We start from the raw sequence: 70,828 nt of genomic DNA, 5'->3' as shown, positions 1-70,828 counted from the left end.
CTCCCATGTGTATTTGGAGTTGTCACCTTCTTTGCACTTCATTAGAAGACAGGCTGGGACCTGGACTGGGTCCCTGGGTTGCAGAGCTTGTACCTGGAGGAGGATATACACCTCCTCAAGCAACAAAATACAAATAAAATACAAGGGACTAAAAATAACTGCAGCTAGTGCAGTTGGGGCAAATTATGGACAATAAGATACAAAAAGACCAACTGCCTCTTCTGGAGATCTGCGAGCACAAGCAGGGTGTTGGGAGCAAAGGCAGGGTACTGCACATACCCCCTGCACTCAACACCACCACAGCGATTGGCAAACCACCTAAGCCACCCCTCCTAACCAACCCCTAGACACATTCCTACCCTTGCTCCCTGTAAGGAAATACTGCTCCGCCCTTTGGGGAGTAAGCAAGCAAGATAATCTGTTCTCCTCTGGACTGCTGCAGCAGGGGCCCCAATAAAGTCTTGCCTGAATTTCTTGTCTGGCCTCTGATCAATTTCTATTGATTAAGGAGACCGAGAACCCTGGTGGGCAACAATTGTATTCTGTCTTCCAGAGATTTTTTTTTTTCACAATTTTTGTTCCTCTGATGGACATTCTTGTATTTTTCTGTGCTATGATACATTATTTTCATCAACTTTCTTTTATTGCAAAGGCTTTGCAGTCGGGGTAGACACCTATACTCAATTTGCAATTTGATACAATTTTCAATAATCCTTTATATGTGAACTATCTGTTTTTATGTCAGATAACAGAGTTAGCTCTCAATTTAGGCTGAATGAACTAAGGTTTTAAATCGTTGCATTGGAAGATCCAACTTAATCATCCATATGCAAAATTTAAAATATATGTGTTAGAGGAATTCTAGGTATCTGACCTTGTATCTGAAATCTTTGACGACTTAGTTGACTTTGTTTAAGTAACACTGAGTAGTAAGGAAGGAAAAGTAATATATAAGGATGTCATACCATATCTACAACAGAAGAAAATAACTCTCTAAAGATATAAACCAATGTTTTAATCTGTATATGAATCCTGCCTAAAACTTGTCCTCCAGTGTTTTTTTTTCCAGCCTTCTTTTAAAAATACTTCCAGTGACAGCAGAATCATTATCCTCTCACAAAGCAACTCAAATCAGTTTCAGAAAGTTCTAATTGTTAAAGACAAAATAAGTCTTCAAGGGCCAAATTATACACAGGAATAAGTGCTGTTGCTAAAAAATTTGGATCGATTTCAGCATCAGTCATCTTAAGAGAGCTGTGCAAATAAACCATGGTAGCAACCCAAGTAGACAAAAAGACTGTTGATAGTGAACCTCAGTGTCCCCTGGAATTTGTAAGTCCTCATCCCCCGTCCAATATTTGTTTATCCAGTAAACGTGTATGCATTTGGGTAACTGATTATTAACATACTACGAATGACCACAGTTTAGTAAATATATTATTCAGAATAGACTTATTCTACTTTCAACTTGCAGCTCCCCAAAATCACCATGGCCCAAAATATTTTTTTAGTTCTTCTGCAGTGGTTATGTTGCTCTAAAAGGGTCTTGGAGTCATTTTCAGTCTTCATAAATTATGTAGTATAGATCCCTATCGCCTGACTTCAGTTATAGGGTCAGAATCTTACCCAGGTCTTACACAATGATCCCTTTGGAGCAGGATCCAAAACATATTTGTATTTGTCTCATTTAACCTCATTTCAAAGAAGATAACTGAGGCAAGTCTTGAGATAACTGTCTTGTCAGCAATTAGGCTAGCATGATCAACACCTGAGGTTAATCCCCAAGTGGCACATGGAGGGGTAAGGAATATTCTAAGCCTCTTGACATCCCTGACATTGATCACTACTGCTGCCTGCACTACGGTCCTCTCCGTATCTAATCCGAATGACTGCCAGAGCTGATAGTGCTCTCAGCCTCAGCCTTGCCATATTTCCCATCCTTTTCCACCTGCAGTCAGGGTGCTCCTGCTTAAATGCACACTGCTCAGGTCACTTTTCTGCTTAATAGCTTCATTACCTTCTCCATAAAAATCAGACTCCTCATTATGGAACACAAAGCCTGTACCAACTTCTCCCACCTCATCTCTTGTTTAAATCTTTCCATCTTCCAGCCACATGGGATTATCTTTGGTCCTGGACGGGGGATGCTCCCTGTTGACCCTCCTCATCCCTGTCTTTGGCTTCATCTCTCCATTAGAGTGAAGCCCTTCTGCATAGCTTCTAGGAAGCTTGTTTTCCTGGCTCTTTCTCCCCCATCAGGATAGGTCTGTGTTCTATTCAACCAGTTCTATTGCAGACTGAGCTTATCTCAAACACTAGTGTTAATCACTCTGTATTGTTATTGTTTTCTAGTCTGCGTGCATGCTAAGTCACTCCAGTTGTGTCCAACTCTTGGAAAACCTGTGTACTAAAACCCACCAGGCTCTTCTGTCCATGGGATTCTCCAGGTGAGAATACTGGAGAGGATTGCCATGCCCTCCTCCAGGGGATCTTTCCAACCCAAGGATCGAACCCATGTCTCCCAATCTCCTGCATTGACAGGTGGGTTCTTTACCACTAGTGCCACCTGGAAAGCCCCATAGGGAGCCATAGGTTACATTTATAATCAAGAGCAAAGACTAAAAACCAGTATATATTATTATTATTTACTTTTATTGAAGAATAGTTGACAAATTGTTGTGTCAATTTCTGCTGTACAACAGAATGAATCACTTATATATATATATATACACACACACACATATAGATATTTTCTTTTTCATATTCTTTTCCATTAGGGTTTATCGTGGGATATTGAATATAGTTCCCTGTGCTGTATAGCAGGACCTTGTGGTTTACCAAAAAGAACCAGTATATATTACTTTATAATTGCATTGTACCTTTATGGTAGATACATGTAGAAGAAAAGAACTGGAATAAAAAGTCCTCAAGAGGGTAACTGGTTTTCTCTAGGGCTGAAATAATGGGTGACTTTTTCCTTTCCTCTTAAGTTGTAGTGTTTTTTTCTGTATGATTATGTATTTCCTTTTATAAGAAAAATATATTAAAATATATAATTAAATAAATGGCATAGTGATTGATAATTTGAGTAGTCAAATAATCAAACCACCTCTTATTGAAAGATCACCGAATTTAATAAATCATACTTATTGTCAAGACATTTAGTTATTATTTAGAGAATCCATGGAAAATAATACAGATATTTCAGTCTTTTAAAATGGAGGAAGACGCGGTCTGGAAATAATAACTGGAAAATTTGTTTTAGACTGTTCGGAAGTTAAGTGTATCATTGGTTTGGGAACAGAACCTAAGTCCAGTTATGAATTATAGAGGTGGTTTTTAATGGAATATAACTATCCATTTCTGTTGCCAAATATATTATTCTTTTTTTAGTATACAATGCACCGGAGATGAAAATCCCACACATTCAGCAAAATATTTACCATGAAGCAGTAAAAATAGAATTAGTCATAATTTATATAGCTACGTATTTATAGGTAGAACATACATGCTTGAAAAAATGGCAATGAGAAAAAGGAATAACTGATATTATTTTAGAATATCATTTCTTCTTTCTCCTTTAAATACAGGCTTTGCATTTATTATGTGCCAAAACTAAACACTTATTCAATATGTATAAACCAGTTTAGATTTCCACTTGATTTGGTAAGAGCCAAATAAATCAGTTACATGTGGTTATTTACTGAAAAGATTAGGCATGTTTTTAGCCATTACTATTTTACTTTTATGAGCAAAGTGGTGTTAAGTTCTCAGAGGTTTTGGTGTATCATCAATTATCATGAAGTGAAAATATGATTTATAACTTGATTAATAATTTTCATGTTTAAGTAAAATATCAAGAGTTGATACTTCTAAAGGTAGATTGTATCATTCAATCTCAGGCCTGAAAATTAAATCCTGAAGGCTACACAAATGCAAATATTTGGACAGAAAAGTCCAATAATGCCTTCCTGAAAGATGGAAACATATATGTTCAGTTCAGTTCAGTTCAGTCGCTCAGTCGTGTCTGACTCTGCAACCCCATAGTCCATGTCAGGCCCTGCAGCATGTCAGGCCTCCCTGTCCATCCCCAACTCCTGGAGCTTACTTAAACTCATGTCCGTTGAGTCGGTGATGCCATCCAACCATCTCATCTTCTGTTGTCCCCTTCTCCTGTTGCCTTCAATCTTTCCCAGCATCAAGGTCTTTTCAATGAGTCAGTTCTTCCCATCAGGTGGCCAAAGTTTCAGCTTCAGCATCAGTCCTTCCAATGAATATTCAGGACTGATTTCCTTTAGGATGGACTGGTTGGATCTCCTTGCAGTCCAAGGGACTCTCAAGACTCTTCTCCAACACCACAGTTCAAATATATATGTATTTAGCATTTTATACTATTGACAGAGAGTAAGTAGAGCAATTGCTTGAATATATTATCCCATTGAGTCTTCACCACAGACCTACCAATAAGTCCATTAGTCAGGGTAGTCAGCAACCTGTAATCTCAGTTGTTTATAACCCACCATGTCCACTGACAAGGGGCTGTGGGCCCTGTTCCATCAGCTGATGACAGAGTAGTCGGCAGCAAAGAGGAAACCTTGAGAGTCGCAAACCTGCAGACAGCAAATTTCACTTCTGCTCCCAACTCATTGCTCAGAACTAATCAACTGGCACCGCCCAACCACAAGGGGGGAGGGCAGGGAGTTCAACCCCATGGTGTATCCAGAAGTACTGGGAATGGGAAGTATTTGAAAATGAAAGTGAAGGTCACCCAGTCATGTCCGACCCTTTGTGACCCCATGGACTATACAGTCCATGAAATTCTCCAGGCCAGAATACTGGAGTGGGTAGTCATTACCATCTCCAGTGGATCTTCCCAACCCAGGGATCGAACTGGGGTCTGTTGTATTGTAGGCCGATTCTTTATCAACTGAGCTGTGAGGGAAGCCAGAGTGTTTGGTGGATAGTATGACAATAATCGGGCCGCCCTGATGGCTCAGTGGTGAAGAATCTGCCTGCAGTGCAGAACACAGGAGATGACACAGTCCAGTCCCTGGGTGGGGAAGATCCCCTGGAGAAGGAAATGGCAACCCGCTGCAGTATTCTTGCCTGAAAACATCTGATAGGCAGAGGAGCTAGGCGCTCTGCAGTTCAAAGGGCTGCAAAGAGGAGGACAGGACAGAGCACCAGCACAAAGAAGATAACAATAATCACTACGATAGTACGTGTGTGCCCCTATTTTACGCAAGGAAGCAGAAGAAAGTCAAGCAACTTGCTAAGTCACATAGCTCCTAAGTGAAAGAGCTAAGATGCTATTATTAAAGAATCAAGCATGAAGTGAACAATATGTTTATGGCAAATTCTAAGTCTGTCAATTCTATGTCACCTAGAAAGACACAGGAATATTAGAGAATGAACAGGGATTAGTAGATGTCCCTGGGTTTCACTTTTGTGAACCTGAAATCCTTTGCCTGTATTTCTAGCTGCCTGCCTCAAGAGCCAGATTTAAAATATTGCTTTTTTTGGTACCAGAGCTGAGTTCCTTATAAAATTGGTATAGCCCTTGGAGTTCTTGGGATAGTTTATTGAAGATAAAAAATGTGACTTTCAAACACTTGGAAAATGTTAGCAATGTGAAGCCAAATAACCTTCAAGAAGAGGCAGTACTATCAATCCAACTTGCCTCCATGGTGTGCATTTTTCATGAAGATGAATTATAGACATGGCTGACGCATGAATAACTGCAGGGGGTACTCCTAACATAGTATCTTACGTTGATGGTGCCTCCTGGATCTGTAAATGCATCGGCCAAAGAAAATCTTTCCTTCTAGGAGACGAGTATCATACTTTCCCTCCATTTTAGCTCCTCTCTTCAATAGTATTTCACTTCTTATGAGTAGGATTTGGAAGGGAAATTATCATTAAAACCTTGAGGAATTTACACAATGTGTACTTCCATTGAGGGTTCAGACTTCCCTGGTGGCTCAGACGGTAAAGCATGTGTCTACAATGCAGGAGACCTGGGTTCAATCCCTGGGTTGGGAAGATCCCTTGGAGAAGGAAATGGCAATCCACTCCAGTACTATTGCCTGGAAAATCCCATGGACAGAGGAGCCTGGTAGGCTACAGTCCATGGGGTCGCAAAGAGTTGGCCACGACTGAGCGACTTCACTTCACTTTGAGGGTTCAGACGATGGAAGCTCTTCCTGTCATTCCCCTTTTAGCATTTGATATCTTGTGGTCTACAGCCCTTGCTCACGGGTACTGAAGAATCTCTACTTCCCTATATATTCTAGCACCAAGTGAATAGCAAATTTACATTGCTTCTACCCAACACTCAGAAATGGTCTTCACCTTGCTGTACATTATTACTCTGGGGTGCTTTCAAACAGTCTGCTTGCCCATTTCCCTCCTTAGGATCTGATTTAATTAATCTGGGATAGGGACAGTCTGAGAATATTTTATAAAGCTCCTCAGATGGTTCTAATAGTAGCCTAGGACAAGAACCTAGGCTTCCCTGGTGGCTCAAATGGTAAGGAATCTGCCTGCAATGCGAGAGACCTGGGTTCAGTCCTCGGGTTGGGAAGATCCCCTGGAGAAGGGAATGGCTAACCATTCCAGTATATTCTTGCTCAGAGAATTCCATGGACCGAGGAGTCTGGTGGGTTATAGTCCACGGGGTCGTAAAGAGTCAGACATGACTGAGCAACCATCATAACAGGTTGAAAACCACAGACCTAGGAAATAGTTAAAATGCGTCCTAAGACAGGGTCTGTCTAGTCAAGGCTATGGTTTTTCCAGTGGTCATGTATGGATGTGAGAATTGGACTGTGAAGAAAGCTGAGTGCCAAAGAATTGATGCTTTTGAACTGTGGTGTTGGAGAAGACTCTTGAGAGTCGCTTGGACTGCAAGGAGATCCAGCCAGTCCATTCTGAAGGAGATTAGTTCGAGGTGTTCATTGGAAGGACTAATGCTAAAGCTGAAACTCCAATACTTTGGCCACCTCATGAGAAGAGTTGACTCATTGGAAAAGACTCAGATGCTGGGAAGGATTGGGGGCAGGAGGAGAAGAGGACGATAGAGGATGAGATGGCTGGATGGCATCACGATTCCGTGAACATGAGTTTGAGTGAACTCCAGGAGTTGGTGATGGACAGGGTGGCCTGGCGTGCTGCAATTCATGGGGTCACAAAGAGTCAGACATGACTGGGCAACTGAACTGAGGTGAGCTGAACTAAAGACAAGGTTATTAGCAAAAAGTTCAGTTGATTAGATTAGAAACATGGGAAAACTATAACACTGCTCTATAAAAAGAACCGAAAAAGGTAAATTGTAATAGATGATTTGATTCCTCAACCTATGAAATTTGGCTTCTAGCCCACAGTTCTGCCAAGATCTACAAGTATGCCATATCACCAAATCCATCTGATCACTGGTTCTCCATCTTGGGCATAAGAATGCCTTGGAAAACTTCTAAAATCCAGACATTCCATATGCAAGCCCAATTAAATCAAAAAACTTGGGGGTGGATACCAAAAAATTCAAAAACCAAAAATAATTCCTGTTTTAGAAAACTTTCTCCAGTTAATTCCAAAATGCAGCCAAAGTTAATAATGACTGTACCAGTTTCTTTTCAGTCAATACTGTACTGAACTTCTCAGTAACTTTTGACAGCAGCTTCTTCCCCCTTCTTGGGAAGCTATTGTCTTGATTTCTCTGACTCCACTCTTTCCCATTTTCTTCTTTTATTCCAACTTTTCTGGCCATTTTACCCCTCATTCATGTGTGTCCCCTCCTCTTCTAGATTTCTGTCTTCAACAGCTCTTCAGACTTCAGCTCTTGAGGCAGAATCATCATCCTGGTCCAGTGGCTATAATTCTACTCTGATGATTCAAAATACCAGCATGAAGCCCCAAATCCCCAAACTTATATCTCTGGCCTAGATTTTTCTCTCAGCTTGTTTATCCTCTTGGATGTTTTACAGGCATCTTTGCTGTGCTGTGCTTAGTCACTCAATCATGTCTGGCCCCATGGACTGTAGCTAACCTCTGTCCTTGGGGATTCTCCAGGCAAGAATACTGGAGTGGGTTGCCACGCCCTCCTTCAGGAGATCTTCCCAACCCAGGGATCAAACCCAGGTCTCCCACATTGCAGGTGGATTCTTTACAAGCTGAGCCACCAGGGAAGCCCAAGAATATTGGAGTGGGGTAGCCTATCCCTTCTTCAGCAGATCTTCCAGACCCAGGAATCAAACTGGGGTCACCTGCATTGTAGGTAGATTCTTTACCAGGTGAGCTACATACACAGGAGGCCCCTACAGTCTTCTTTACACACTTTCAAAATGGGACTTTTGATCTCAAATGTGTTCCTTTTTAATGCCTTCCTCACTGACAATACAATGCAATCTCTCCAATTTGTACAAGCCAGAAATCTGGGAAGTGTTTTCCATGCTCAAACCCCACCCACAAATCCAAGCCTTACTCACATCTCATCTAGTCTGCCTCCAAATACACTTCAAATCCACCCTCTCCCTTATGTATCCATAACAATTAATAAATTAGTCGTTTCTTGTTGTGTCATGCATGGCCCTAAAACTTAATGCCTTAAAATAATGATGAAGATTTTATATCTCATATAAATTTTATGAATCTAGATTATAGGAGTGGTGTAGCTACACAATTCTGAGTAGGGGTCTCTCTGAGAGTTCACGAACTATGGGCCAGGGCTATAGCAATCTGAAAGCTTAACCAGGGCTACCAGATCTGTTTCCAACGTGGCTCACTCACACGTGTGGAGAGTTTGCCCTGGTTGTTGGTAGGAGACTTCAGTTCTTCCCTGGAAGGAATTCTCCAGAGGGCTGCTTGAGCATCCTCACACCATGGCAGCTGCTACCCCATGAGAGTAGTCCATGAGAGAGAAAATAGGAGGCTGCACTCTCCCTTTGGCTTACCTTTGGAAGACACACAGCATCATTTTTGTATGACCTTATCGATTACACAGATCAACCCTATTTAATGTCGGAGGGAGCTACACCAGGATGTGAAAACCAGGTGGAGAGGCTCAGTGGGGCAAATTTGGAGACTGGTGGACACAACTGCTGCTGCTGCTGCTGCTGCTAAGTCGCGTCTATCGTGTCCGACTCTGTGCGACCCCATAGATGGCAGCCCACCAGGCTCCCCTGTCCCGGGGATTCTCCAGGCAAGAACACTGGAGTGGGTTGCCATTTCCTTCTCCAATGCATGAAAGTGAAAAGTGAAAGTGAAGTCGTTCAATCGTGTCCGACTCTTAGCGACCTCATGGACTGCAGCCTACCAGTCTCCTCTGCCCATGGGATTTTCCAGACACAACAGCCAACACTAAACACACCACAATGATTTCTCACCTAGAATATTACAGCATGCTGGTTAATAACTTCACTTCGAACTCTGTTCTTATCTCAGCCTTTTCCACAAAGCTGTCAGAATGAGCTTTTAATAAAGAGAATTGTATCATGTCATTTTTCAGCTTCAATCCTTTTAATGTCATGATATTGGCCTTAGATAGAAATTCACAGTCTTTATCCATCTAGACAAGATCTTCGAAAGCTAGTCTCAGCCTCCCGTTCAGCTATCTCCCCCTGGCTGCTTTCTTTGTTCAAGCCACTTCAGTCGCACCAAGCCAGGTTCTTTCCCACTAAAGGGTTTTTGCAGGTCCTACTTCTTTGTGTGAAAATTGCATCCCTCCACTCCATCCTTCAGTCTGGAAGTTTCTGCTCATTCTTTAGGTCTTTGACTAGCTACTTCCTCAGAGAGGCCCTCCCAGCCTCCCAAACTAAAACTTCACCCTGTATTTTTCCATGATATTTCATCACAATTTATAGTGAAATTTTGCGTTTGCTTTATTACTGTCTGACCACTATGGTGGAAAAGGAAATGGCCACCCACTCCAGTACTCTTGCCTGGAAAATTCCATGGATGGAGGAGCCTGGTAAGGCTACAAGTCCATGGGGTCACAAAGAGTCCGGCATGACTGAGCTATTTCACTTTCTTTCTTTCTTTCTATAATTCCTTTTGGAGAAGGACATGGCAACCCGCTCCAATGTTCTTGCCTGGAGAATCCCATGGACAGAGGGTCCTGATGGGCTACGGTCTATGGGGTTGCAAACGGTTGGACGTGTCTAAGCAATTAACACACACACACACACACACACACACACACACACACGCACACACACACACCACTGTGGTGGCAAGAGCCAAGGAAACAGCAGCTCTGCTTTGTTTAGCATTCTCCACCAAGCACCTAGGATGCTGATGGGAAGGTAGTAGATCCTCAATATTTATTGAATAAAATGAATGAATGGATGGGTACATGGGTGGATGAATAACAGTCTTTAAGAGGATTTCACCTGAGCTCCCCAAATTTTAATGTATATTTCTCTTCTTTTAAGCTTTGCCAACACTCCCAATGCTAGAGATGAGAAAGCTAGAAACAACCAAAAAAGTTTAGTTTAAAATAGAACTATTTCTTATTGTATGAAATCCCTTATATGTGGAATCTAAAAAGAAATGATACAAATGAATTTACTTACAAAAGAGAGACAGACAGAGAGAGAGGGAACTTATGGTTTCCCGGGGGTGGGAGCAAAAGACTGGTGGAAAGGATAGTTAGGGAGTTTGGGATCCACATGTACACACTGCTGTATTTAAAATGGATAACCGACAAGGACCAGCTCTATAGCACAGGGAGTTCTGCTCAATGTTATATGACAACGTGGATGGGAGGTGAGTTTGCAGGAGAATTGACACATGTATATGTATGGCTGAGTCCCTTCACTGTTCACCTGAAACTATCGCAGCACTATTAATTGGTTATACCACAATTCAAAATAAAAGTTTTTGAAAAGTGGAAGTATTTCTCCTCTCTATTCTGATCATTTTTTTTCCCCCAAAAAATTCGAAAAGGATTAAACTTTCTGGACTATTGATTTTTAGAATGAGATTTAAAAATTTAAGAACATTTAGGGTCGCGAGGAGTTGGAAATGACTGAGCAACTTCACTTTCACTTTTCACTTTCATGCATTGGAGAAGGCAATGGCAACCCACTCCAGTGTTCTTGCCTGGAGAATCCCAGGGACGGGGGAGCCTGGTGGGCTGCTGTCTATGGGGTCGCACAGAGTTGGACACGACTGAAGCGACTTAGCAGCAGCAGTAGCAGCAGCAGCTCTATTCGTATAAGCAGAGAAGATGATATAGAAAACCACCAAATTGATGACTGCTTTGCATTGGTAAATATATTTTATATTTTTTGTCAGACATTTCTTACTGATTTATTTGACTGAACAGCTTAGATAATATCATCTGCTCTCGTTTTTTGTGCGTGTGCATTTCTACTCACACACATCAGATGAAAATCCCCAGGCCTCACAGCAAAGAAGGAATTTTCTTGTCAACCAGTTTGTGCTACTGCAATTCTATGGGTCCATGACCCAGAGTAAGATGTAAGGCAATGTGCTCTCATTTGCATCACAAAACACATGGTGCATTTAGAAATTAGCACAGCAAGGGTAACTTTAATGCTCCAGAACACATTTATGTGCCGTTGTGTGGTCTATGCGTACAGTATTTTCATCCTGTCTGCTCTACATCCCATCTTACCTTCTAAACAGAAAAACTCTTGCAGGGTCATTTGCGAAGAGTTTTTGAGACTATTTGCTTCTTGCTTATTTGACACTAATTCTGAAAAAGTAATGGGATTGCAATTTTTATGAATCCTGGGCCTGAAATGAAGTTGAGACTCAACTAGGAACCAATGGGGTAAGGGAGCCCTGCTACCAGTGAGAACTGATTAGAAGCTTCACACGAATAGCTATGTTTTGAGTGGCAAAACAGAAAGCTAATATAGCCTAGTAGAAAGAAACATTCTAAAGAACAGATGCAACAACTCAGAAGTGTAATTGTCAGGGATGAATTAGCACAAGAACAAACCTCTCTCTACATGTGACAAGGCACTAAGATAGCACATGCACACTTTTTAGTCTGTACGATGACTAATTTTAGAATAATTTAAGTTTAGATAATGTTATATTTCAACACAGCAGGAAAATCCCTGAAGGGATTGTTAAGATAATCATACGGATTTCCGGAACTGATGGTCTTCTGCTTGATTCTGCTGATTCCTCCACCATCCTAGGAATTTCCTTGACTTCAGTAATGCTACAGTTCCTGGTAATTCTCAATATCCTTTGTAGGTCTTTTCTTTTTGTATTAGGACATTTAATGTAATAGGAAGAACAGATTTGATTCCAGATTAGATCTGTTTTGGAGAAGGGAATGGCAAATCACTTCAGTATTCTTGCCTTGAGAACCCCATGACCAGTATGAAAAGGCAAAAATATAGGACACTGAAAGATGAACTCCGCAGGTGGGTAGGTGCCTAATATGCTACTGGAGATCAGTGGAGAAATAACTCCGGAAAGAATGAAGAGACTGAGCCAAAGTAAGTCCTGCCAAGAGAACGCACTGGTCTTGGCAAATACCCTCTTCCAACAACACAAGAGAAGACTCTACATATGGACATCACCAGATGGTCAATACTGAAATCAGATTGATTTTATTCTTTGCAGCCAAAGATGGAGAAGCTCTATACAGTTAGCATAAATAAGACTGAGAGCTGAGTGTGGCTCAGATCATGAACTCCTTATTGCCAAATTCAAACTTAAATTGAAGAAAGTAGGAAAAATCGCTAGACCATTCAGTTCAGTTCAGTCGCTCAGTCGTGTCCAGCTCTTTGTAACCCCTTGGACTGCAGCATGCCAGGCCTCCCTGTCCATCAACAACTTTCGGAGTTTACTCAAACCCATGTCCATCGAGTTGGTGATGCCATCCAACCATCTCATCCTCTCCCGCCCCCTTCTCCTCCTGCCGTCAATCTTTCCCAGCATCAGCGTCTTTTCAAATGAGTCAGCTCTTCGCATCAGGTATGACCTAAATCAGGCACAGACCATTCAGGTATGACCTAAATCAAATCCTTTACGATTATACAATAGAAGTGACAAATAGATTCAAGGGACTAGATCTGATAGACAGAGTGCCTGATGAACTATGGATGGAGGTTCGTGACATTGTAAGGAATCAAGACCATCCCAAGAAAAACAAATGCAAAAAAGCAAAATGGCTCTCTGAGGAGGCCTTACAAATAGCTGTGAAAAGAAGAGAAGCCAAAAGCAAAGGTGAAAAGGAAAGATATACCCATTTGAATGCCGAGTTCCAAAGAATAGCACAGAGAGATAAGAAAGCCTTCCTCAGTGATCAACGCAAGGAAATAGAGGAAAACAATAGAATGGGAAAGACTAGAGATCTCTTCAAGAAAATTAGAGACACCAAGGGAACATTTCATGCAAAGATGGGATCAATAAAGTATAGAAATGGTATGGACCTAACAGAAGCAGAAGATTTTAAGAAGAGGTGGCAAGAATACACAGAAGAGCTGTACAAAAAAGATCTTCATGACCCAGATAATCACGATGGTGTAATCACTCATCTAGAGCCAGACATCCTGGAATCTGAAGTCAAGTGGGCCTTAGGAAGAATCACTATGAACAAAGCTAGTGGAGATGATGGAATTCCAGTTGAGCTATTTCAAATCCTGAAAGACGATGCTGTGAAAGTGCTGCACTCAATATGCCAGCAAATTTGGAAAACTCAGCAGTGGCCACAGGACTGCAAAAGGTTCGCTTTCATCCCAATCCTAAAGAAAGGCAATGCCGAAGAATGCTCAAACTACTGCACAATTGCACTCATCTCACATGCTAGTAAAGTAATGCTCAAAATTCTCCAAGCCAGGCTTCAACAATACATGAACCATGAACTTCCAGATGTTCAAGCTGGTTCTAGAAAAGGCAGAGGAACCAGAGATCAAATTGCCCACATCCGCTGGATCATCAGAAAAGCAAGAGAGTTCCAGAAAAACATCTATTTCTGCTTTATTGACTATGCCAAAGCCTTTAACTGTGTGGATCACAATAAACTGTGGAAAATTCTGAAAGAGATGGGAATTCCAAACCACCTGGCCTGCCTCCTGAGAAATCTGTATGCAGGTCAAGAAGCAACAGTTAGAACTGGTCATGGAACAACAGACTGGTTCCAAATCAGGAAAGGAGTCCATCGAGGCTGTATATTGTCACCCTGCTTATTTAACTTATATGCAGAGTACATCATGAGAAATGCTGGGCTGGATGAAGAGCAAGCTGAAATCAAGATTGGAGAGAGAAATATCAATAACCTCATATGCAGATGACACCACCCTTATGGCAAAAAGTGAAGAAGAACTGAAGAGTCTCTTGATGAAAGTGAAAGAGGAGAGTGAAAAAGTTGGCTTAAATCTCAACATTCAGCAACCTAAGATCATGGCATCTGATCCCATCACTTCATGGAAAATAGATGGGGAAACAGTGGAAACAGTATAGACTTTATTTTGGGGGGCTCCAAAATCACTGCTGGAGAAGGAAATGGCAACCTACTCCTGTACTCTTGCCTGGAAAATCCCATGGACAGAGGAGTCAGGTAGGCTGCAGTCCATGGGGTCGCAAAGAGTCAGACACGACTGAGCGACTTCACTTCACTTCACTTCAAAATCACTGCAGATGGTGATTGCAACCATGAAATTTAAAGACGCTTACTCCTTGGAAGAAAAGTTATGATCAACCTAGATAGCATATTGAAAAGCAGAGACATTACTTTGCCAACAAAATTTCATTTGGTCAAGGGTTTGGTTTTTCCAGTAGTCATGTACGGATGTGAGAGTTGGACTATAAAGAAAGCTGAGTGCCAAAGAATTGATGCTTTTGAACTGTGGAGAAGACCCTTGCAAGTCCCTTGGACTGCAAGGAGATCCAACCAATCCATCCTAAAGCAAATCAGTCCTGAATATTCATTGGAAGAACTGATATTGAAGTTAAAACTCCAATCTTTGGCCACCTGATGGGAAAATCTGACTCATTTGAAAAGACTCATGCTGGGAAAGATTGAAGGCAGGAGCAGAAGGGGATATCAGAGGATAAGATGGTTGGATGGCATCACTGACTCAATGGACATGAGTTTGTGTAAACTCTCGGAGTTGGTGATGGACAGGGAGGCCTGGTGTGCTGCGATTCATGGGGTCACAAAGAGTCAGACATGACTGAGCAGCTGAACTGAACGGACTAGATCTGTTTGCCATTCCCTTCTCCAGGGGATTTTCCTGACCTGGGGATCGAACCTAGGTCTCCCTCATTGCAAGTAGATTCTTTACCATCTGAGCCACCAGGGAAGCCCTCTGTTGCTTTAACGTTTGTATTCTGCTGCTTTTGCTAGAAGTCAAGAATGTTTCCTATAGCCTGAAATATACAGTATAGCCCATTCTTTAGGCTCTGACCTTTAAGGGTATAGCATTTTCCCATCCAAATAGAGATTTAAAGTTGCAGAAGAGAATAACACTTGTCTTGCTGGAGGTTTATAGGAACCTTGTAACCTGACCTAGGTGGATAGCTACAAGAACAAAAGATTCCTACACAAAGAAGTTTGCAATAATCAACCATCACTTACCTTGACTTTAAAAAGGACTTGCTGTATCCTTTTGGGAAATCTGGGGCTTTTGGAGGGCATGAGCCACCTGCTCTCCTTGCATGGCCCTACAATAAAGCTTCCTCTGCTCCAAACTCCAATATTCTTGTATTGTTTGGCTTTACTCTGCATCAGGCACAGAAACTTGCATTCATTAACAGTAACAAAAACCAATTTAATAAAAAGGGAATGTGATGACTCCTAAAGCTTAGAATTTCAAGAGGTGGACTGAGCAAGCTTGGATCTGAGACAGAACTGTTCTCTCTGCTGTGCTTTCTGGCGTTCTCCTCCAGCTCCTTGCTCTATCAGCTCTGCTGTCATTTGTGTGAACTCCAGCTTCAGCTGGAGTGTCCCCATAAAGTAGCAAAACCGTCCACCAGCAGCTCCAGTCTTACATCCTGCTGAAATCCCAAACAAAGAGTGAATCTCCTCTCTGATTGGTCCAGTAAGAACTCTACTAGAACTCTCAGTGGACCTAGCTTCGACCTCTTCCCCTGCCCAAATTTCTATTTACTGTTTTAATCACACTGCCTTTTTTCCATTTGTTGGATTGGGTCTTGCTTGCAAAATGCTGTTCTTTCCACTAGACTCTTCCCTTCCATCAGGGCCGATTTAATTTTTCCTCATCCTTCAGATCTCTGCTAAAATGCTATTGCATTTCCCTGATTCTGGAGCACACACTGTAAGCTTACACGTTGTGTAAGGAAAGGGTTAATCTTGCAGCTATACAGGGTAGCTCTGTACTTATCTGCTGGGATGTCGACAAGTCTGGTCAAGGGAAGAATGAAATATACTAGCTACAACTTTATAGTGTGTGTTTAAAGTCTGAAATTCCCCTAGAGGCAACCTGTATTAGTTTGTCTGCACGTTTTAGGGATGCGCAGATTGGCAGTTTGTATCTGGTTTGGCAGGTGATCCAGCCTGGGTTTTTACAGAGCCAGTGCTATAAAATAGCCCTCAACAAATGTGCATCTGGGCTCAGAGTTATCTTGCTGGTGTATAATCTGAAGATGAAGTGTGCCCTGTTCTGAGAAATAAGAAATGACCTCGGGGAGTTATACCTAGAAGTCTTAGACCCAAATATACTCTCTGTCCTATTATATCATTTACTTGTATTAGAGACTTCCTTAAGTATATCCTATGGAATCTTTTGAATCTTGTGATAATCTTCAATTATCTAAATGTGTGATAGTCACATATATATTTTGTGATTATTCTATTAATCATTATTTGTAAAGGATGAGATGACTGGATGGCATCACCAATGCAATGGATACGAACTTGAGCAAATTGCGGGAGATGGTGAGGGACAAGGAAGCCTGGCATGCTTCAGTCTATGGGGTCATGAAGAGTTGGACATGACTTGGCAACTGAAAAACAAAATCAGGGTCCAACCAGGGAAGCAAAAACCATTCTGAATTCTTCAGAAGGGAAGTTAATGCAAGGATTTGGTGTACAGATGATAGAAGAGTTTGAGGAGTCAACCAGGGCATGGTGAGCTGGCCCAGACATTAACAAAAACAAAGGAAGTTGGTGTCACCCCCAGGCTAAAGTGACAGAGGGAGCAGGTGGTGCCACCAGAGCAGAGGGGCCAGAGTCAGACAGCGGGAGCTAGAACCAGGGCAGGATGGTCAGTTGGCAACTGGACCCACGGGGGAGACAGACACAGCAATCACCTGGGATGCTGTCAAGGCAAAGAGGGAAAAGAAGAACTAGCCTGGCTTCTCTTCTTACTACGAACAAAACTGGTGCAGGTGATGGAATTTCAGGTGAGCTATTTCAAATCCTAAAAGATGATGCTGTTAAAGTACTGCACTCAGCATGCCAGCAAGTATGGAAAACTCAGCAGTGGCCACAGACTGGAAAAGGTCAGTTTTCATTCCAATCCCAAAGAAGGATAGTGCCAAAGAATATTCAAACTACCGCACAATTGTATTCATTTTACATGCTAGCAAGGTAATGCTCAAAATCCTTCAAGTTAGGCTTCAACAGTATGTGAACCAAGAACTTTCAGATGTTCAAGTTGGATTTAGAAAAGGCAGAGGAACCTGAGATCAAATTGCCAACATTTATTGGATCACAGAAAAAACAGGGGAATTTCAGGGAAACATCTGCTTCACTGACTACACTGAAGCCTTTGACTGTGTGGATCACAGCAAACTGTGGAAAATTATTAAAGACTTGGGAATACCAGACTATCTTACTTGCCTCCTTAGAAACCTGTATGCAGGTCAAGAAGCAACAGTTAGAACTGGACATGGAATAACAGACTGGTTGAAAATTGGGAAAGGAGTATGTCAAGGCTGTATATTGTCACCCTACTTATTTAACTTTTATGTAGAGTACATCATGCGAAATGCTGGGCTGGATGAAGTTCAAACTGGAGTCTAGATTCCCGGGAGGAATCCCAGCAACCTCAGATAGGCAGATTAGAACATCCTATGGCAGAAAGTGAAGAGGAACTAAAGAACCTATTGATGAAAGTGAAAGAAGAGAGTAACAAAAAGCTGGCTTAAAACTCCACACACACACAAAATAAGATCATGGCATCTGGTCCCATCACTTCATGGCAAATAGATGGGAAAAAATGGAAACAGTGAGAGACTTTATCTTCTTGCACTCCAAAATCACTGCAGATGGTGACTGCAGCCGTGAAATTAAAAGATGCTTGCTCCTTGAAAGAAAAGCTATGACAAACCTAGACAGCATATTAAAAAGCAGACACATTACTTTGCCAACAAAGGTCTACCTAGTCAAAGCTATGGTTTTTCCAGTAGTCATGTATGGATGTGAGAGTTGGACCATAAAGACGGCTAAGTGCTGAAGAATTGATGCTTTCAAACTGTGGTGCTGAAGCATATTCTTGAGAGTCCCTTGGACTGCACGGAGATCAAACCAGTCAATCCTAAAGGAAATCAAACTTGAATATTCATTGAAAGGGCTGATGAAGCTGAAGCCCCAATACTTTGGCCACCTGATGTGAAGAACTGACTCATTGGAAAAGACCCTGATGCTGGGAAAGATTGAGGGCAGGAGGAGAAGGGGAGGACAGAGGATGCGATGGTTGGATGGCATCCCCGACTCAATGGACATGAGTTTGAGCAAGCTCTGAGAGATAGTGAAGGGCAGGGAAGCCTGGTGTGCTGCAGTCCACGGGGTCGCAGAGTCAGATACGACTGAGCAGCTGAACGACTCCTCTCCTTCCTCTCCATTCCAGCATCTGCCATTGTCCTAATCTACCTGGAAGCCAGATTATCCTGAAAACATGAAAAGACAATCTGAATGGGTCACAGTCCAGGGAGACACCACAGAAGAAGAGCAAGGAACAACCCCAGGATTATCATTATCAGTGCTCAACAGATACACACTGCATGAATAAAACCAGACTGTGTACAGAACAAGTATCACTGGTTGATTCAAAATTGTGGTAGTACCAGCCTGGAAAGGTCTAGATCTATAACCAAATGCATGTATAACAAAGACCAGAGGTCCCTGCCCAGAGGAGAACCTGGAGAGACACAGTCAGTTGGCCTGGCTTCTGTCATTTAGGGATGATTCTGTTGCTGATCAATTCTCCTCCTGGCTAAGCCTTTCCTTAGCTATGCAACACATTGCTTTAGCTAGGGATGAATTACTGGTAAATCTTTATCAGTGATCCTCTGTCTATTGGCCATTTCATTTGTTCTGTGTTGACTTCAGAATTTACTTTTTATGAGGTGAGGAAAATACTTATCTTACTTCCAACTCTCTTAGGAGGGAAACACACTGGAGCCTGTGTGTCCCAATAACAAAGAATATAATAATCTCCCAAATGTAAAGAATACATGGATATTTCACCTCATCTTGTAAAAAACTAAATCTATGTAAATTAAATTGTCTTTTGTGTATTAGTTCTTCTTCAGAGCCTTTTTTGCTGAAGATACAGAGGAAAGACAATTATTCTAAATTCTAAATAAAACACATACACCACACAATACTCAACTACTTATCTAGGATAAAAAATCTTCAGTGACTTCTAGAATGTTAACAGAATATTAAGTTCTTCCTTATTGCCCAGATAAAATTCATGATATGGTAACAATTACCTAATGATCTAAGTATATTAGCATGAGCTTATTTGATTTTCACAAATGCCCCATTTACCTTCATTTGCAAATTTCCCCCAGGATCCATTGTTACATAAATACAATTTCAGGAAAAATATATACCTTAGGCAAATATACGGAAAATAATAATGCAGTACAGATGACTATTTACTTCAAATTTATGCCTTTTTGTAGAAGCCTGAATTCTCTTTTCATACTGCCTTCTTAAAAACAGACTATTGGCTGAGTGGTTCTCTTGGGGACTTTCATGCTCATAGTAAATCTGCCTAGTTGTGAATTCAGTAAAAACTGCTAAGCCAACAGCACTGGGGTTGGTTCATTTGTACCAATTACACATGACCATATCCTGAGCATGAGGTTGAATACATTCTTCTGTCTCTCCTGTTTATAATTTTCAGTGACTGATGATACCAATTCAAGTGTGAAGAATGAGACACTGCCAGTGGGATATGTGAGCTTTCTCTTTTTAAGTTGCTGCTGAATTGGCTCTCACTGCTCTTCTTCCTTGCTTTTTGTAATTAAGGATGATTTAGACAAGTTTTCTCCTTTCTTTTCAAGGAGAAAGCATGTAGTACAAAATGAACCTCAAGGCATCACCATCTAAAACTTTGCAGAGAAAAGCATGCCATTTACAGCAGATGCTACAGAGCTACCCAGATTTCCTCTAACTCCTGGAGTAACCATTGCTCAGCTACTGTGGTTGGTGGCTGCTTTTAGCTCAGAGTTACCCTCTCCTCTGGAGGACTGCCCTTGGTTGATTGGAGGCAACTTGTCAGTGAGCAAGGTGAAAGATCTGAGGTTTCTAATAGCTAGCCTCCTTCCTTCTGGGCAGGGCAAACTCTGCGGTATAATTCATCCTCCAGAGTGCTCCATGGAATCAGGCTAGGGCTAGCTTTCTGTTTTTTAGGTCCTCCTTCTGGTTTATCCTGCTCCCATCATCTCTTACAAGTTTCTTGGGAACACTCCCTCAATAAGACACATACAAGGGTCTTCAGCTCCCTGTTTCTAGGGAGCTCGCCTAAGACACTACTTGCATTAGCTAATTCTTTAGACTCTATAAAAATTCAGTTAGGCTCTGTAAACCAAAAGAGTGAACACTGTCACTATCCACTAGAATGACCATGACTAAGAATTAGTAACTATTTCTATAGCAAATGTGCACTGTTCATCTTTGTCTGATTATCAAAAACTAAACAAAAGGTCTATGGGTTTAAGTCACTTTAGTCGACAGCCTGCAAGTGAATCTTTTACTCTTCTGATTGCCTAGGTTGGAATCCACATCCCTGTGCCTCCTTTTATTTACTTTGCAGCCAAGACTGAAAGAAATTTAAAAACAAATCACTTACGGAGCAGGAACCATGCCGAGGCACAAAACTAGAAACCTTATCGATGTTATTCCATTTGATTCTCACAACAGTTTATTAAGGGGCATATTATTATCCTTTCTTCATAGATGATGAAATTGAGGCTCAGAGACAATTTGTAACTTTATCCAAAGACATGACACTAGTAAATGGCAGAGTGAGGATTCACACATACTGACCACAAAACCACGCTCTTAACCAGTTCAGTCAAGTGTACATTTAAAGGTCAGTAGAGAGGAGGGTGAGCTTCCCAGGTGGCGTTAGTTGTAAAGAATCCACCTGCCAATGCAGGAGACACAAGAGACGCAGGTTCAGACTTTGGGTTGGGAATATCCGCTGGAGTAGAAAGTGGTAGCCCATTCTAGTATTCTTGCCTGGAAGATTTCACAGACAGAGGAGCCTGGCGGGCTGCAGTCCATGGGCTGGCAAAAACTTGGACATGACCGAGTGACTGGGCACATAAGAAGAGGGCATAGAGAACAGTATTTCCCCCTCAATTTCAGCTCCTGTGTATACATCCTGTAGCACATTCTGTTGGTGACCACCTGGAATCCTGGGGTTTCTTTTCCTATGTTGTGTACCCAACCCAGCTACTTCCCACTTTTCAGCCAGTTGTTCACACCGTGACCCACCAACTCAATTGGTGGGGCTGCCCTTGAGCACTGGAATAGCCTCACAGGCACTCCCTCTAGGCTGCAACTGATTGGCCTGGGAATCCAGAAGCCCGGGGCCTTTCCCTGGTGCTCCACAGCTCCCCGAGGGCTCCAAGGAAGCTGGAATTTCATCAGAAAGCTCCCTCGTGCTTGGCTTCTTTTTCCTTTCTGGCCTGCTTCCCTCATCTGGCCCCCCAGGAACCATTTCCTTAACAAACCACCTGTATCTGAATTCTTGGCTCAGTGTTTCTTTTTTAAAAAGTTTTATTTTATTTTTTTTAGGGTATAGTTCCTTTACAATGTTGCATTAGTTTCTGCTGTACAGCAAAGTGAATCAGCTGTATATAGAGATAGCCCCTGTTTGGGGGACTTCCTTCCCATTCAGGTTGCTACAGAGCATTAAGGAGAGTTTCCTGTGCTTGAAATAGGTTATTCGTTTTATACATACTAGTGTATACATGTCAATCGCAATTACCCAGTTTATTCCACCTCTCCTTTCCCTTCTTGGTGTCCTTTTGTTCCTCTATGCCTGTCTCTCTATTTTTGCCTCCCCAACAGGTTCAGAAATAACATTTTTGTAGATTCCACATATATGCCTTAATATACATTTGTTTTTCTCTTTCTGACTTGCTTCACGCTGTATGACAATCTCTAGGTTCTGAGAGAATCTTAACTAAGTCAATATATATACATATATGTATATTTAATAGGAATAAAAGAGGCAAATACTACTGATAAAATCACTTTTATATGCTGGACTTCTGGATCAGATTTTTTTTTTTATTTTGTTGTTGTTTTATTGTAAATTAATGCATATCTTTTGTAAGAATGAAAAATAAAAAACGGATGAACTACATAGACAACCAATGCATAATTCTAAAACCCAGAAAATTGCTATTTTACATGTTGCATATTTACAAGTTTTAGATCACTGTTCATACTATTTATAATACTTTAATATTTTTAAGTTTGACAGATGGTCTTTCTAAGTCAGCAAAATGTCCTCTGCTTATATGGAATTCTATATGATAGTTTGGTAGGAGTGGGGCCAAGCTCCCAGGTGATATTGATGCTGCTGATCAATGGACCACTCTTTGAAGAGCACTGACGGCCTTATGGGACATCAAAGACCTTTGGCTTTGCTCTGTTTGACTTTAGAGTTAAACTCAAAATAAACTACGCCGCTTGAATGTCCCCTCACACAAGTCCCATTCAAACATGTTGGTGAGTCGTTTGAATGAGTATAAACAGTTCATATATACGAGAGAGAATTAATAGGATGTGACATTAACACATTCTCACAATTTACGTTTGCAAACAGTTGAGGGTGATCGCAGAACAGCACTATCTGTGAAACTGGCGTTGGGAAACTGTTGTATTCACCAGAGTGATAGCAGAGAATGAAAGACTCTGAAAATTTGTTGCAGGCTTATTTTTCTTGTTCTTGAATGAAACCATGGATAGGCATCTCCATTTACATTCAAGAAAGAAAAAACCCTCCAGTTACTGTTGGAAATAAAATGTCATGTCTTCAAGAGCTAGCTTGAAGGAGCTTTCACTGACCAACTCAAGAACAATTTGAGCACCAAGATACACAATAACAGTACAGGATTATAACCTTTTGAGTGAAAAAGCAAAGCATGAGTTCAGACCAATTACATAATCAACACATAAACTAATGAGGAAGAAGAGAAAGCTCTGACCAGCAATACAGAACCAACTAATAAATGCAGAAAAAATAATAGGATTAGAAAATAATCTTATGGCAACCATCACTGTAACAATTATTCCAAGCAAAAGTCATCCATGCATGCTGAAATTAGTGGGTAAAAGTCATTGGAATAATAGGAAATTTATGTAGTTTCAAAGGATATATCCATAAGATTCTTATTAAGTACAAAAGTAAAAAGAAGAACTCTACAGAGGAGAAACAAGGTAGGTACCATTTTTCACCAAGGGATGCAAGTTGACTGTTTACAGCATCAGCATCATGGACCTCATGATGTGATGTACTGAAAAGAACACAGTATTACTTCTGTGGTACTCCTGCCTAAGGCACATCACTTAAATCTATTCTAGAGGAGATAAAAGACAAATCAAAATCAGTTAAGGACCAATTTTACAAAATAACTAGCCTGTTTTCTTCTAATATACCAATGCCGTTAAAAAAAGAAAGAAAGATAGAGAAACTGTTCTAAGTCAAAAGAAACCAAAGAGATGTGACAACTGAATATAGCCCATGATCTGGGACTTTTTTTCTAGAAAGGATCTTATTGGGACAAACAACAAAATATGAATACGGCACTTATATTAAATAGTTTATTGAAATATTAATTTCCTAATTTTGGCAATTACAGCATGGCTATGTAAACAATGTTCTTGTTATTCTGGGAAATACATATTGAAGTATTTATAGGTAAAGGCATCATGTCTTCAACTGACAAATAGTTCAGAAAAAAAATTACACACACATATACACATCGCAAAAGGAGATAAAGCAATATGATAAATAACATTTAGGCAGTTTGGGTGAAGAATATTCAGGAATTTTGGTAAAATTCTTGCAGCTTTCCTCTAAGACTCACGTTAAATCAAAATGTTTAAATGAAAAAACAAACTCTCCCAAAAAACTCATAAAACAAACAAAATTTAGTTCTGCCTAAGAGCAAATGTCTAGGCTCCATATTATAAAACTTGTAAGTAACCAGCTCAAGCTGCCTCAGGGAAGGTGGGCCTGGTTAGCTACTTCACTCCCTCATCCTGCCTCCTCCCTGACTCTCCAGCTACTGTTCAAAGATTTTCCACCTGCAGAAAGTGAGCGAGGGGACTGAAGGAAAGAGGCCTTCATGGTGTACATATATTTATGTATGTACACACACGTGTGTAAGTATGTGTGGGTGACGGAGTTATAGACTAGAATTGGTGTCCTCTGTTAAGGCAGATTCTAAAATAGACTCTGTCAATGGGGCTTTTGTGTATATTTTTGGAGTTCCTGCCCAGCACCCATTGCGTTTCCTGGTGCAGATAATGCTTCCACTGGTTTTTTTTTTTTTTTTTACCTGGTAGAATGCTTCTAGCAATGGTCAGTTCTTTGTCTTAATTATGAGAATCAGGTTACTTAATCATACACTAATTGTAGGTGTTGCTGTAAAGGAACTGGGTAGGTGCAATTAATATCCACAGTTAGCTGACTTTATGTAAAGATTATTTTCAATAGTCTGGGTGAGTCTGATGCTATTGGTTGAAAGACCTTAAGAGCAGAATTTAGATTTTCCTGAGGAAGAAATTCCACAGTGAACTTCAAGGGTAACTCTTGCCCAGGACTATCCAGCCTGCCTCTCCTGATGACGGGCTGCCATGTTAGTCCCACAATCATGTAAGTCAACTTCTTGCACAAATCTCTTTATCTACCTACCTACCTGTCCATGCCATCTATCCGTCTACCCTACTCCTTCTATTTCTCTGCTAGAATCCTGACATACCTTTTTTCAAAGTATGAGTAAGGCCCCAGACCCAGATCTCAGTGGACATTTGTGAAGTTTCACAGTAGGTCCCTTATATCCACCCTCCCCTTTGCCCCATACATACTTGCCTTAAGGAAAAGTCACATACGGTATCTAGTCCTCTGTCACATACATGTTTTTATCTGGCATCTGGAAATTTTGTCCAGAGTATTGGCTACTGCATGAATACCACTTGAACTGCTTCTCAATTGCACAAGACACTGGGGGCAAATCCCCCTTGCTGGGGAAATGTTTATTTTGTAGCAAACAGAATATAAGTGAGTGTCCTTTTAAATTTTTTGCTAGAGGACTCAGTCATAGATATTACCTTCGTTTTGGTCCTTCTGGAAGCAACCTCGGACCAGGATTTTGGTGTAAGTTTCCGGGAGGTAACCCAGAAAAGGCCAGAGTGAGTGAGGGCAGGTGAGAGCACAGGGAAGGGGCGGTGCCCAGTGAAGGGCACATTATCAAATTACCACCATGGGCAACTTGATCCTCATCTCTCTGGGGAGCTCTAGCTGACAGTGAGAATGCGCACTTCAGAATAATCTCGCCAGAATGATGAGGGAGCTGGGGTGTTGATGCACTGAATCTGTTCGGTCATTGAGGGCTGCTTCCAAGGAAGTACTAATTCTCATGTACTTCAGCCCTGTGGTACAAGTTTAAGTGTCAGGCATCTTACAGCATCTGGAAGTCATGCCTGAGAGTGCTATGATTCCAAAACAGAGGAGAAATGGGTGAAGTGTTAACAGTGTCTGCTGGAGGCATCAGTGTTTATTTGACCCAAAGTATCTAATGCATGTCATTTATGATGATGTGTGAGAAGACTGCTTCCTTAGTGTATTAAAAAGGGCTTCTCTTCCCTAATATTAAATAGCTTTCATTCAGTTCCAGTAAAAGGTTATCTTTAACAAACATGATGATGTACATCTTGTAAATTCTTTGATGATGACACTATGTTTATAACCAAATATGCCATTGTTCTAAAACATTCTTGAAGAAAATTGAGGAATTTATCCAGAATGACATGCAATTCATTGCAAAATAAAACATGACTTCTCTAGACAGCTCAGAATATTTATAGTTGTTAAAGCAAAGACAAATATTTTGTTACAGTGCTTAACTTGTGAGTTGCTTTGACTTTGATGGGAATCTACTTTCTCCAACATTTGGTCCCTGGGCCTCAAAATGTTTATTCTGAGATGCAACCGCTGTGCTTTACGTCTTGAAGCTAGCTTCCACTGCTTGTGCTCTCTCTGTGATGTGCTTCTGAAAGGGCATCATGAAGTCCTCAAAATCTACCTCATATGTGAATCTCTCCCGGCGCAGTTCCCGCATTCTGATCAGCTCTGCTGTCGTGGCCTCGGGACTCCAGATCTTAAATAAACAACCACATCCAGAGTGAACGTTAGCATGGCAGCCAATAAACATGCCAATATCCAGACAACCTTCAATCTGGTCAGTTTAAAACTATCCGATTTACTTCTGGCAAGAGGAGAAGGGACAACAGAGGATGAGATGCTTGGATGGCATCGCTGACTCAACGGGCATGAGTTTGAGCAAGCTCCGGGAGATGGTGAAGGACAGGGAAGCCTGGCGTGCTGCAGCCCTTGGGGTCACAAAGAGTCGGACACAACTGAGCAACTGAACAACAACAACAAATTTACTTCTAAGTCTATTTTAACTTTTATCTCTTACGTGACATTAGTGGTTACATGGGCATCACTGTTTCTGATGGTGACTATTTAAACAACTGAAATACCCTTCAGTGACCTCTCTGATGGCCCTGAGGCCAGCTGTTGTTCATTCTCAGGATGTCAAAACCAGGAAGCAATGGAATTAATAGATAGCCTTTACGTCTTGTGGGGAAGTCAAAATTATTTTCACAGTAGTGGGCAGAAGGAGCTGGTGGTCTATTATTCAGCATGGTTTGATGAGCATTAGAAGACCACTCTTGTTCTCCAAATATGTCTTCATCTCTTTACTTGTAGATGTTTACGGAAGCTATTTAATAAATCCACTCCTGATCAGTATAAAATTCCCAAGTAAGATGGCGGTAGTGTGTACAAAGAGGAAGGGTCGGACTTTAAGAAGTACCCAGAGGAACTATCTATAAAATTCAGTGACTACATGGCTACAAGGAATGGCACTGACCAAAGACAACTTCAACTGTTCAAGGAAAATTAAGAAGTCAATACAGAAAGTAAAAATACAAGATAGTGGAAGCCTTACAAATTGGACTGACTTAGTTGTAAGCAGTAGGATCTAGAAAAAGGACAACTTCAAATAACAACTTATCAAGAACAAAGCTTATCAAAAGATAAGTTTTGGACAGTTGTTTGGGTGCTCTGCATAAAAAGTATTTGGAAAAAGGTGTTAGGAGTTTATACCATGTTACGATCTTTCTAAAGTACTTACCCTCTGTGGGATAAATGTGATATCCACTTTCTTGGTATAACCACTGGTAATCAATGAATTAAGATAAACTACATTATCTTTACGCATCTTCTTGTCCTCCACTATGGCTGGTACAGTGTACATTGCTGAAAGTGTTTCCTGGAAATGGGCAAAACCCCAAAAAACAACTATCAATTTCAAAAACCTGAGTATACTTTCTAATATTCTGAAGTTGAAAAAATGCTACTATACAAATTATAATTTGAAATGAAATAGAATATTATTATAACTTTGGGTGGGGTGAGATAACTCTTTTGCCTTGTTTAACTTAATTACTATTAGTGACAGATCACAAAAGTCTTCAAGATCCATCCTTGATCTGTGGCCGTTATTAATTAGAAGAATGTATTGCTACTGAAATGATAATGGTGCCTGTGTTAGGAGCTGTAACTGATCAATCTTCCTTCACCTCTGGCTATCCTTACTCTCTTCCTCCATGCTTGCTACTCTCTACCGTCTGCTGATCATCCCTTCAACTGTTTGCTTCCTATCACCTCTAACCATTTCCAATTTGATAATGTTAAAACTTTTCCTTCCTGAACTTCATCCCCCATCCTGTGTCAGCCAAAGATCTTGAGGGATCCATCTGTTTCCCTAAAAGAAGCTTCTAGCTTAGAAATGTACTTAGAGCTTCCTGCTAAGGACAAATTCTTGATGTCTGGGAAACCCCCATAAACAACAATCTTTTGCTGATAATTTTAGAGGGACCCAAACCACTCCAGATTACCAGGAACAATCTGGCATGTTTAAAGCCTTCTAGAGTCATTTTCAGGATTATCCAAGTTACATATCCTAGGGTTCATAATAAAAAAAAATTCCTTGGGAGTTGGGTGGTAAGGTGGATAGTGAAAGATTATGAAATCAAAATGAATGAAAATCATGCTTTACTTCTTTTCTCATAAATGTTACCCTACACTTCCCTTTTGGGATATCTCATCAAATCTGTATAATTCAGGTCTATGTGTGTACACTTCTAATATAAGTTCTTTCTTCAACATTCTAACAGTGTTTGGTTCAACCAACTTGTTTTTTGTGTGGATTCTGTTTGCAATGACAACTTTTAGACTTTTTAGTAATAGTAAATTTCTTGCTAGGTATTTCTTAGAACTATTGGTACTGAAAACATGGACTGCATATTATTTGCCCATGAACTGTGACAATAAGTAAGTGGTGCTGCAGCCCCACCCGGCACTCATGAGGGGCCAATTGCTCTTCATACCTCTTCCTTCTTAATCTCGGGGCCTTCAGTCTTTGCTTTGGGTGGTGGCTTGCCTTTTGGTTTTTGATTTTCTGCTGGTTTGGGCAAGTTATCCAGCTTTTCTTTAATCAAACCAATTATTCTACTGTCAGCATAAGCTTTTGCAACATCCATGGCACTATGCCCTGTTTAAAACATAAATTTAGAGTTTCATTAAGCAGATTAACAATAAACCATGTAGCAACATCTCAGCTCATCAGCTCTAAGCATATGGAACTAAGGGTGATTAATGAAGCCAGTGCTATGTATAAAAGTCACAGATCGGTTCAGATAGTCTCTAAAGTGGTCCCAGCTCTACAATTTTATCACTAAAAGTGTCATTTACCAGCAAATCCATTTCTTCTTGTTAATTATTCTGAGTGTGTCTGATAGGAAAGAGTGCTAGATCACACATTGAATACCTGAGTGCTAGTTCTCTTCCCAGAGTGAACACATTCCTCCATGTGTGACAGTTTTATGCTTTCCTCCTTCCTGTGACAGAAGGGGATATATTTAAAAAGTCTGGGGAAGCTGGAAGTCACAAGTACTCTATGCAGATGGCTGGCTATTATGACCCCTGTAACATCCTCAGGCAAGCCTAACAATACTACCTGTGACTCAGAGGCAGCCTGAAGCAGCCAAAGCTATTAAAGCTCCTTCAGATCAAAAAGTAGTGAGTCCCACTCTTAAAACACCTCTACTTTTTCATGCAGAAAATTTATGACATAAAGTAGGCTTCCCATTTACTTCCTAGAAGGAGTCTTATTTCAGGAATTACTGTTTAGCTGTAGAAGGAATCTAAAGTCTACAGGGGCTTCAAACTATGCCAATTATTAGAAACTGCCAGCTAAACCACTGTGATGGCTCAAAATGTGATCTTCATACTGGTGTCAGTCTACATATTAATGGTATGGGCTCACAGTGAAGTAAGTACAGGAATTAAAGGGTAAATGTTTAGAAATTTTTATAGCAATTTTATAGAATTTTTGTCATTTGACTCCAAAGATTTTAAAAAGCTTGGGTTTGTATTTCACAGGGTTCTTTTTCCTCTTCATTTTTCTAGTAAATAATTTTTCATTGTATTTTACAAAAGTCTCAGTCTACAATGAATTACCAACATAGAGAACTGATTCTTTAACACTAGTGATTTTAGAAGCACTATGTACAAGACAAAGTTCCATAACATTTAACTCAGGTTAGTGTTTGCAACAGTAACTTAAGGAAAAATGTGGTCCTGTAAGAATAGATTTAGAAGGCTTGGGAATCTAACATAAATCCTCCTTTTCTAGCCCTGATCACCTGTAATGAAACTCATACCTTTCCTATTCTCCAGCTGGAATTTAGCACCGATGTCAAGTAGGTATTTTACAGTATCCAGTCTGCAGCTCTCTATCGCTCTACTTAAGGGAGTTGAGTTGTTGATTGAGAGGGCATCTACCACGGCTCCAGATTTAACAAGAAGCTCAACAATATCTTGCTGGCCAGCATGGCATGCAAAATGAAGTGGAGTCCACAGAAAATTATCTGTTGCATTAACGTTAGCCCTGTAAAATGAGATGGATACAGAAGCTAAAAATATGGGTTGATCCAAGCACTGGAGGCTAAAAATTCTAAGATTTCATAGCTTTATTAAGTTGTTCAAATGTAAACCAAGAAAGATTTGGGAAGGAAATGACAACCCATTTCAGTGTTCTTGCCTGGAGAATCCCAGGGACGGTGGAGCCTGGTGGGCTGCTGTCTATGGGGTTGCACAGAGTTGCACACGACTGAAGTGACTTAGCAGCAGCAGCAGCAGCAAGCTCTGTGCCATAATTTTTCTTAAACTGTGTTCTGCATCCGATAGTCAACTTTCTTTGTGTATATATATGCATTTTGTTTAGTTTAGAAGCTGCTTGGATCCTAGGGGTTACAAATTTGTTAGACATTAATATCGGGGAAAATTATAAAACTGGATCCAGTGAAGGTCAAAGTTGACAGGAAATAGAAAACTACATGATTTAATTTTGTATCTGCTTCCTCTGTATGTTATGAATTTATAAATGCACCATCATTGTTAAAATTCTAAGTAATAAAATCTATCAAAAATTTTGTATCAAAAATGGTACAAATGAACTTATTTACAAAACATAAACAGACTCATCAGTTCAGTTCAGTTCCGTTGCTCAGTCGTGTCTGACTCTTTGTGACCACGTGAACTGCAGCATGCCAGGCCTCCCTGTCCATCACCAACTCCCAGAGTCCACCCAAACCCATGTCCATCAAGTTGGTGATGCCATCCAACCATCTCATTCTCTCCTGTCCCCTTCTCCTCCTGCCCTCAATCTTTCCCAGCATCAGGGTATTTTCCAAAGTCAGCTCTTCACATCAGCTGGCCAAAGTATTGGAGTTTCAGCTTCAACATCAGTCCTTCCAGTGAACACCTAGGACTGATCTCCTTTAGGATGGACTGGTTGGATCTTCTTGCAGTCTAACAGACTCTCAAGAGTCTTCTCCAACACCACAGTTCAAAAGCATCAATTTTTCGGCGCTCAGCCTTCTTCACAGTCCAACTCTCACATCTATACATGACTACTGGAAAAACCATAGCCTTGACTAGACGGACCTTAGTTGGCAAAGTAATGTCCCTGCTTTTGAATATGCTATCTAGGTTGGTCATAACTTTTCTTCCAAGGAGTAAGCGTCTTTCAATCTCATGGCTGCAGTCACTATCTGCGGTGATTTTGGAGCCCAAAAATATAAAGCCAGCCACTGTTTCCACTGTTTCCCCATCTATTTGCCATGAAGTGATGGGACCAGATGTCATGATCTTTGTTTTCTGAATGTTGAGCTTTAAGGCAACTTTTTTACTCTCCTCTTTCACTTTCATCAAGAGACTTTTTAGTTCTTCTTCACTTTCTGCCATAAGGGTGGAGTCATCTGCATATCTGAGGTTATTGATATTTCTCCTGGCAATCTTGAGTCCAGCTTGTGCTTCCTTCAGCCCAGTGCTTCTCATGATGTGCTCTGCAGAGAAGTTAAATAAGCAGGGTGACAGTATACAGCCTTGACGTACTCCTCATAGACTCATAGACTTCGAAAACAAACTTTTGGTTGCCAAAGGAGAATGGATAAATTGGAAGTTTGGGATCAGTATATAATATATACTACTATATATAAAATAGATAACCAGTAAGGACCTACTGTGTAGCATAGGGAACTGTACTCAATATCCTGTAATAATCTATATGGGAAAAGAATATGAAAAAGAAAGGATACACGTGTGTGTATAATACACCTGAAACTAGCACAACACTCTAAATAAACTATGCTCCAACACAAAATAAAGATGAAATGAAAAAATAAAAAGCAAAAAAAGAAAGTGAATTCTTTCAATTTCGTTATAAGCAATTTATCATTCAGAAACTATAAAAATAAAATAAAATTTTAGTCCCATTTAAAAGTCACTGCCCCAAACTTCAAATTATCATTAGTTGCTTTATTTTACCACTTGATAATAAACACACTTAAATCTTTCTTTGACATTAAACATAGTAATAATAACAATATCTTTTATCAAGTCTGCAACTACTGGGCTACTAAGTGCTTTATATATTTTAACTCATTTAATCTTCAAGAAATTCTGTGAGCTGAGTTCCATTATAGCCCCATTATTAAAGTGAGAAAACTGAGGCACAAAATGGTTAAGAAAGTTACACCAGGTTATTCAAGAATGGTAAAAAAGAAGGACTTAAACCAGAGAAATTGCTTCTGGTTAAAAAGTTAAATAAAATGTCATGCTTTGTTGTCTTAAAGATATTTACAAATGAACCAAGGAAAAGGGAAAGAAACATGCCTAGTCATTTACTCATTACATGCATGCTAAGTCACTTCAGTCATGTCTGACTCTTTGCAACCCTATGGACATGGTCTGCCAGGCTCCTCTGTCCATGGGATTCTCCAGGCAAGAGCACTGGAGTGAGTCGCCATGCCCTCCTCCAGGGGATCTTCCCAACCCAGGGATTCAACTGGGTCTCTTATGTCTCCTGTACTGATAGGCGGGTCTTTTCCACTAGTGCCACCTGGGAAGCCCACTTAGTTTTATGGCCACCATCAAATTACTTGATTTGTTGGGATGCCCTCAAAAACAAAACAAAACAAAAAGCAGATTTAAAAACGACTCCATGTAAAATGAATACATTCTAAAGATCTGCTCTACAATATTTTGTTTGTAGTTAACAATATCGCACCGTACACTTAAAATTTGTTGAGAGGGTAGATGACATGCTATTTTTGACCACAGTAAACATTTTTAATTTAAAATAAAATAAAAGGCACTCCACATCATCTAGGTAAAGCTCTGAGACCAAATTAAAATTGTTTGGGGAGGCCAGGAATACCCGATCATAAGGCTTCTTCCACCCCTAGAGTGAAAACTTCTCAGCTTTCACTTTGGCATTGTTGTACATACTCTTAATGTTCCTATTAGCCTGGTTGGCAGTATAAGGTCTATTTGTGGTCTAGACTTCAGGAATGAAGCCCTTTCTTGCCACTATTTAAATTTTAGAGTTGAATGTTTCTTAGCCTTCCTTTCACTTCCTTGAAATGTGAAGGCTCCCAAAAATCTAAATCGCACTCAACCAAAAGACATACCCTTTTTCAAGAAGAAACTTGACTGCATCAATGTTTCCAGTGGCACATGCAGTCATTAGCGGTGTCTTGTAGTAATTATCTTTCATATCCACAGGTATTCCTGATTCAAAAGCCTTTTTCAGAGAAGCCAGGTCTCCCGCTTTGGTGACAAAATTAATGTTTGAAAAGACCCTCCCTGGATCATCAATATACCAAGCAGAGTCATCCTGAATGGGATGTTCCGGGGGGTGATCTCTGTTAAAGCGGTTGCAATCAGTTACATTCTTGTAGGTTTCGATCATGTAATAGGGCGGCCCACCGTCACTGCGGCGTGGAAACACATGGTCGGGGATGATACAGATGGGGAGGGGTAAAACAAACTTGCCCATTCTGGCTCTTTTGGCCATCCCCTTTTTCTTCTTCTTAGGCCCAAAGGAACCCAAGACATAAGACTTACTTAAATATCTGGTCCCTTTAAAGAACTCGTTAATATTGACCCCTCCACCCCGGACTTTTTCGTGCATTTGCGCGATAGCAGCCAGCTGCTCTGAGTTCACAAAATCTTGCCTCTCCTCCAGGGTCAGCACAAAGTCCTCCTTGGTGACTGTCCCATCACCCCTGTCCACAAACGAGAAGGCTTCCCGAAGGAAAGTCTCGTGTTCTGTTGACCAATCGTGAAGTCTCAGGAACAAGCGCGGATTCGGATTTTTGACCCCTGGCCTGGCCAGTTTATTAGCGATTTGCTCCGCTCGCCGTATTTCTTTGCTGGCTCCTTTGAAGCCGCCTTCCTTAGCCAAGTTCCTGGGCGTTTTATGCTCCAGATTCTTCCATTTTAGGTCACATCCTAAAACAGGAAACATCATGATTATGAATGGTGCTGGGGCATCTGCCTGGGTTCACAAATGACATGCATCTGTTGTTGATTTTTAAATTTCCAGTGAATAATCAAAAGTCGGTCCCAAATTATTTGTATATAGAGGTGCGCAGTTAGTTATTATAATTACAGAATTAACCTATGATTACTCTGCTCAAGATTATGCGGCAACCTGGCTGGAGGGGAGTTTGGGGGAGAATGGATAATACATTTATATGTATGGCTGAGTCCCTTTGCAGTACATCTGAAACTATGATAACATTGTTAATAGGCTATACTCTAAGATAAAAGTGATTTCCTGTGGCTCAGTGGTAAAGAATCTGCCGGCCAGTGCAGGAGATGCAAGGGACTTGGGTTGGATCCTTGGGTTGGGAAGATCTCCTGAAGGAAATGGCAACCTGTTCCAGTATTCTTGCCCGGAAAATCTCATGGACAGAGGAGCCTGGTGGGCTGTAGTCTGTGGGGTCACAATAGTTGGACAGGACTGAGCATATGCACACTCAACTCATATATAAATTTAAAACTTTAAAAAATTTAATAAATAAAAATTATTATTAACTTATATGCAGAGGACATCATGCAAAATGTTGGGTTAGATGAAGCACAAGCTAGAATTAAGATTGCAGGGAGAAATATCAGTAACCTCAGATATGCAGATGATACCACCCTTATGGCAGAAAGTGAAGAACTAAAGAGCCTCTTGATGAAGGTGAAAGAGGAGAGTGAAAAAGCTGGCTTAAAACTCAACATTCAAAAAACTAAGATCATGGCATCTGGTCCCATCACTTCATGGCAAATAGATTGGGAAACAATGGAAACAGTGACAGACTTTATTATCTTCTCCAAAATCACTGCAGATGGTGACTGCAGCCATGAAATCAAAAGATGCTTGCTCCTTGGAAGAAAAGCTATGACAAATCTAGACAGCATATTAAAAAGCAGAGATGTTACTTTGCAAACACAAGTCTGTCTAGTCAAAGCTATGGTTTTTCCAGTAGTCATGTATGGATGTGAGAGTTGGACCATAAAGAATGCTGAGCGCTGAAGAATTGATGCTTTTGAACTGTGGTGTTGGAGAAGGCTCTTGAGAGTCCCTTGGACCACAAGGAGATCAAACCAGTCAACCCTAAAGGAAACCAACCTTGACTATTCATTGGAAGGACTGATGAAGCTAAAGCCCCAATACTTTGACCACCTGATGCAAAGAGCCAACTCATTGGAAAAGACCCTGATACTGGGGAAGATTGAAGGCAGGAGAAGGGGATGACAGATGATAAGATGGTTGGATGGCATCACCAAATCAAGGAACATGAGCTTGAGCAAACTCTGGGAGATGGTGAAAGGCAGGGAAGCCTGGAGTGCTGCAGTCCGTGGGTCACATAGAGTCAGACACGACTGAGTGACTGACTGAACAACACTGTGAACACAAAAACTTAAGCTATAATTGTTTTCTTTCTGTGAGCTTCAGTTTGGTGAATTTTGAGGAAGATATTTTTCCAGTGAATAGTATCTATCCCCTACGGATTAAGAAATCAATTCCTGTAGATATTTGAAACAAATATCATATTAGAATACTTGCTAAAGAGTCTTCATGCCAAGTGGGAAAGAGTAAAGATGACATTTAAATTTGGAAAGAACCTGGATTCAAACAGCTTAAGGAGGACTTTAGGCATCTAAGATGCTAACTGACTCTTGCTTCTTTTGAACGATTATGACTGTCAATCTGTGTAAAATCTTAAACTATGTTTTATCTGTATTCTCCATGAAATTCATGTAATTTATATTTACCTGCTGTTTTGCAGTAAGGTCATATGAACAGCCTGTAAAAGTAATCTGCTCATCAAATCTGAAAGAATTCCAGTGTAAGAGTTGTGCAATTAGGCATTAAAATTCATTTTCCTTTTTTAGTCTCTGACTTAAAATGATGAGACCAACATTATATGTAAGCATTCTCCAAATAAATAAGCTTCTCTGAATGCATCAGGGAGTCTACTTAGTGGTATCAAGAAGGCTGTGTTGTCTGTAATAAGTGTCTTGAGACACTAAAAACCCATTATAAGTCAGACTATGAAGATATTCGTTCTAGTGTTTTGAATCTACGAGGCTCTTTTGTTGCCTTGCCAATATCACATAATCAAAAAAGATTCTCTAGCAATCAGTATCTCTAGCATCCAAAATGTAAAGGCAGCTGCATGTGAAAATACAACATCCCCCTCTAACACTTTATAATTTTATTCCTTATCAAAAGAAAAATGATTTCAGCATTAATAGTCCTGGCATTGTCAAAAATTAAAATTTTATTTGAAGGCTGGTATATTTACTAGTGATAGGAAAACTCAAAAAGGGTACTTGGGACAAAAAAATTCTACAATTTTTATATTGGACAGTTTGAAGAATAGTGTGACTTATTGGGAAAAGGACCTGAGCCTTGTCTCCACAGTATAATAACTCAATAGTGTAATTCCATAGTCATCTTGAGTATGCTGCTTCACTTACTCGGGATGTCTGGCATTTATCTGCCATCTCCCATTTCACTCCTGTATTCACCCCAGCACTAAGGATCAAAGGGTTTTAAAGCTGTTTATCTTGCCGCCTTCTTCTCCTAGTTTCCTCCCAGTTAGGAATTTTGTGTGGAGTAAAGACCCCCACATCCCAGCTTAAAGATATGAAGCCACTTTCCTGTCCTTTTGACTTTTGTCTTCTCTTTTATCGTTAGTAAATACAGACTGATTCATGCCCTCTGTGATGCATGCTCCTCTGTTGCCGAGATACGTGCCTTTCGGCTGACTGCTGTCAAAAGCCCCGTGAGGAGATCCCTCCACAGGGGCTTCAGGAGAGCTAATCCAACCTCCCCTCCACTCCCCTGGACATGGCCTCACACTGCCTACAGGGAGGTGTAAATTACTCCAGGGACAAGATCAGGAACAAAAGTGGAGCGTATTGAGGAAGTAGTAGTAGGAAGTAGGGGGAAAAGAATCCAGCCTTCATATTTAAGGATAGAAGAGGCTACATCCAGGGAGTTTACTCAGAAATGAGCATTTCGTGGCTAATGGTTTCCAGTTGCTCTGACTCCCTTAGATCCAAGCTTCTAAAGGTGGAAGCATAACTGATAGCATTCTCCTGTGGAACTAGGCCACCCACATAGCACCTGGTGAAGCAGCTGTACTTCCAAAGACGCTGGGAAACTCAAAACATTTTCGGACATTCATTTCAGAAACAGTCTAGTCTTATGAGTCTGCCAGGAGGATCAATCTTTTCTGCATCACCAGGCAAGGCCTTTGGCAAGCTCTGGCCCTGTACATCTTCATTTGCTTTCTCTGACTTTATCCCAGAAGGACATAAATGGTCAAGTACATATTGAGGGATGTTTGTCCCAGTAAGAAAAGAGTCAGCATATTAAAGCTGAAGAAGCTTGTCTCAATCTGGGCAGATCTCTAGTTTTCAGAAATACACAATGTGAAAAATGAAGTGTCAGAATAATCTGCTGGTGTTGAGAGATTTGGAAACAAGATTTGAAACCTTCAGAGACAGTTGATGAGGGCAAAAATTGCATTTGGTACATTTTCCATTATCTCTATTTTAGGGGGATGGGGAAAGAATGTGAGCTATGTATAAGGTAAGAAAAAATCAAAGTGAATCAGTTACTACATCAGTTATGCAGGCATATTAGTCTTATTTATAATGTTAGTGGTTACAGTATAGGCTCTCTCGGGTCCCAGTGACTTCAAAATTTCTGTGCCTACATAGAAGACAGGAAAATGAAAGTACTTTTTCTGCTCTATTATAGAGATGCTGAACTTTAAGTTTCTATTTCTCATAAGCTGGGAAAAAATAAGTCACTACCATAACATTCAGCAGCATGCAGTTCCCTCTCTAACAAAGAGTTAATAACTTTGAATGTACGTTTAACTCAGTTCAGTTCAGTTCAGTCGCTCAGTCGTGTCCGACCCCATGGACTGCAGCATGCCAGGCCTCCCTGTCCAGCAACAACTCCCAGAGTTTACTCAGACTCATGTCCATTGAGTCGGTGATGCCATCCAACCATCTCATCCTCTGTCAACACCCTTCTCCTCCCGCCTTCAATCTTTTCCAGCATCAGGATCTTTTCAAATGAGTCAGTTCTTCACATCAGGTGGCCAAAGTATTGGAGTTTCAGCTTCAACATCAGTCCTTCCAATGAATATTCAGGACTGATTTCCTTAAGGCATGTAATTAACACAAAATTAATAAAAATATTTAAACTTAATTGGCTAATATTGCTATTTAAAATTTTTGTAAATATTACTATTCTAAGGAATTGTTGCTGTTTAGATGCTAAGTCACGTCTGACTCTTTTGTTACCCCATAGACTGTAGCCCGCCATCAAGGTATTTTCCCAGCAAGAATGCTGGAGTGGATTGCCATTTCCTTTTCCAGGGGATCTGCCCAGTGCAGGTATCGAACCTGTGTCTCTTGCTTGACAGGTGGGTTCTTTATCACTGAGCCATGTGAGAAGCCCATTTAAGGAATATATTAAGCTATGCATAATATAAAGGAAGCCCCAGTGGCTCAGTGCTAAAGAATCTGCCTGCAATGCGGGAGGCACAGGAGACTCAGGTTCAACCCCTGAGTTGGGGAGATCCCCTGAAAGAGGAAATGGCAATCTATTCCAGTATCACATGGGCAGAGGAGCCTGGCAGGCTACTGTCCACAGCATCTCACGACTGAGCGACGGAGCACATACAACATACATAACATAGTTTATATTCTCAAATTAACAGTTACTTAAAATATACAGGAAAATCTAAAGTAATAAATATTACTTATATTTCAAATGTTCCATTAAAGTTTTCATTTTATTTAATGCTTCTCCCCCAAATATTTCCCCCATAATTTAAAATTACCCAAAATGTTATCTTTGCACTTGACATGATAGTATATTTTCAAAAATAAAATAATTGAGAATTTGGACTGCTGCTGCTAAGTCGCTTCAGTTGTGTCCAACTCTGTGTGACCCCTTAGATGGCAGCCCACCAGGCTCCTCTGTCCCTGAGATTCTCCAGGCAAGAATCCAGGAGTGGGTTGCCATTTCCTTCTCCAATGCATGCATGCATGCTAAGTTGCTTCAGTCGTGTCTGACTCTGCATGACTCCAAAGATGGCAGCCCACCAGGCTCCTCTGTCCACGGGATTCTCCAGGCAAGAATACTGGAGTGGGTTGCCATTTCCTTCTCCATTTTAGATTGATATTTACATTTAAAAAAATAAGCATCATAGTAATTGGTTGACTCATAAATAATTCTCTTTAGATTTTTAATAATAATCTAAAAATACTTGAGAAATGAATTTTTATTACTTTCTAGATGAGATTTGTGATTTAACAGAAGGTAAATAAGAAAAAAATTAAATTTTCTTTCTACATATATATGTGAGATAAGCATCTGATGTTGACACACTGAAATTCTCTGCTCATCTACAATGTGGGAAAATCGTTAAGTTCTTTAGACATGAAATTGGTAGACCATTTACCTCGCTGAGCTATATATTTACAGCAATCTGTAAAACCACCCATGGCAGCATAATGAAGTGGTGTGTTGCCATTCATTGCAATCAACCCCATGTCTCCGTTGTATGCAAAAAGAAGCTTCAATATCTGCAAAATAAATAGTGGATATTGTAGAGGAATAAGAATGTATGTTTACTGGCTGAAAACTCAGACCTAGACCTGTGCTATCCAGAGTGTCAGTTTGAATTAAATCGAAATGAATTAAATAGAAAACAAATTTTAAAAATTCAGTTCCTTACTTCCACTAGCCATAGTTTAAGGACTCAAAAACCACATGTGTACTGTAATTGTACCATATTATACAGCCAGATACAGAACATTTCCATCACTGTCAGAAGTTCTAGAGCAAGGATCCTCAACCTCCAGGATCTAATGCCTGATGATCTGAGGTGGAGTTGATGTAATAATAATAGAAATAAAATGCAAAATAAATGTAAAGTGCTTGAAATATCTTGAAACCACAGCCACTCCCCGCTTCTCCCACAAATCTGTGGAAAAATTATCTTCCATGAAAGCAGTCCCTGGCGCCAAAAAGGTTGGGGACCATCTATCTAGAGTGTAGAAAACTCTATACTCAGCTGGGGACTATCATTTTGGTAAATTTAGGCAACTTTAGAATGCATCTGCTGCTGCTGCTGCTAAGTGGCTTCAGTGGTGTCCGACTCTGTGCGACCCCATAGATGGCAGCCCACCAGGCTCCCCCGTCCCTGGGATTCTCCAGGCAAGAACACTCAGACTGTGGCAAATCAGGGGAGCAAATGCTTTACCAGACAGATGTGATTTCTACTGTCATGTATACTTTTATTGCAGCTAAGAGACCCAGTGACAAAAGTAAAGATAATGTTAGAACTCAGAAAAATTTTAGATATAATTCAGAATTTTTTAAAATAGGATAGCATTGAGTTCTAGTTTGTTTCTGCAGTATCACTATATGTATGAGTTATCTTTTGCTGATATATCCAGATAATCAGAATACTTAAGAGTTAAAAACTTAACTCTTAAGTGAGTCATTAGATGTACTTAAACATCAAGGAGATGAGATTAGGTCTTGTTCTCCCCCAAATTAGATCATACTGTATTGTAAAAATTCTCTTATGTAATGGAGTCATTAAAATAGAGTAGTAGCATGTGGCCAAACTTTTCAGTTGTTATAACTGAAAGAAAAAAGTGAAAAGTGTTATTCCCTCATTTGTGCCTGACTCTTTGCAACCCCATGGACTGTAGTCTGCCAGGCTCCTCTGTCCATGGAATTCTCCAGGCAAGAATACTAGAATAGGTTGCTATTTCCTTCTACAGGGGATCTTCTCGACCCAGGGCTCAAACCCAGGTCTCCCACATTGCAGGCAGATTCTTTAGGGTCTGAGCCACTAGGGAAGCCCAGTTAAGAATATAGAAAAACATTATTAGTAATATTAAGAGAGTAAATTAGCAAGCAGATAAAACTGAATAAAGAGCTAAAATAAGCCTTGAAGGATAATATCTGGTATAAAATACAATTCTGGAATTATTTTGGAAAATCAAAATGCAGAAAAAAATCTATCAGTGTAACTTACACTATATTTTAAGATGCTGAGGAAAAGGAGAATATTTTTAGCAACAAATTTTAAAGGATATAGTAGATTATTACATCAAAAAAGCCTCCTTTGGCAGCAAAGTGTGCGGCATGATGTCTGTCATTGTCAAATGCATTCACGTCCCCTCCTCTTTCCAGTATCCCTCGAACTAGTTCTGTCACTCCCTCTCTCGATGCTTCCATTAAAGCCGTGCGACCTGTGGACTGGACAGGAAACAGACCAGATGCTGTTTATCCCTGTTATACTACATGACACGTTCAGTATAACTATGGTCTAAATCCATCTGGCCTTAGAGTTACACTGACATTGTTAGTTTTGTACAGTTTTATTGGTTTCATGTAACAAACAGGAAACATGAAGTCAGTAAAATGGGTCAGTGTCCAAAATGTAGAATTCTATAATCAGAGTCAAGGTCACACCAGATTTTCGTATGAGAACGTCATGCTAAAAAGTGCTGTTTCTTGCCAAGAAAGTAGAGCAAAAAGGGAGAAGAGAGGGTAAAACATTCGCTAAAATTAGGCTACAGGTGTTTCCTAATGAGAAGAAAATCTGTTTTTATTGTCGGGAAATGACAATTAAAAGAAAACTCAATAAAATTAGCCAAGTGAGTAGAGGGAGCAAAATAATTAAGGGAAACAGCAGAACTACATATTTTCTTTAGATGATAAATTTTTATTAAGCATCAGGAATATCTTTTCTATTTCCTGTAATGATCTTTTAATATTGTACATAATAAATACCAATTTTTCAAACATAATTAGGAAACAGACCATAGAATCATGGCCGTGCTATATTAAGATAATGAAAGTCTATAATTTTAAAGCACTTTGAACAGAAATGAAAAGTCTATAAGCTAACAGGATAATTTTACCATATTCAAGTGAAAAAATACAATAACAGGATTCTGTAATTGAAAAAAAGGAATATTCATAATCACAGAAATAGTCTTACTGCGTTGATAGCATTTGGATTGGCTCCTTTTTCCAAAAACGTCAGGCACACATCCTTAACATCATGTGCTTCTTCACAAGCTCTAAGGAATATTGGCTTTCCTTCACAGGTAGAGTTGTTGACATCCGCACCATGTTCCAAGGCAATCAGTGCACACCGATAATGCCGCTTGGTAGGCAGAATGCAGTAAAACAAAACCCCTGCAGAAAAATAGAATCCCCAAAGAACAGTTAACTAGTAGTCTCTCTACATTTGAATCAGATAGGAAGGAACAAAGAATAATTTTAAAATTCATAATTAGCGAGTTGAAGGTGAGACAGAGCAAAGGCATTTATGCCTTGGTTTTCTCTCTGAAAGCAACTGAAACACCAAGACAGAGAAACCAAAAAGGAACCCCAACCTCTGATAAGAGCTAGAAAACAGTCATAAGCAAAACGTGACAGGATCTTGTTTGAGAAGAATCTGAGTGCTGGATGTGAGCCCCTGTTGACCGTGGGTATTTGGCATCCTGTAATCTATACACCAGTGCCCTCCTTAGAATATGCAGGAGTGTGTGTGCCCGAGGCTTACTGGTGGATCACTGGACCCCCTTCGAAACTGCAGAGTGGCAAGGGAGGGAGTACTGAATGATGAAATGCATACACCAGCCACGTTTACAGGGAGCAGACTGCCATTGCAGTTGCACAGAAGAAAAAGTAGCACTGTAAAGAGAAAAATGCTAACTTCTCATATCTGGTATCCGTGACATACAGACCCTCAACATAATCCATGTTAAAAATGTACTACAGACAGGGGTACTGTTTATAAACCCCGGTCAGAATTTTCTTAAGACACTCAAGTCAACGGCAGACAAACTCCAAACTGACTTTGTAATGACTTCACTCTAAAAACAGACTTCATTCAAATAGGAACAGTAACCAATAAAAAAACAGCATGCGATCTTATGAAAAAAGTTACTGAAAGAAAAGGAAAGGAAGCTGACAAACACCAGGCAAAAATTGTAAACTCAAATAACTATACCACATGAAAATTACTGACGGATCCATTACTGATAACAAAACCAAACCAAAAAGATAAACAGAAGGAGAAGATGAATTTGAGCAAGTATATCTTATAAAAGAAATGGTAGAGAAAACTAAAACCACTAAAGACACGAAAGTCACATGGAAGCAGGAAAAGGAGAGCAGACATTGCCAAAACCATAGGCAGGGACATGGAGGGAAAAGTTGAAAGAACTTGAAAAAAATCCAAGAGTTTAAATGGTCTAGAAAGGCAAATAATATTTAACATGTATGTAATTGGCATTCAGTAAAAGACCAAATGGAACAGAAAAATGGAGAGATATAATAAAGGAAAACCCTCTTGAAGTAAAAACCTAGATCTAACACAAATATGTTGGATCTCAGGAAAAACTGATTAGAAACAATCCATAATATGTGCCTTGGAGAAGGCAGTGGCACCCCACTCCAGTACTCTTGCCTGGAAAATCCCATGGACGGAGGAGCCTGGTGGGCTGCAGTCCATGGGGTCGCTAAGAGTCGGACACGACTGAGCGACTTCACTTCCACTTTTCACTTTCATGCATTGGAGAAGGAAATGGCAACCCTCTCCAGTGTTCTTGCCTGGAGAATCCCAGGGACGGGGGAGCCTGGTGGGCTGCTGTCTACGGGGCCGCACAGAGTTGGACACGACTGAAGCAGCTTAGCAGTAGCATAATACTACTTTTGTGCCTAGACAAAACTAGATAAAGAAAGTGTCCTGTGAGCAGCCAGTTAAAAATTCAAGCCATCTCCAAAGAGGAAATGTCAAGTTTGGCTGCAAGACTTTGGCATAGCAACTTTCAGTGCTAGAAAATAAGCAAAGGAGTTTTACAATGTCACTTGGGAAAGAAAACAGGGAATTCTTAATACTCAGTCAAGCAACTGTTCACATATAAAAGAGATGAACATATAAACTTAAAGATGCAAGAAATCAAAGTATATAAGCCCAAAGGAGTAAGCTAAACTACTCAATGACAAAAAGGAGTCTAACAGGAGATCAACAGGGAATATGTGACTAAAAGACCCACGATAGATGCTGAATCCCTTCAATCACTGAATCAAAGCTCAATCACTTTGGGGATTCTAGATACAGAAAAGAAAACTGTAGTTCACAATAATGTAGAAATAATAAGGAAATTTAACAAGACTTGTAGGGAAGAGAGGAAAGAGAGTTTAAACATTCACTTTTCTTTATCTTTTATTGCTGGAGTTTTGAGATATTATTAAAAGCAGACAAAATATATGAAAAGAATCATTGAAAGAACTAAAATGATTATAATTTACTAAAATTAGATACTGGAAGGGAGGTGACAGGAAGAATTCTTGTACCAATCTCATCTTTCATAGAAAAATATCAATGAATACTGTTTAGAGTGCTGATTTGATAAACAGAGGTTTATGTATATGTAAAGCTGTCAAGTTAGCCATTAAAATAACTAGAAACAGACCATTAATTTTAGAAAATATGAGAAGGAAGACATACACGCATATAACAAAACAAAGATCATATGGACCATAGAGAAAATTATTTTTATATGTATTTATCTGTGTATTTGTATAAATTAAATATATTATGCTTTTATAGAATAAAATAAATGACAGTTCTGTGGAGCATCTAGATAAATGTAAATTGGATAAACTCTACCATTAAAATAAAAATACAGTTTATGTGAAAATCAAAACTGAAATATATTTCATATAAACATGTATCTGAAATAGTTGCTCAAACAGTTAAAAACAGAAAGATGGTCAAGGATATGTTGAAAATCAAAGACAGAGAAGTCATAGCAGGCAAGAGTGAACCAACACAACAACAATGCAACAATTCCAGATTTTGTTGTTGCCGTTGTTGTTTTGGTTCACTTCTGCCTGCTACGACTTCTCTGTCTTTGATTTTACATTTTCAACATGTCCCTGACCATCTTTCTATTTTTAATTGTTTGAGTAACTCATTTTTAAATTTTCATTTCATGTATTTTTATTTTAATGTAGAGTTTATCCAGCTTACATTTATGTATATGCTCCGTAGAACTGTCATTTGTTTTATACTATGAAAGCATCACTTGCACCATTCTCCCACCTCCCCAGTATACAGAAAAATGGTCTTCCATGAAATCAGTCCCTGGTGCCAAAAATATTGGGGACTACTGTTGTATAGGGCTTTGAAAGGCTTCTGGTTTGTTTCTTTTTTAAATAAAAACATTAAAAAATACATTTGACTCATGAGTGCACTAAATAATTGAATAGTTGTTTCTTTTCTTTGTCCTCTTCTCTTTGATAAGTAAGCAAGTCACTTATCAAATACCATGTCCACAGAGAGTTATGAAAGCAGATTCTGTTCCTGTCAGAAAACATTAATTAATGGTATAAAATGGGATTCATTTCTCTAATGTGGGACCGATGTTAACAGCTTTGTACTTGAAGAAATTCTTTTGGAACAACTGATTAAATCTACCAGTTTATATTCAGTCTGGTGGTAATTTTCTTAGTAATTTTCATAAGGCTGCATCACCTCCTCCCAGAACCTTGAGTTATTTGGACAAGAAGCTCCCAGATCGTGGTCTTAAGATGGGATTTGGTAGGGAAAGAGTGAGACAGTGTTGTCTCACCTGAATAATCAATCACAGACATGACATATTTCTATGATTAAGTCATATTTCCAAATACATTTTTAAAACAACTAATAGAAAGTTGGAGCTTATGTCAGAATCAGCCTTATGTTCTTCAAGTTCCCAAATGCAACTACTTTCTACATAGACTGCTCTTGAGAGCAAAACCCTAGCTCAAGTATTACTTGAGGTTCTAACATGTCAAATTCTAAATGGATTTTAGAGTTTATAATAAGTGATTATGATTATGGAAATATCAGTGTGTCATGTTGAAAGTTCTCCACATTAAAAAAAAAGATTAATTCTAATATTTTTTCTCAATGAGAAAGTTCTCAGAACTGGTTTTCCTAAGAAATATCTACACTGTTTTCAAAGTATGGGAAGATGTAAGAGTGAGAATCTAGCCTCTCACTACTACATGCCATGAGTAACTCCCTTCTAAAGTCTGAAAGCAAACAATGCATTATATTGACTTCTAAAGTTCATAAGAAAAAATGCAAATCAAATTGCATTTACTAGATAGAATGCGAAGAGTTTTTACCTTTTCCTTCGTTATCAACAATAGTCATATCAGCTTTTGCTTTGGCTAATATTTCCATGGACAATTCATGGCCCAGTTCTGCAGCCCTCATAGTCGGAGTACAGCCCATTTTGTCTTGCACATCAGGGTGAGCACCAAGGCTCAGGAGAAAGCTGACCATGTCGATGTCATTGGAAACTGAGGCTAAGTGCAGAGCACTGTTTCCATTGACCGGGTCTGTGAAATTGATGAGTTCAGGATATCCGAGCCTGGTCAACTTCTCTATCTGCTTCTTGTCTTTGTTCCGAACACACTGAAGAACTTTGTAGATCTGCAGGTTCTCAAGTCTCTTATCTGCTAAAGCCATATTTGACCAGCTTCTTGCAAATGCCTTTGTGGGCCAAACCAAAAACTATAGCAGCAAAAATCAAAGCAAAACATAGAATTCAGAGTTATTTTTTTCATCTTGACTTTGACTTAACAGTATTCTAAGGCTTCCCTAAGAAGAGATGCTGTTTCTTATGAAACATTATTACCATAATTTATTGCAACTAATTTCATGAAAGCAGAAATTACACATAAGCACAAAAATACTCAGCTAGCATAATGTTAAAATATTTCAAAACAAATCTCCCATCATAAAGTAAACTGGATATGCAGTTTTCTTATTATTTCATTTATTCATCTCTCCTTGATATAGCCTTACTGCTTACCCATGAAGAAGGTGAGGTCAACTAAACTGCCAAGCTTCCCTCTATAATGCTCTGTTATCAGTACATCTCTCACAATGTAGAGAACACACAGATTTCAGCAGTTTAAAAATGCTGTAAAGATTGTGCAGAAATGTGAGCTGCTCATTATAAACAGGAATCTCTTGAGCTCTGTGAAATACCAAAGATGTGATGGATGATTCCTATTTTATCTTATCTGGGAATGAGGCAGGTAAATGATTGAGACACAACTGTAAATTTTCATAAATAATCCCACTAAGTTGCAATGAGCCTTCTAATACATAATTTATCTCTTATTGCTTATTCAATTCCAAAACACAACATTTTGAGTCAAGTAGTAGACCATGTTGTTGTTGTTCCGTTGCTCGTGTCCAAAGTTTTGTGATCCCACAGACCGCAGCATGCCAGACTTCCCAATCCTTCACCATCTCCTAGAGCTTGCTCAAACTCATGTCCATTGAGTTGGTGATGCCATTCAACCAACCTGTCCTCTGTTGTCGCTTTCTCCACCTGCCTTCTATCTTTCCCAGCATCAGGATCTTTTCCAGTGAGTCGACTCTTCACACCAGGTGGCTAAAGTACTGGAGCTTCAGTTTCAGCATCAGTCCTTACAATGAATATTCAGGACTGATCTCCTTTAGGATGGACTTGTTGGATCTCCTTGCAGTCCAAGGGATTCTCAAGAGTCTTCTCCAACACCACAGTTCAGAAGCATCAATTCTTCGGCATTCAGCCTTCTTCACAGTCCAACTCTCACATCCATTCATGACTACTGGAAAAACCATAGCTTTGACTAGATGGACCTTTGTTGGCAAAGTAATGTCTCTGCTTTTTAATACACCATCTAGGTGTGTCATAGCTTTTCTTCTGAGGAACAAGTGTCTTTTAATTTCATGGCTGAAGTCACCATCTGCTGTGATTTTGGAACTCAAAAAAACAAAATCCGTCACTGTTTCCATTGTTTCCCCATCTATTTGCCAGGAAGTGATGGGACCAGGTACCATGATCTTAGTTTTTTTAATGTTGAGTTTTAAGCCAGGTTCTTCACTCACCTCTTTCACCTTCATCAAGAGACTCTTAGTTCCTCTTCACTTTCTGCCGTAACGGCGGTGTTATCTGCATATCTGAAGTTATTGATATTCCTCCCTGCAATCTTGATTCCAGCTTGTGCTTCATCCAGCCCAGTATTTCGTATGATATACTCTGCATATAAGTTAAATAAGCAGGGCGACAATATGTACTCCTTTCCCCATTTTGAACCAGTCTGTCATTCCATGTCCCATTCTAACTGTTGCTTCTTGACCTGCAAACAGGTTTTGCAGGAGGGAGGTAAGGTGGTCTGGTATTTCCATCTCTTTCAGAATTTTCCACAGTTGTGATCCACACAGTCAAAGGCTTTAACGTAGTCAATGAAGCATAAGTAGATGTTTTTCTGTAATTCTCTTGCTTTATCTATGATCCATTGGATGTTGGCAATTTGATCTCTGGTTCCTTTGCCTTTTCTAAATCCAGCTTGTACATCTGAAATTTCTTGGCTCACGTGTGGTTGAAGCCTAGCTTGGAGGACTTTGATCATGACCTTACCAAGCCTGCGAAATGAGTGCAATTGTTAGGTATGAAATTAAAAGACTCTTGTTCCTTGGAAGAAAAGCTATGATCAATCTAGACAACACATTATAAAGAAGAGACATAACTTTGCCAACAAAGGTTATACAGTCAAAGCTATGGTTTTTCCAGCAGTCGTGTATGGATGTGAGAGTTGGACCATAAATAAGGTTGAGCACTGAAGAACTGATGCTTTCAAACTAGGGTGTTGAAGAAGACTCTTGAGAACCCCTTGGACAGCAAGGAGATCAAACCAGTCAATCCTAAAGGAAATCAACTCTGAATATTCATTGAGAGAACTGACGCTGAAGTTGAAGCTCCAATACTCTGGCCACCTGATGTGAAAAGCCAACTCATTGGATAAGACCCTAATGCTGAGAAAGATAGAAGGCAGGTGGAGAAGGGGATGACAGCGGATGAGATGACTGGATGGCATCACCGACTCAATGGACATGAGTTTAAACAAACTCTGGGTGGTAGTGAGGACAGGGAAGCCTGGTGAGCTGCAGTCTGTGGGGTTGTAAAGAATCAGACATGACTGAGGGACTTCGACTTCTCTTCACTTCCGGCCCCTGGAACATCTTGTTCCCTCTGCCTACAGTGTTCTTTGCTCAGAATTTCTGTTGGCTGGCATTCTCACCACTCAAATTGCAGCCACAATGTTACACCATCCTTTTGGTTTATTTTCTTCACAATATTAAGTAAAACATTTCTATATATAACATCTAGAGACCTTAAAATATAGATATATTCAATTTATGTACTGTTTGTCTCTCCCACTAGTAGCCAGTGTTAATGGCATAGAAGCTTTATATTTTGATTATCATTCTCTCCATCAGCCAGAACCTGACTTCTATGAGGCAGTCAATAAATATTTGCTCAATAAATGATGACTGAAGGTTAAAAACTTGAGTGGAAGAAACAAAGAAAACACCTAAGTTTCTGGTTTGAGCAACCTGAGTCTGAGAGGGAGTACTCAGGATAGGATCCAGATTGGTTAGGGAGTATAGATGGCTAGGCTTTGAACATGCTGAGTTAGACTTCACAAGGGGATGGGAAACCTTATTCAGGCAGAGATCTGAGCCTGGTGCATGGGAATGATGAGGTTTTTGGCAGGTGCAGTCAGCCCACGACCGGGTGAGGGCAAGGAAGAAGGTGTTCCAGTAAGTGACCACCACAATCAGATTTGTGCTGGGGCCCTTCCTTTCTTCCTCCTCTCCTGCCTGCTGTTTATACTTTGTGCTTCCTCTTTTGCTGTGGAAAACATCAGCTATCACGTGGCATGTGGCTTTAATGTTCTACTTGCTGTAGCCCCTCTGTTCCCTTCTAATCTGTTTCCCTTCTAATCTGTGATGGACTAGGAATTGATGAGGCAGTTTGTTAGCACCATGTGTATAAATGGGCTCCGATTAAGTCCCAAGCTGCTTGAGAACTCATCCTCTTGGCCTTTGAGGCTTGGCTTGGTGACATTTATTTTCGCTGGCATTTAAGGCTTGTTGCATTATTATTAGTCTTTTCTGGTTAGGTGCAGGGTTGTCTTACCTCATACATACATCACATACAGAATAGGATAAAATGCTCCTCTAAAGCTTATTGCTTACACTGAGTTGATGCAACCTCATTTGTGAGGATAGAGACAAGCTTCAGGGTTGTCTCTGAGTGCAATGCCCCTACAAATAACTAGCAGCATATGGCCTTGTCCAATCAAGATACAAGGATGAATGAAGCAGCCCATAGGTCAGTTTTATGGCTTGCATCTCTTGGCGAAAGCCTGGAGATGCTGAGGAGAGTGCAAATGCCTTGTGTAGTGCTCTTCCGCTACCAACTGTTAAGACTGACCCCCTTGGGGGAAACAGAAATCCTGCCCTCTTAGTCCTGGGTTGCTCGTAGGTTGTATAGCATCTCTGATCCTCAGGAGGGTCACAACATCTGCACACATCTCAGTACGTATGTGTGGCCCTGGAGCATCTTGGCAAACCCCTATCTAAACATCCCTGTGGACAATCTCAAAAGGTAGTGGAAATAATGGAATTCCTCAAATTGAAGTTCATGTTTGGAGTCTGGATATTCTGAAATCATATGGAAATCTACAGGGTGTGTGTGTCCAGGTGCATTTTTCCCTTGTAGGGATAGATCCACAGAGCTCATGAACTTCTCAAAGGAGCCTATGAGGCAAGAGTGATTGGTTAGAAAGAGGAGAGGCAGTGAAAAGGGTGTAGGATTGGAAACCAGATCTGTTGCCCGCCCCACCCCCCACCTTGTATTTCCTCCTCCTTTGCAACAATTATCCATACAAAGGAGTTGAATAAACCTTGACAAGTCACCTACCTAGTTTGTGCCTTGGTCTCTTCATCTGTGAAATGGGGATAAGAATACTGCACACTTCACGGACTGCGTGAAGCAGACATGAGATCAGCTTTGTAAAGAATTTAGCCAAGTGTCTCCACACAGGCTGGCCATGAACAAATCAAACATCTGTGGGTTTCAGCTCATCCATAAGCCAAGGTTTACATTTCGGGTGTTCTTTACTGTCCCCTACAATTTTAAGTCTCAGAAAAATCTAGAAGGGAGGGAGGGTATGATGTAATTTCAAAAGAAAGTCCAGGTGACAGGGACGACGGTGCCGAGCTCACCTTAGTCGCCCCGAGGATCAGGAGCCAAGGGTGTCATCGCCCCGACGCGCCTCCTCTCGAGGGGGCGGGTTTGGGCGCGGGTCCCAGACGCGACCCTGGGCTCCCCCAGCCCGGCTTGGGCGGCCAGTCGTGAATGGTGTCCCTTTGGGCAGAGCAGGCTAGCAGGCGCGCGGGGCAGCGGGGCAGCGAGTGTGTGTGTCCTTGGGCTCAGGACCCGCCGAGGGCGAGCGCGCGGCCGGGTCTCCGCAGGGGGCGGGGGAGGGCTGGCGGCCGCGGCCGATTGTGAGGTCCCGCCGAGCGGGAGAGGCCTGCTGCCACGGCAACCGGCCAGGTGCGCGGGGCGGGGCGGCCGGGGCTCGTCTCCGCCCACCGCCCGCCTCCCGGCGCACGTGGTGGCCCGGCCCTGGAGGGGGGCCCGACGAAGATGCGGGAGGGGGTCCGCGCTCACAGAACGGATGGCGGGGGCGCTGCGGCCCTGGCTGCCGTCTCCAGGAGGCCTCCCTTCCTCAGCCTCTTCTCCCACCTCCTGCCCTCATTCAAAAAGTAATTTAATCAGAAAGCATGTTAGCCGCTCAGTTGTGTCCGACACTTTGCGACCGCATGGACTGTGGCTCCTCTGTCCGTGGAGATCTCCAGGCAAGAATTCTGAAGTGGATTGCCATTCCCTTCTCCAGGCGGTCTTACCGACTCAGGTTTGGAACCCAGGTCTCCTGGACTGCAAGCAGATTCTTTACTGTCTGAGCTACAGGGAAGCCCCGAAGCTCATATAGCATTGAGTAATTAAATTAGTTAATTAAACAGTAAAGTTAAATGAAAATACAAGAAATTATACAATAAAATGAAAAGGGAATCTGCCTGTCAGAGGAGACAACTGCTGTAGATTCTTACAAAGTTTCTTTCTCATGGATCCTAGAAATGTTCTTTTCATACTCTAAGAAATATATATATACACACACACACATACTTTAAAAGATTTATATACAAATGGGATAAAATATATCATGGAGATAATTTTATTTCAGGGCCTACAAAGTTGCCCTAATATCCCTGCCCACCCCCCAACCTTCTGACACATACACACTATTTTGGAGGAAAATTCTGAAAGTTTTATTTGTTCATGTGAATATAAAATATGTATGCTTTTTTAAATAGTATGTAATAGCTTCTGATTAAAAGCAATAGTTCCTTACCCCATCTATCTTCTAGTTAATACTTTATTTAAAAATATGATTGAGGACTATTCCATGAACACAAGAGAACAAGCAATTAATATATAACACATGAAAAGTATGAAGAAAGAAACCATACCATGGCTAAAGAGGAAGGAGTCTGCCTCGATAGCCTGGGTTTTTTTCTGCTATACTGCATCTGCCCTTTTCTGACCTCAGAGGTAACCACTATTGTGAATTTTGTACTGATCATCCCCTGGCTTTTTAAAAATGTGTTGCTTTATATGAAAACTTCCCTAAATAATATGTATTCAATATTGCATGTTTTCAGAATGTATAAAAATGGTACAGAATAGTGTATTATTGTTTTGATGATTTTTTCAACATCTTATATTTGAAATGTATATTTTTTGATAGGTTTAATTGTAGCTCCTTTATCTTAACAGCTGTAAACTCTTCATTGTATCACCGTTCCATTCCCCTTCTAAATCTTTTCCACTACTGTTGCGTATTTAGGCTGTCTCCAGTATTTATTATTAAAAGCAATGATGTTATAATCATGTTTGTACATGTCTTTAGATTCTCAAGTTCAACAATATCTTTAAGGTATATACCTAAGAGTGAAATTTCTGGGTCATAGGTCATTTATAATGTCAAGATAATGTCAACTTGTTTTCCAGGTGTGTATAACAATTTAGACTCCAGTTACAAGTATGTGTCTTAGCCAAAATTTGCTTTTGTTACACTTTTAACTTTTTGCCAGTCTGTTTCATGATTTTATTTTGTATGCTCTGATTACTAGTCTAAAAAGCTTGATTGTGTGTATCTATTTATTGGAAAGCTACACTATTCACCCTCAAGCAGGCACCAAACAACTCAGATTATTTTAATAGAATCAGGACACCATTTCTTTTATTACTGTTTCTCAATGTAGGGAAAGCCTCACATTTGGGTTTGACTTGTTGATCTAGTGGGGTTTGGCAGTGAAGAGGAAGTCACTCACTTGGGTCTCAGTTTGTAAAACCAGAATATTATGAGCTACCTTTACAAGCCATAAAGGAAGTAGGCTTAACATGAATGATCTCAGGAATTCCCTGGCAGTCCAGTGGTTAGGACTCGTGTTTTCATTGCCAAGGGTGAAAGTTTGATCCTGGCAGGGCACAAGCCACAAGATGTGGCCAAATATGAAAAGCAAACAAACAAAACAAAAAACAACGAATGAGCTCATCTTGGCTCTGGTGGACAAGTGTGACTGATTCTTGGGGAATACTTCCGTAGATGACCAATTCAAACTCTCTGTTACAAGTCATCAGTGGATTTTTACCACAGTAGTATTCCTCATTCTGGAGACAAAGTTGATGTTGATGTTCAGCTCTGGAGAAGGTTCTTAAAGTTATTTGAGGATTTGGTAGGTTTGGGAAGAGACACACCTAGAAGTCCAAGGGGACAGACTAGTCATGTGTAAACTGTGCTTGGATTTATCAGAACTCTTGGTGCAAATATTCTGAGTAGAAATTGGGCAAATGTTTGTTAGTTGATTGAGATCTTGGAGATAAACAAAGCAGTCTGACTCACTCTTATAAGATGGTTTCAGGGGACATTTTCCCCTGAAAGGGTAATCTCTGGGTTCAATAAAAATTCTCTTTGATTTTATGAGCAGGTAGCTGAAAAGTAGCTTGGCAATGGATAATCACGTTTGATTGTAACCTTTTTGTAGCCTAGGGAGGTTAGTTTGGCTGAGTAGTATATTGATAAATACCAGCTTCCTCTAATGAGGCAGCAGGCATACAAGGGTAAAATTTTAGAAATCCCACGTTAGCAAATAGACAACCTTTCCCCCTCTTTCACCAGAGATCTTAAAAACACAGAAAAGTTCTTAACTTGAACTTTATTTTTTTTCTGCTTAGCCATTTGGCAGCAGAATTGTCAGAACTTGGGCAACACAAAGAAAAAAACGAGAGGAAAGGGCATTAATAGAATATAAACTAATGAAAACTTGACAGAAAAGTTTATGGCGTTCTTACTGTTAGGTAGGAAAAGCCTTTCCTCTACCCTTCTATGGAGAAGGCAATGGCACCCCACTCCAGTACTCTTGCCTGGAAAATTCCATGGACGGAGGAGCCTGGTAGGCTGCAGTCAATGGGGTCGCTAAGAGTCGGACACGACTGAACGACTTCACTTTCTCTTTTCACTTTCATGCATTGGAGAAGGAAATGGCAACCCACTCCAGTGTTCTTGCCTGGAGAATCCCAGGGACGGGGGAGCCTGGTGGGCTGCCGTCTATGGGGTCGCACAGAGTCAGACATGACTGAAGCGACTTAGCAGCAACAGCAGCAGCTACCCTTCTAGGTCCTTCTGAGTGGTCTGAGAATTAAATTGACATGAGACAGATTAACAGGAGAAAATCAAACAAAAGTTTAGTAACATGTATACAGGAGAGAGACCCACGAAAACCGAGCTAACTTGCCAACTTGGCAGGAGCCCTCACCTTAAGTGCCGTCTTCAGCCAAAGACAAAGGAGGTTGTTGGGAATAGGGGTTTGGGGCTTCAAAGGGAAGAGAATTCAAGTGGAGATGAAAGAGCAAATATTTGGTAAACAAAATGTTTGTTTGAAGAAACAAGATAAAGAACAGGCCCTTCATCAAATTATTCAGTCTGTGAAAAGAGTGAAAGTATTAGTCGTTCAGTCCTGTCTGACTCCTTGTGACCCCATGGACTGTAGCCCACCAGGCTCCTCTGTCCATGGAATTCTCCAGGCAAGAAAACTTGTGTGGGTTGCCATTCCCATCTCTAGGGAATCTTCCCAACCCGGGTCTCCTGCATTGCAGGCACATTCTTTAGTGTCTGAGCCAGAATGGGGAGGTCAAAAGAAAGATGCCCTGACTCTTGAGGCCTTGATTGCTTTTATCTCAAAACAATCTACCTGACAGAAAGATACTTGAGGTGGCCAATTTTGCTACCCTATGCCTGAAGCCATGCCGCATAGAGTGAACAGAAGGTGATAAACTAACAGAAATTCTTGAGCTTGTCTTATAGAATAAGAGATAATCTAAGGAACAGCTTGTTAAAACCCCTGTGCTTATAAACTGCCTTCATTAATTAAGCTCGCTTTAGTTATTTTCTTTCTTTTTTTCTCTTTGATTGCATTCCTTTCCAGCTTCACACAGCCCACTTGCCTATAGAAACTTGGATCTGGCCCAGTGCTAGGCAGCTAGTTGGGGTCATCAACCCTAAAACAGTCCCTGGGCAGGTGTCTGATGGTGGCTCATTGACCTCAGACGACGGGAAATCACTCTCACATGCCGAGTGGCTACATTTTAAATACACAGAAACATGTAACCCAAATGCACAGGCTCAGAACATCAATTACCTCACCTTTCCTCCTCCTTCCAAAAATCATACCCTGTGCCCTACTTCCTCCATAAATATCCCCAACCCTTTGCCTTCAAGGAGACGGATCTGAGACTAGTTCTCCTCTCTTTTCACGTGGCTGCCTCGTGAATAAGCTCAGTTACAAACCTCTGTGTCTCAGCCTTTGGCTTGCTGAGAATCGAGCACACAGATCTGGTTTGGTAACACACCTCCATTCCCAACAGAAACTGGGAGACAGACGGGTGCATGGGCTAAATTCTCTGTCCATAGTCTAACTTGTGCTTCACTCTTTATCTGATATTAAATAAAACTTAATCATTAAATTACAACTATGTAATTTAGTACTTCTTACATAGTCCCAGGCTTTCTGCAAAATGCTTGATAAATAAAAGTGATTCTACTGAATTATCTCACACATCTTTATTAAAGCAGACCATAGAGTAGTCATTCCATAGATACAATTATATCAATTAAATTAAATGTGAAAAATATTGAAATATGAATTCATAATCTGTATGGCATGCCAGAGGGTGATAGAACATTTAATTGGGAATAAAATTTACTGAATCATTGTGGATCTTTTCATAAGATGAAAACAAAGTAGAGTTTGTTGTTATTCTTATATTTTCACAAATATTTACAAATTTCATCTTTTATCACATCCATGATGTGTTAATATTTTTCCCCTCTAAAAATCCGAAACCTCTCAGGGTACCTCTGTGTTGTGGGGAAGGTTATTTACTATTTTATACTGCAGATTTAAAATTTTTATGTTATACAAGTAAATGATGGATTGATAACAGGTATTTAGTTGTTTCCTTCCAAAAGGGAAATGAAAACATGTCACATAGCTTTGAAATGGAAAATAAATTAGTTGACAATGTAGAATTCTGTTTAATGCTTCTGGAAAACCAAGTCCACCTAAACCTGAGCTCCTCTGCTGAGTTTATGATTAACCTCTGTCCAAAACTGTATTCACTTTCTTGCTGTGACCCTGTTCCCCTTGGGATTGAGGAGAATCAAAGAAAAGAGGGGTTTGAAGTTGAGCAGGACCCTGCAGGGCCCCCCTACAAAAGTCCCTTTTTGTCCTCCATTTCATGTTTGTTGAAAGCAATAACAACAAATTCCTCTAAGTTTTATTTGAGTTCCAAACAACAGTCTCAAGCAGTGAAGGAACACACAAACAAAAGAAAAGCAGGTAAGCAAGAAAAGTAGTGAGAGCTTAAACAACAGCTTAAGCAACAATTTGACTGCAAAACAGAGTTCCAGTTCCTCCTCAGGAGACAGACATAACATGCCTTATCTTTGAATTGTTCTGCAGAAACTAAGCCCCCTCCCTTCCCACCAAGGTGGAGGATGGTGGCTTCCTGCTGACCACAGCATATAGACCCCAGACCGTTTGGCATCAGAAAGCTGATTATTAAGATTCCTGAACATCACCTTGTTACCTCACCACCAACCAATCAGAAGAAAGTCCATGAACTGCCATGTGGTACATGTGTGTGTGGTCCATGAACCGCCCTGCATGTGTGCTCAGTCATGTATGACTCTTCGCAGCCCTATGGACTGTAGCCCACCAGGCTCCTCTGTCCATGTAATTTTCTAGGCTAGAATACTGGAGTGGGTTACCATTTCCTTCTCCAGGGGATCTTCTCAACCCAGGGACTGAACCTGTGTCTCGTCTCTAGCATTACAGAATTCTTTACCACTGTGCCACCTAGGAGGCCTTTTTTGTTGCTTCAGTTCAGTTCAGTTCAGTTGCTCAATTGTGTCCAGCTCTTTGTGACCCCATGGACTGCAGCACACCAGGCTTCCCTGTCCATCACCAACTCCCGGAGTTTGCTCAAACTCATGTCCATCGAGTCGGTGATGCCAACCATCTCATCCTCTGTCGTTCCCTTCTCCTCCTGCCTTCAATCTTTCCAGCATCAGGGTCATTTCAAATGAGTCAGTTCTTTGCATCAGGTGGCCAAAGTACTGGAGTTTCAGCTTCAGCATCAGTCCTTCCACTGAATATTCAGGACTGATTTCCTTTAGGATGGACTGATTTCCTTTGGATCTCCTTGCAGTCCAAGGGACTCTGTTTCCTTGCTTGGTACCCTGCAAATAGACACTATATTTTTCTTCACTACAAATCTAGTGTCAGTAGATTGGCCTTGCTTTGTGATGGCAAGTGGACCTGACCCAAGTTTTGTCTGTCAATGCTTCCATTAAGAATTTAGATTGATCCATGTACATTATAGCAATTAGCAAACAATCCCTGAGTTGAAATATTGAGCAACTTTCCTTTAGAATATGAGCAGTTTGTGGATAAATGTATTTATATCAGGATCTGTACTTTTCTCTGACATAAAGCCTAAGATCATATGTGGAAATGATTGTGAATCTGAAGTAAACACCTCAAAAATTCTCTTGATCCACAGTGAAGAAAGAAGAGGAAAAGGATGTTCCTTACCCCTTAACTGTATTAGGGGTAAGATATAATCCACTGCAGTTGCCCACCAACAGTGCACTCTGAGAGGAGTTCAGGATGAAATATAAGACAAGACACTCTGTGCTCTGTGATTTCTCTAAGTAATCCTCTTAGATAGTTTGATGTATATTTGAGGAAGAATGATAATGAACCTAGATTCTTGCATCTTCCCATACATAGGACAACACTAAAATCATTAACTCCACATATCTGTTCTTTGTGATTAGCAATCTTTCACCAAGATGTATGCTTGACTGCATGGGTTCCCTAGCCATGAATCATATATGAACTTGCTTACTCCCTGTCTCTTTGGAACTAACTGAGTCATTGTCTCCTAGGTTATAGTCCTCAGTAGGATCCTTGGCAAAACCAATACAGTATTGTAAAGTAAAATAAAGTAAAAATAAAAATTAAAAAAGAAAAAACCTTAAACTCACAACTTTTATGTTGTGCATTTTAATTTGATACCAGCATATTTTCATTATTCATAGGCTACTAGTGTACTAAATTTTTATTTTTTTTATTTTTTATTTTTTACATTTTTGCTGCCAAATTATTATTATTATTTTTAGTTTTTTATTTTTAAAATTTTAAAATCTTTAATTCTTACATGCGTTCCCAAACATGAACCCCCCTCCCACCTCCCTCCCCATAACATCTCTCTGGGTCATCCCCATGCACCAGCCCCAAGCATGCTGTATCCTGCGTCAGACATAAAATTTTTAAAGAGACAGGAATATCTGACCACCTTACCTGTCTTCTGAGACGCCTATATGCAGTTCAAGAAGCAACAGTTAGAACTGGACATGGAACAACAGACTAATTCCAACTCGGGAAAGGAGTTCATCAAGGCTGTCACCTGCTTATTTAACTTATGCAGAGTACATCATGCAAATGCAAGGCTGAATGAATCACATGTTGGTATCAATGCCAGGAGAAATATCAACAACCTCACATATGCAGATGATACCACTTTAAGAGCAGACAGAAAAGAGGAACTGAAAAGCCTCCTGATGGAGGAGAAGGAGAGTGAAAAAGCTGGCTCAAAACTCAGCATTCAAAAACGAAGATCATGACATCTGGTCCCATCACTTCATGGCAAATAAATGGGGGAAATAATGGAAATAGTGACAGATTTTAATTTCTTGGGCTCCAAATTCAGTGCGTATGGTGACTGCAGCCACAAAATTAAGATGCTTGCTCCTTGGAAGAAAAGCTATGACAACCTAGACAACATGTTAAAAAGCAAAGATATCAAAAACAAAGGCAATGGTATAATTAAGGTAGAAATTAAGTAATATGTGTAGAAAAAATATTTCCATATTCATTTTTGAGAAAAGTCATAGTAAAACAGAAGGATTATCTTACAGTTCTAGGGTGGGGATGTTAAGTTATTTAACTCATTTGTGTTTATTAAGGATTACTGAACATATAATCTAAATGACATATATACTAAGCTTTTCACATATATTTTATGTACATATATGTGTATGTGTGTCCATATACGTCTATATATACCTATGAAAACAAAATTGTATTTCAGAATGTTAGTGCCTTTGTTCTGAAATTTTACCTGGAAGAAAATACAGCTCATATTGGATCCTTGTAACAATAATAGACGTGTTGATACAAATAATGACAATTTTTAACAGACATTAAAAAAAGAGAGAGGGAAAAAAAAAAAAAAAAAAGCAAAGGCATCACTTTGTTGACAAATGTCCACATAGTCAAAGCTATGGTTTTTCCAGTAGTCATGTATGGATGTGAGAGTTGGACCATAAAGAAGACTGAGCAGTGAAGAATTGATGCTTTCAAACTGTTGTGTTGGAGAAATGCTTGAGAGTCCCTTGGACAGCAAGGAGATCAAACCAGTCAGTCTTAAAGGAAATCAACCCTGAATGTTCATTGGAAGGACTGATGCTGAAGCTCCAATACTTTGGCCACCTGATGTGAAGTCAATTCATTGGAAAAGACCCTGATGCTGGGAAAGATTGAGGACAGGAGGAGAAGGGGGTGACAGAGGATGAGATGGTTGGGTGGTATCATGACTCAACGGACACAAGTTTGAGCAAACTTCGGGAGACAGTGAAGGACAGAGAAGCCTAGAGTGCTGCAGTTCATGGTGTGGCAAAGAGTCGGACATGACAGCGACTGAACAGCAGCTGGTATTACTTAGCTCCTACTGTTGGAGGGAAAGAAAACTTTCCTCTCCCCTCTAAGTTCTTCTGGATGATCTAAGAATTAAATTGATATGATACAGATTAACAGTAGAATATACATTTGATTTAATACATATGGGAACTACCCATACATGAGAGGGTCAGAGAACCTCACATATATCAGAGGATCAGAAACAGAAGTGTAAAATGAGTTCTATATGCCATCCTGAGCTAAGGAATGGGATAGGGGCTTGGGGCTTCTGAGGACAGAAGGGTCTTTCACAGGATGATAAGAGAAAGAACAGATGTTAATTAAAATGCCCTGCTATATAGATGAGGCCACTTAGATAGAATATATCTGTAGTAATAACTCTTTCCTGAGAAGGAGCCCCAGCTTAAATTCATCTAGGTAGTTAAAGGAAGAGCAGCAGTTTCTCTTAAACCCTCAGGATCTTGATTCCTTTTAGCTCAAAATAATCTTCATCCCAAAGTACACGTTTTAAGGGAAGTTCATTCTGAACCTCTACACCATGTATTTGGTTATTTTTAAGTTCACTGTATTGATCTTTTAGAATATATTAAATTTCTTGCATAAGTATATTTTTATCATTTGCCTTATATTCCTATTAATTTTTGCTTAATGTATTTAGCTGCCATATGACATATCTGATGCCTAACTTTGCCTTTTATTGTTAAATAATGTCCCTTCTTTTCTTACATGGTGTTCATAACTTTTCCTTCTTCCTAGTTCAACATTCATTTCTTTTTTGTTTGCTATATGTCAGTCTCTTATTTTTAAACTTTTGTTATCAATATATTTGGTTTATTCTGCTATGATATTTTTTTCTTGTTTTAAAAATTTTTATTTTTACTTTATTTCACTTTACAATACTGTAAAGTATTGGTTTTGCCATACATTGACATGAATCCACCACGGGTGTACATGCGATCCCAAACCATGCTAATGTATGAAATCTGATAGGCTTTTTAGGCTTTTCTATCTGATTAATAACCACCTTCCATTTTTAGTCACTAATAATCTATTTTTTAAAATAAAATAGTATATCTTTCCCCCACTTATCTCCATATGTTATGCTTGCCTATGCTTCCTTTAATTTAAAAACAATTTCACTTCCCCATTTTACTTTTCCACCCCTAGATGAGAGCTTGGGAATGATCTTATTATATCCCTCCAGTCTTAGAGAGATCTCTCCAAGCCCAATTGCAACTCTTGAGTTGGCCAAGATAATTCAGAGTTTTAAATCTCAGACAGTTGTATTATTGACAGTATGAATCTTCTATGTCAACACATATGACATAGTCTCAAGAAATCAATCTTTTCTCACTGAAAGGCTGGTTTCATGGGCACCAGAGTCATTATCTGGGCTTGTGTCTCAGCTTCTTTGCCTGCTAACTATGTGGGATATTGTGATTTATATTAATATCTTTGGTCTTCATCCCCATTTCTGGCACAGAGCTCCTGAAACCATTGGCATTCCTAAATGAGAGAAACAAAGATGTCTTTTTGTTGTATTAATGCAGTGACTTTTGAACCCCACCTAAGGATGGGGACTGGTTTTCAGGAGAACCAACCTTGTGATTAGCAGGTTGGATCTTCTAGTCCCAACCCCCCGCCTCCAGAGAGGGAAGAGGGGTTGGAGGATGAATCAGTCACCAATGGCCAATTAGTTAATCAGTCACAACTATGTAATAAAGCCTCCATAAATCCCCAAAAAGGATGAGATTTAAAGAGTTTCCAGGTAGAATCAGAAAGTTTCCATGTGCCACTGTGCAGGTTTTCAGACTCCACAAAAACAATAACTCATCTGTCAGGACTCAGGACTTTGCCTTATGGATCTCTTTATCTGGCTATTGATTAATATCCCTTAATATTGTTTGTAATAAATCAACAATGTAGTGAGCAGACAGGTTTCCTGAGTCTTTTGAGCTATTCAAGCAAATTAACCAAATCCAAAGAAGGGATCATGGGAACCTCCAATGTACAGCAGTTTTGTCAGAAATCTAGGTGACAACCTTGACTTATTATTGGCATCTGAAGTGAAGGGCAGTCTTGTGGGAATGAGCCCTCTATCCTGATGCTAACATGGGTAGATAGTATCAGAATTGAGTTGAATTGTAGAACACCCATTGGATTCTCTTGTTTTTTCTATGATCCAGTGATGTTGGCAATTTGATCTGGTTCCTCTGCCTTTTCTAAATCCAGCTTGAACATCTGGAAGTTCTCAGTTCATGTACTATTGAGGCCTCACTTGGAGGATTTTGAGCATTACTTAGCTAGCTTGTGAGATGAGTGCAACTGTGTGGTAGTTTGAAGACTTTTTGGCATTGCCTTTCTTTGGGATTGGAATGAAAACAGAGCTTTTTCAGTCCTGTGGCCACTGCTGAGTTTTCCAAATTTGCTGGCATATTGAGTGCAGCACTTTCATAGCATCACCTTTTAGGATTAGCAATTGCTCAACTAGAATCCTTCCATTACCTCCCCTAGCTTTATTCATAGTGATGCTTCCTAAGGCCCATGTGACTTCACACTCCAGGATGTCTGACTCTAGGTGAGTGATCACACCATCATGGTTATTTGGGTCATTAAGATATTTTTTGTATAGTTCTTCTGTGTATCCTTGCCACCTCTTCTTAATATCTTCTGCTTCCATTAGGTTGGGAAAGGAGTACATCAAAGCTGAAAATTGTCACCCTGCTTATTTAACTTATACGCAGCATACATCATGAGAAACACTGGGCTGGATGAAACACAAACTGGAATTAAGATTGCTGGGAGAAATATCAATAACCTCAGATATGCAGAAGACACCACCCTTATGGAAGAAAGCAAAGAAGAACTAAAGAACCAAGATGAAAGTGAAAGAGCAGAGTGAAAAAGTTGGCTTAAAACTCAACATTCAGAAAACTAAGATCATGGCATCTGGTCCCATCACTTCATGACAAATAGATGGGGAAACAGTGGAAACAGTGAGAGACTTTATTATTTGGGGCTCCAAAATCACTGTAAATGTTGACTGCAGCCATCAAATTAAAAGATGCTTGCTCCTTGGAAAAAAAGTTATGACAAATCTAGACAGCATATTAAAAAGCAGAGACATTACCGGTAAAAGTCCATCTAGTCAAAGCTATGGTTTTTCCAGTAAGTCATGTATGGATGTGAGAGTTGGACCATGAAGAAAGCTGAGCACCGAAGAATTGATGCTTTTGAACTGTGGTGTTGGAGAAGACTCTTGGGAGTCCCTTGTACTGCAAGGAGATCGAACTAGTCAATCCTAAAGGAAATCACTCCTGTATATTCATTGGAAGGACTGATGCTGAAGTTGAAGCTCCAATACTTTGGCTACCTGATGTGAAGAACTGACTCATTGGAAAAGCCCCTGATGCTGGGAAAGATTGAAGGCGTGAGAAGGGGACAACAGAAGATGAGATGGTTGAATGGCATCACTGACTCAATGGACATTAGTTTGAGCAAGCTCTGGGAGTTGGTGATGGACAGGGAAGCGTGGTGTGCTGCAGTCCATGGGGTCACAAAGAGTCAGATGTGACTGAGTGACTGACTGAGAACTGCTGGTGGGTGACTGAGAACCCATCCAACCCCAACACACACACACATGCACACACACACACATTCGAGTCAGAACCTTTACCATGTAAGGTTAGTCAACTTAAATTTCTTTTCTGTGCCTCAGTGAAAAGAATAAAAATGTTGTGGTGGTTTAAAGTGTCCTCTTGTTCTTTGACCCTCACTTTAAAAAAAGTGGAGCTGAATTCCCCTCCCCTTTCACAGATCCAGGATTTGATCTTACTTGTAATGACTAGAATATAGTGACTGTGAGTGTCTGACATCTAAGATGAGGTCATAAAAGACATTGTGGTTTCTGATACGCTCCTCTTCAGAACATTCCAATTGCTGTAGACAAAGTCAGCTGCTCTGTTACAAGGACACTTGGGAAGCCCGGGATGGGGCCTGTGTGGCAAAGACCTGGGGCCTCCAGCCAGCAGCCCTGTGAGTAAATGATCTAGGAAGTGGCTCCTTCAGCTCCAATTAAAACTTCAGATGCCTGAAAGCCCTGCCTGCTGCTTCCAGGCCTTTTCCTCTGTTAAGATCATCCCCCAGCCATATGCCTCATGGCCAGTTTTAATGGAGACTTTGCTATAAAATGCTTGATCTGTTCCTATCCCACCCCCAATCATGCCACAGGAGGTGTAAACAGGAGATCGTGGAGAGGAAAATACACTAATGGAGGCAGAATTTGGGGAAATCAGAATTTGGTGCCTGAACACTTCCTACATCCAAGTGGATCAGTCAAGATGGATAGAGGCCTGAGCATAAAACTTTTGAAATTTGCATGTGTGCTGGACCATATGAATGATATCTGCTTCTCATAATCAGGACATTTCTAAAGGCAAGAGGCCCCTTGCCATATCTCGAGCCAACGGGACATGGCAGGATCATAGGGGTAAACAGAATCACCCACCCTCTCTTCTTTTCCCAAGCTCTCAAAGGACAGCGAATAAGACCCCGCAAGTTTCTCCACTTCCAAAGGAGAGAGATGTCTCAGATTAGCCAATGGGCAGAAGTTATGAGCCAGTCTGGAACAGTGGGACACACACTTAAGGGAGTGTGCAGGATTTATGGGCTCCAAAGGGAAACACAGCTGAGATTCGGCTAAAAGGGCAGGGGGAGTGACTAGAAAAATATGTCCACCAGCTATGTTGAAACCATCACATCAATAATTACTAAAAAATCAGATTATCCCTACATGCCAAGCAGCTGGTGATCCCAGCAGAAGACAGCGTGGTCCAGGTTTGTCCACGAGGAAACCGTCGGTCACCATCACTTACAAGCAGCTTCTCTTTTCTGCCTTCCCTTCCTTCCCATCAGCACATACTAGTAATGGACAACGTGCTAATACTGATTACTTGGATTTCATTAACTACTTGTGACTGCTATCACAACAGAATTAGACAGAAAATCCCAGATTAGGCTAGATTATTGAATGGAAAAACATTCAATTTTTCCATCACCAAGCAAGGATGCGGGCTTTGCAAAGAATCTGACTGTTTATGGAAAGGGTGAACACGCGCCAGTGGTTTGACTGGACAAGCAGGTTTATGCCTTGTGTTAGGTTTCACTGTTAGGAGGTGCTGCAGCATCTTCTGGCCATGAGGGAGCAACCCTCTGCGCAAAAGCCAACCAGCTAAGATTAGCAGAGAGAATTATAAGAACTTGAAGCTTTAATGCACCTGAATTAACTTGAGCTTGCCCTACTTCTGACTTCAGACTGAGATAATAGTTTCTATATTTTTAAGCCACGTTGAGGTGATAAAAATAACCTGATGCTGCATCCCGACAGCAACATTTGTCATGTTTATCCAATAAATCTTGATGTCTATCTTTCTGTGTAATGTAAATATGGTCTGAATATCCAGCCAGAAATTACAGCTGGTTTGCAATATATAATTGTTATGTGGCCTATATTTGTAGTTATTCTGAACTCTCTTTTACTATTCCATATATACACACAGAGTAAATCTACATTGTTTTGTTGATTAGACAAAACATAGCAGAAATCAACTGTTAGGAAAATTAAAAGGGAGGAAGTCGTGTTCAGGCTTCAGAGCAGAAAGCAGAGCAGGCCTCTGACCTTGGTTTCAACCTGCCCGGAGCCCTGACTACACGCCTGCTCACGAGTGCGCCGATTATTACCAGCAAGCTGAACGGCACTACAGGAAGTGAGTCTTGGAATTTTCTTGAGCCCCTGGAGATTTGTCCAACCTCTGGGATCTGGAAAATCTCACCACTCAGGAGATAAAACCAATAGCATTGTAAAAAGATTAACATGAAACCAGCCTGGGATTATAAGTGGGAGCCCCCAAATTGCAATTTGAAACCTCACTGTGGGTGGATGCACTGCCTGAGACCCTTTCACAGCTGAGACTTCAGATTGCTGTTACATGGGACTTCCCAGCGCCGTTTGGATCTCATTGTTAGTTGGCCCAATTCTGTGATGTATGTGCTGTTAATTTCCTCTACTGTTTCTGTTTCTCTTTTCTTTTAATGATTGTATATTGAAAGTAAGTTAGATAATTCTCTATTAAATATCAAAATTGTTTACTTATGTATCACAAGTGGTTTCTTTTGTTAACAAATCCTTTGAAACTGAAACAAAAATTAAAACTTTCAGCAAAACATCAGCTCACTGTACCTTTATTTCAATTATGGGAAAATCCAAACCTTTCTCTCCTGTTTAATATGTCCCTAGGTAAGCAGATGAAATAAACTAGTGCAATTCTAAGTTGATTTGTGCAATAGATAGATCAGAGTTACAGAGATGAACCTCCAAAAAATACAGGCACGACTTTTCTGCAGATTAGGTCTTCATTAAAAACCAAACTTAAATGATTAACCTCAAGCCAATTAATTATTTTTATGAATTGCATCCTGAGCCAATGTTTCATTTCACTGCTGCAATAATTAAAATACAATACATATTCAAATATGTAATTGAATTAGTTAAAAGAACATGCTCAGTTCAGTGAAGACTTGAATAAATAGAATTCAAGTATTATATTTTCATGATTCATAACACTTTCTTTATCTTAGTTTTAAAGACTGCCATGTCTGGTACTATAAGAAAATCTAATTTAGAATTTATTTTGCACTATTCACAAGCTCATATACATGGATTACAGCCTGTGTATGGATAACAGCCTGAGAATTTGGTAACTACACTTGAGATGAGAAATTCTGTAGACACAGTCTGATTGGTTTTGCACACTTTCATATTTTCTACCTGTCGAGCTTTGCCAGTAACATCCATAATATTGTTTGTTTTTTTCTTTCTTATAACCAAGCAGTAAAATGACTAATGCATTGGGAATCTTGTTTTCCTGTGCTAAGTTCTTAAAATAACTCATGTTCAGTACAACGAAGACGTTTTATAAGATGGTTTGGAAAAGAAACTTTTTTTTATCTTGCTATTCTTAACATGTTAGTAATTTTAAAGTGCCTTTTAGGAATGAATATGGATAATGGAGGTGGAAATTGAATCCAAATTCATTTAACTTTCATTGGTATTACAGAAATTCATTCTTCATTCATTTTTTTTTAAGGGCTCTTGAATACTTGAACTATTTTAAACAAAATTTTCTATTCAAAAGGATTTTAAAATTTTATTCCATTAAAAATCATTATTAAGCACATATCTATTATATGCCAGGTACAGTTCTAGATGCTATAATTACTTCTACTAATGGTTCACAGGTGCCTTTCTCCTGAAACTTCCCTGAGCTATGGAGTCCATGTACCAGGAGATACCTAGGAGGTTACAGCCCACCACCCACCCATCAGATGGGTGCACACATGCGCAACTCTGTGGCGCTCTTCACACTCCAGAGCTGTTCCTGTGCTCAGGCTGAAGCTAGATTTTAGCTACATTGCCAGATGCTTAGCTTCCTTTTTGGGCACTCTGCCCCTTTCCTTGGTCTCTTACGGGTCACTTCTGAGAGCACTCCCTCAATAAATCACCTGAATAAGAATCCCTGGATCACACTCTGTTTCTAGGAAACCTGAAATAAAACATGAGGCATCAAAGTGCTGAATACTAAGTACTTGCTGAGTACTCTTAGGCCAGTGATACCATAGAGAGATATGTCTTATTATTGTTATTATTGTTTATATATTCAGATAACTGATTTCATTTATCAGGTAACTAATGTGTATCATGGGTGTATTATCCATCCCATAGGTACACTGAGAAAAGCAAGCAATACAATCTCTTCAATGATTAATGATATCAAAGGAAATAATTTTTATAGTTTTCTGAAAATAGATTTTGTCAAAGGCAAGAATTGTTAGCAAAAATCTTGAGATGCTTACTATATAGTAAACTGTTACTAAGTTGGCCTGGGTAAGAAAGCTAACCTGAATTAATAGGCAGGAAAGACAAGTATGAGTAAATGCTTCCTGTTTGAAGGCTTCTTATCAAAACATTCACTTCATCTTTGGAAAGCATCCTGTTAGTTCTTCATGTTAATACAGTAATTTACACATTGATTCTTATTAAATTATTAGAGTGAATCCGGGGAAATAAAAACAAACATTAAATATAGTGGAAAGGGTTAATTTGGGGAAGGCATGTGTAAATAAGTATTTTAAAATAACTTCAAATGACTCTAAGTACAAGTTCTTTGAACTGCATTTTGTTTAATTTGTTTGATTAACTGCTGCTGCTGCTGCTAAGTCGCTACAGTCGTGTCCGACTCTGTGCGACCCCATAGACGGCAATCCACCAGGCTCCGCCATCGCTGGGATTCTCTAGGCAAGAACACTGGAGTGGGTTGCCATTTCCTTCTCCAATGCATGGAAGTGAAAAGTGAAAGTGAAGTCGCTCAGTCGTGTCCGACTCTTAGTGACCCCATGGACTGCAGCCTACCAGGCTCCTCCGTCCATGGGATTTTCCAGGCAAGAGTACTGGAGTGGGGTGCCATTAACTGCTGTTTGCTAAAAGCACATTACAAGTGGAGAGAATATATTATGATTATAAATGTTGTGTTGAATTTTATCTACAGCTGTATCTGTCTATAAAAATGTCAGACCACAGAGCCTTCATTCTGAATCATACTTTACATTATTCGTAAATGACTGACTGTAATACACTGTTCATAAAATTAAATGGTATGTTCAGACATGAGAGAAATTCAGTTATCTAGTGTAGCTGCCCAAAGAGTGAGATACTAGAGAAATTCCTGCAATTTCTTCATTTTTCACTTGAGGAAATTGCAAGTTAGAAAAGTTAAGGGATTTGCTGAAAGTCATAGAGGTGGTTAGCGTCATATCCAGAACCAGAGGGCTTCCCGGGTGGCACTAGTGGTAAAGAGCCCACCTGGCAGTGCAGGTGACTTAAGAGGTGTGGGTTCAGGCCCTGGGTCGGGAAGATCCCCTGGAGGAGGGCGTGGTAATCCACTCCAGGATCCTTGCCTGGAGAATCCCATGGACAGAGAAGCCTGGTGGGCTGCCTTCCATAGGGTCGCAGAGTCGGATACAACTGAGTGACTTAGCACACAAGCGTGCTGTAATCAGAACACAGAACAGCATGCAGCAAACGTACTCATTATAAGGTATAACTGCTGCAATTGTTGCTATTATCGAAGAAAGAATGGAAAATTCATGAAATGGAGAATTGATAATTATCAATATAATTATTTCAAGTGGTTCACCTATCCACATAACTCAAGCAAGTCAACATTGTAGTTTCCTTCTAAATTAAATGGATATTTAATACTAGTTTTTCATAGCACAGAAATTAAAGCAGAAAACTCTGTATTATTTAGTTACTTCCTCTTATTTAAAACATTTAATTCACTTAGTTAAGTAGGATCTTTGGACCTGCCTCTGTTTCCCCTAAACAATGCTGCTTTATGTCACTTCTTATAGGAGGGCTAGCAGCTTTAGGAGACAGAATGCGGCAGTGTTGGATGGAACATTATTTGGGCTGAGTTTCTTAAACAGAATAGCAGTTCACAAACTGTCAGATACATAAGAATCATCTGGAGGGCTTGCTAAAAATGCAGATTTTTAAAGTGCAAGGCCAGGAAATGAAATTAACAATTCAATTTACAATAAAATAAAAAATTTATACATTTGGGAAAATTTTAACAAAAAATGTGCAAAAACTTGTAACTGAAAAGTACAAAATATTGTAGGCAGAAATTAAAAACCTAAATAAGTGCTAAGAAAGCCCATGTTCGTGGTTGGAATATTTAATATTGTTAATATGGTGGTGCTGTCCAAACTGATTTACAGATTCAACATGATCCTTATGAAAATCACAACTCTCTTTTTCTCAGAAATTTACAAACTCATCCAAAAATTCATTTAGAAATGCAAGGGACACAGAATAGCCAAAATAATCTTGAACAAGAACAGAGTTGGAGAACAATTTTAAAACTTACTACAAAGCTACAGTAAACAAAAGGGTATGATGTGTGTGAGTGTGCTCAGTCACTCAGTCATGTTTGACTCTTAGTGACCCCTTGGACT

At 40.1% G+C, this 70,828-nt stretch overlaps 1 protein-coding gene across 1 annotated transcript; it reads right to left on the bottom strand.

Moving 5' to 3' along the window:
* ANKEF1 (ankyrin repeat and EF-hand domain containing 1) lies at window positions 26,322–47,019 on the bottom strand. Its single transcript, XM_005687811.2, has 9 exons — window positions 46,642–47,019; window positions 42,452–42,651; window positions 41,554–41,703; window positions 39,890–40,013; window positions 33,530–34,352; window positions 30,218–30,444; window positions 28,883–29,046; window positions 27,625–27,762; window positions 26,322–26,583 (listed from the first exon to the last, which is right to left on the bottom strand). Exons 1-9 carry the CDS (start codon window positions 46,985–46,987, stop codon window positions 26,425–26,427), a joined length of 2,331 nt encoding a protein of 776 aa, XP_005687868.1. The 5' UTR covers window positions 46,988–47,019; the 3' UTR covers window positions 26,322–26,424.

This window comes from Capra hircus, chromosome 13, assembly GCF_001704415.2.
Source record: "Capra hircus breed San Clemente chromosome 13, ASM170441v1, whole genome shotgun sequence".
Lineage (NCBI taxonomy): Eukaryota > Metazoa > Chordata > Mammalia > Artiodactyla > Bovidae > Capra > Capra hircus.
This window is presented reverse-complemented; position numbering and strand designations above follow the sequence as displayed.

What these genes read in the sequence shown, in the direction of transcription:
- ANKEF1 (XM_005687811.2), bottom strand. Translation starts at nt 46,987, where the DNA reads ATGGCTTTAGCAGATAAGAGACTTGAGAACCTGCAGATCTACAAAGTT. An exon ending in CCAGCTGGAGAATAGGAAAG is followed by an intron (nt 29,047 to 30,217) that starts GTATGAGTTTCA and finishes TGTTTTAAACAG; the next exon opens with GGCATAGTGCCATGGATGTT. An exon ending in TCACATTTATCCCACAGAGG is followed by an intron (nt 26,584 to 27,624) that starts GTAAGTACTTTA and finishes TGTTTATTTAAG; the next exon opens with ATCTGGAGTCCCGAGGCCAC.